Genomic DNA, 60,948 nt, shown 5'->3' on the forward strand with positions numbered 1-60,948 from the left:
AAGTAAGTACAATTAAAAATGGCTGAAGATGACCCAAGCTTTAACAACCTACGGAGAGTTATCACAGTGTTCTTTGAACCGTGTTGCATGGCTTGGGATTCTGTCACGCTGGAACTGAAATACAGTTTTGTTTCTACAGCCAGCAGAGACAAATGAACTTTCACCTCCTTTGGGACTGCAAGCATTTACTTCTTTGAGTGCAACAGAAGCTGGGGAGAAAGAGCCTCAGCTGCAAAGGTAATACAGGATTTTCTTTGCCAGCAATGAGTATTTGTGGTTCTGAATAATTATGAGTAACATGGGTCATGAGCAGCCCATTTCTACAGACAGAATGGAATACACCCCTCAGCATCAGCCTGTAACCAGGATCAGTAATCTGTCTTTATGTGTTGTTCTGTTATTTCTGTGAAGGAGCTTAACGCCTTCCAAGTAGCATTGTCAGCTTGGGTTGCCTTTTACGGAGTTGACTTCTGTTTTATGAGGATGTGTGAAATACAAGCAGCAACTTTGTGTATCTTTCACAGTGAATTGGAGGACTCTGAAGATGCTCAGCTCCAGAAACCATCTTGTTCTGAGGTGTCGGGTCGCCGCTGTGTCGGGTCGCCGCTGTGTCGGGTCGCCGCTGTGTCGGGTCGCCGCTGTGTCGGGTCGCCGCTGTGTCGGGTCGCCGCTGTGTCGGGTCGCCGCTGTGTCGGGTCGCCGCTGTGTCGGGTCGCCGCTGTGTCGGGTCGCCGCTGTGTCGGGTCGCCGCTGTGTCGGGTCGCCGCTGTGTCGGGTCGCCGCTGTGTCGGGTCGCCGCTGTGTCGGGTCGCCGCTGTGTCGGGTCGCCGCTGTGTCGGGTCGCCGCTGTGTCGGGTCGCCGCTGTGTCGGGTCGCCGCTGTGTCGGGTCGCCGCTGTGTCGGGTCGCCGCTGTGTCGGGTCGCCGCTGTGTCGGGTCGCCGCTGTGTCGGGTCGCCGCTGTGTCGGGTCGCCGCTGTGTCGGGTCGCCGCTGTGTCGGGTCGCCGCTGTGTCGGGTCGCCGCTGTGTCGGGTCGCCGCTGTGTCGGGTCGCCGCTGTGTCGGGTCGCCGCTGTGTCGGGTCGCCGCTGTGTCGGGTCGCCGCTGTGTCGGGTCGCCGCTGTGTCGGGTCGCCGCTGTGTCGGGTCGCCGCTGTGTCGGGTCGCCGCTGTGTCGGGTCGCCGCTGTGTCGGGTCGCCGCTGTGTCGGGTCGCCGCTGTGTCGGGTCGCCGCTGTGTCGGGTCGCCGCTGTGTCGGGTCGCCGCTGTGTCGGGTCGCCGCTGTGTCGGGTCGCCGCTGTGTCGGGTCGCCGCTGTGTCGGGTCGCCGCTGTGTCGGGTCGCCGCTGTGTCGGGTCGCCGCTGTGTCGGGTCGCCGCTGTGTCGGGTCGCCGCTGTGTCGGGTCGCCGCTGTGTCGGGTCGCCGCTGTGTCGGGTCGCCGCTGTGTCGGGTCGCCGCTGTGTCGGGTCGCCGCTGTGTCGGGTCGCCGCTGTGTCGGGTCGCCGCTGTGTCGGGTCGCCGCTGTGTCGGGTCGCCGCTGTGTCGGGTCGCCGCTGTGTCGGGTCGCCGCTGTGTCGGGTCGCCGCTGTGTCGGGTCGCCGCTGTGTCGGGTCGCCGCTGTGTCGGGTCGCCGCTGTGTCGGGTCGCCGCTGTGTCGGGTCGCCGCTGTGTCGGGTCGCCGCTGTGTCGGGTCGCCGCTGTGTCGGGTCGCCGCTGTGTCGGGTCGCCGCTGTGTCGGGTCGCCGCTGTGTCGGGTCGCCGCTGTGTCGGGTCGCCGCTGTGTCGGGTCGCCGCTGTGTCGGGTCGCCGCTGTGTCGGGTCGCCGCTGTGTCGGGTCGCCGCTGTGTCGGGTCGCCGCTGTGTCGGGTCGCCGCTGTGTCGGGTCGCCGCTGTGTCGGGTCGCCGCTGTGTCGGGTCGCCGCTGTGTCGGGTCGCCGCTGTGTCGGGTCGCCGCTGTGTCGGGTCGCCGCTGTGTCGGGTCGCCGCTGTGTCGGGTCGCCGCTGTGTCGGGTCGCCGCTGTGTCGGGTCGCCGCTGTGTCGGGTCGCCGCTGTGTCGGGTCGCCGCTGTGTCGGGTCGCCGCTGTGTCGGGTCGCCGCTGTGTCGGGTCGCCGCTGTGTCGGGTCGCCGCTGTGTCGGGTCGCCGCTGTGTCGGGTCGCCGCTGTGTCGGGTCGCCGCTGTGTCGGGTCGCCGCTGTGTCGGGTCGCCGCTGTGTCGGGTCGCCGCTGTGTCGGGTCGCCGCTGTGTCGGGTCGCCGCTGTGTCGGGTCGCCGCTGTGTCGGGTCGCCGCTGTGTCGGGTCGCCGCTGTGTCGGGTCGCCGCTGTGTCGGGTCGCCGCTGTGTCGGGTCGCCGCTGTGTCGGGTCGCCGCTGTGTCGGGTCGCCGCTGTGTCGGGTCGCCGCTGTGTCGGGTCGCCGCTGTGTCGGGTCGCCGCTGTGTCGGGTCGCCGCTGTGTCGGGTCGCCGCTGTGTCGGGTCGCCGCTGTGTCGGGTCGCCGCTGTGTCGGGTCGCCGCTGTGTCGGGTCGCCGCTGTGTCGGGTCGCCGCTGTGTCGGGTCGCCGCTGTGTCGGGTCGCCGCTGTGTCGGGTCGCCGCTGTGTCGGGTCGCCGCTGTGTCGGGTCGCCGCTGTGTCGGGTCGCCGCTGTGTCGGGTCGCCGCTGTGTCGGGTCGCCGCTGTGTCGGGTCGCCGCTGTGTCGGGTCGCCGCTGTGTCGGGTCGCCGCTGTGTCGGGTCGCCGCTGTGTCGGGTCGCCGCTGTGTCGGGTCGCCGCTGTGTCGGGTCGCCGCTGTGTCGGGTCGCCGCTGTGTCGGGTCGCCGCTGTGTCGGGTCGCCGCTGTGTCGGGTCGCCGCTGTGTCGGGTCGCCGCTGTGTCGGGTCGCCGCTGTGTCGGGTCGCCGCTGTGTCGGGTCGCCGCTGTGTCGGGTCGCCGCTGTGTCGGGTCGCCGCTGTGTCGGGTCGCCGCTGTGTCGGGTCGCCGCTGTGTCGGGTCGCCGCTGTGTCGGGTCGCCGCTGTGTCGGGTCGCCGCTGTGTCGGGTCGCCGCTGTGTCGGGTCGCCGCTGTGTCGGGTCGCCGCTGTGTCGGGTCGCCGCTGTGTCGGGTCGCCGCTGTGTCGGGTCGCCGCTGTGTCGGGTCGCCGCTGTGTCGGGTCGCCGCTGTGTCGGGTCGCCGCTGTGTCGGGTCGCCGCTGTGTCGGGTCGCCGCTGTGTCGGGTCGCCGCTGTGTCGGGTCGCCGCTGTGTCGGGTCGCCGCTGTGTCGGGTCGCCGCTGTGTCGGGTCGCCGCTGTGTCGGGTCGCCGCTGTGTCGGGTCGCCGCTGTGTCGGGTCGCCGCTGTGTCGGGTCGCCGCTGTGTCGGGTCGCCGCTGTGTCGGGTCGCCGCTGTGTCGGGTCGCCGCTGTGTCGGGTCGCCGCTGTGTCGGGTCGCCGCTGTGTCGGGTCGCCGCTGTGTCGGGTCGCCGCTGTGTCGGGTCGCCGCTGTGTCGGGTCGCCGCTGTGTCGGGTCGCCGCTGTGTCGGGTCGCCGCTGTGTCGGGTCGCCGCTGTGTCGGGTCGCCGCTGTGTCGGGTCGCCGCTGTGTCGGGTCGCCGCTGTGTCGGGTCGCCGCTGTGTCGGGTCGCCGCTGTGTCGGGTCGCCGCTGTGTCGGGTCGCCGCTGTGTCGGGTCGCCGCTGTGTCGGGTCGCCGCTGTGTCGGGTCGCCGCTGTGTCGGGTCGCCGCTGTGTCGGGTCGCCGCTGTGTCGGGTCGCCGCTGTGTCGGGTCGCCGCTGTGTCGGGTCGCCGCTGTGTCGGGTCGCCGCTGTGTCGGGTCGCCGCTGTGTCGGGTCGCCGCTGTGTCGGGTCGCCGCTGTGTCGGGTCGCCGCTGTGTCGGGTCGCCGCTGTGTCGGGTCGCCGCTGTGTCGGGTCGCCGCTGTGTCGGGTCGCCGCTGTGTCGGGTCGCCGCTGTGTCGGGTCGCCGCTGTGTCGGGTCGCCGCTGTGTCGGGTCGCCGCTGTGTCGGGTCGCCGCTGTGTCGGGTCGCCGCTGTGTCGGGTCGCCGCTGTGTCGGGTCGCCGCTGTGTCGGGTCGCCGCTGTGTCGGGTCGCCGCTGTGTCGGGTCGCCGCTGTGTCGGGTCGCCGCTGTGTCGGGTCGCCGCTGTGTCGGGTCGCCGCTGTGTCGGGTCGCCGCTGTGTCGGGTCGCCGCTGTGTCGGGTCGCCGCTGTGTCGGGTCGCCGCTGTGTCGGGTCGCCGCTGTGTCGGGTCGCCGCTGTGTCGGGTCGCCGCTGTGTCGGGTCGCCGCTGTGTCGGGTCGCCGCTGTGTCGGGTCGCCGCTGTGTCGGGTCGCCGCTGTGTCGGGTCGCCGCTGTGTCGGGTCGCCGCTGTGTCGGGTCGCCGCTGTGTCGGGTCGCCGCTGTGTCGGGTCGCCGCTGTGTCGGGTCGCCGCTGTGTCGGGTCGCCGCTGTGTCGGGTCGCCGCTGTGTCGGGTCGCCGCTGTGTCGGGTCGCCGCTGTGTCGGGTCGCCGCTGTCGCCAGTAAAAGTGAGCTTTCATCATACTTCGAGAACAAGATCTACAATGGGACTGTGTTTGTTGGTCTGGCCCTGAGAAGCTTTGTCTTTCAAGCTGATGATCCTTCAAGCCCCCAATGTGAACAGCAGTGGATGATGACTTCCCTGACGTAAGGATCTGAAAATGCACCCCATCCGTTCTCATTGCTTCAGGGATAGCATCAGAAAACATGAGGTAGGGGATGTGAGAATTGAAGACATGTCTTTTCTTCTCTTGTTCTGTATTACATTTCCCTGGGAATTCCACCTTGATCAGAACTGTTTCTGGTGTGATGTCATGTGAGGCTCTCCTGAAGTGTTCTGTACTAAACCCCTAGATACATGTAGGTGAGCTGATGCAATGCGAAACAGAATGCTGAGTAAAGCCTAGTGTTAGCCAATGAATGGGAATGAGTCCAGGCCTGCCTGAGGACTGGGTGAAGTGTTTCCTAGAAGAGTTTGTGGCAAGATCCCAGGAGGATGTGTCCTCCCTGCCAGGTCAAACAGAATAACCTGTGAACTGGCTTGGGAGGAGGAGCCGGCCCTAAGACAGAGGACTAGGAAGGACCTGCAGTACTGGGCAGGGAATTGTAACCTTCTCCCTGTGAAGACTCCTTTGGAGAGAGCCATTCTTGAGCAGTGCACTGGGAGAAGGGAAGGAAAGAGACTTCATGATCAGCCATTCCCCCCCCACTGAGTAAAGACAACGTTCTGGGTTTATTTCTGCAAGGGCTTCCGTAGCATGACTGAGGCTTAGTAGAAGCCTAACAGCCTAGATACAAAGGAAGAAATTGTGCAGCTCTCAGCACAGGTCTGGTTTCCATGTACATCCCCCTTTGGCACTGTTATAAAGGCAGTACTGGCCAGATTGACAAGGTTCCATGCACAGGTATGTTTTGCTTAGGCAAATCCTAGAGGTACCAACAAAAGCGGGGTGAGAGTCAGGGTTGTTCTGAAGGCAGCACTTTGAGGATATGTTCTTGAATTTTGAGCAGCAGAGTGAACCCACTTGAGTTCAGCCTTTCTCACCTCCTCAGTCCAGATTTATTTACTGCTCTGTACCCTTCCTCATACTTCAGGTGTGTTTGACAAGTCCTGCAAAGGCCTGCTAGGCAGGTGCTCCCAAAGCATAAACTGTGGTTTAATCATTCACTCTTCTGGCTTTTCAGAAAGTCAACCCAAATATTGAATACTACATATAAAACAGCACTGACTTCCCTGCAGCCAGAGATGGATTCATCCTGACAAATGTGGTGCTGGAGTCCCAAGAAACTGTAACCATTGAAGTAGGGCAGCTTTCTTCATGTCTTGCTGGGGTCATGGAAGGGAGGGGTAGTGTGGTGAGGAGACAGACAAGGTATGTTGTTCACAAAGGGCCCACCGTGTACCTTGGGAGTGAGCTGGAGATCTAGGAAGTCCCTAAGCTCTCTCTTTGCCATGTTCACACAGGCTCTTGGAAAAGACACGGTGAGCCTGCAGGAGGCGAGCACTGTGATTGTGGTGGAGGTCATGCGTGCCGCAGGTAGGTTGAGTGTCTCTTTGGTTTCTGCTTTGTGGAGATAACTGGAGAGTGTTTTCTTCTTCTGTGGGCAAACTGGCAAGGACAGGTCACCCACTGAAGTCTGTGGACCTGGCCTGAAACCAACCCCCTACCTACAGGAGGTTCTGCAGTGGCTATGAGAGAAAATAACATCCTTCTGATGCTGTCACCCCGTGCCTCAAGCAGCCTGCTGAGACTTTAAGTAGTGCTGTGTATTGTACTGTCTTGTTATTCTAAAGCTAAATCTGGGGTTATCTCCTGCTGTTCCATGGGTCAGAAAGAACCTCTCACTTCCAAGCTTCTTAGAAATAGTTCTTCTGTAGATCTTATAGATTAGTTAGATTTGAACTATTACTTTGGATTAAGGTGAGCCACTATCATGCGTTTTCACATCAGGATAGGCAATTAATGCCCTGACTCCAATGTTTTATACATGAATATGTGTGATTGAACTTCCCAGTTGGGTGTTCCCCTTCCATCACTCTTTCATCACCACCATTGTGGGGATTTCTGGAGGATAAAAATGTGGGATGGGGAGGAACAGTGAGGAGTGAGGTAAAGGACTGAAATTGGCAGCAACAGGAGAAAAGGGCCCTTCTGAAGGGATGCTTTAGGATTGCCCTGTCACTGGTGGCTCTGAGTGATGTTCCCAAGCCCATCACAGAATCCCAGCCTGGTTTGTGTTGGAATGGAGCTTAAAGCTCCTCCAGCTCCAACCCCTGCCACGGGCAGGGACCCCTTCCACTGGAGCAGCTTGCTCCAAGCCCCTGTGTCCAACCTGGCCTTGAACACTGCCAGGGATGGGGCAGCCACAGCTTCTCTGGGCACCCTGGGCCAGCGCCTCAGCACCCTCACAGGGAAGAGCTTCTGCCTTAACAGCTCATCTCAGTCTCCCCTTGGCAGGTTAAAGCCTTTATGGGGAACCTCCTTCTACAGCCAAACATGAAAGGAAAGTGCATGTCACACAGATTCCCACCAGAGATCAGCCAGATCCCCTGGCAGTGCACACTGGGAACAAACCCCCACAATCTGGGCATCATTTGGGGTTCCAACCCCTTCCAGAGCCACATCCTCCCCTTCCATTCTCTGTCCAGCAGCAAAACCATTCACAGGAGCTGCAGGACACGGTGCGATGCTGCGGATGAGCCCCCTCCATCCTCCTCCCTCTGTCAGCTCTGCCTCTCCCACCTCCTCATCTCCCTGCTCAATACCAGCCCTGCAGCCACAGCCCAGCTGACAGCGGGAGATGGATGGGACCGAGCCTGTGCCACAGGGCATGGGATATGTGTATTGGATGTGTAGGGATGTGATGGACACAAGGGGGTGCGTGCGGAGATGGTCTCTCCTTGCTTTGCATCAGTCCTGGTCCCAAATCCTTGCACTGCTCACACAGCCCCCGTGGCCACCCTGCAGCCCATGGGGGGCAGAGGGTCTCCTCTCCACTATGATGGCCATAGGAAGAATTTAAGCCCTGATCACAAAGAAGTGAAAGCTGAGTCCCAGTTTGATCCAGCTGCATGCAGAGCAGGGAGGGTTTTCAGCCCTTGTCCAGTGCCTCCATCACCAGGGTACCACCAGGGGCAGAAGCCATCAGCATCCCTATGAGAATGTCCCACGTTTCCTACAGAGCCGCAGCATCCTTCATCCTGCCCCATGGTGTGCAGTGAGGGGGTGGGGTTTGCATTTTGAAGCAGTCTGTGGGGCAGCCCCTTTGCTCTCTGCCCACTCCAACCTTTATCCCTGTGTCAGTGACCTCACTGCACACATCCCTTGTTCTGACAGCAACAGCTTCTCCCCATCCATCTCCTGCTGTCAGGGTGGGATAGACATGGAGATGGGAGGTGTGGGACAAGATGGGAGGTTCTGGGTGCCAGCACAGAGACAGGACCAGCATTTGGGATGGGTGCAGGGGGAGAGGGGTCCACCTTCCACATTTCTCTTCCCTATTCCAGAGCTTTGCAGGAGTTGCCACAACACTGTGGATGCTTCACCATCTCCTTGTGCTTTTCAATTTCAGGTGTTGATGGCTGAGCTGATGGTACCCAGAGGGGCTTTGACCAGGGGAGGGAGTCCGAGCAATCCCTATGTCCTTTCAATGAGATGTATGACATCACACCTTCCTTCCTTGTAAGGAAACCAAGAGGAGAAGGAACCTCAAACTTCATTTCAATTCACAGTCACCAACCTGGAGGAAGAAATTGTCCTCAATTAACCCAGGCTTCTTTTCCTCACAGGAAACACCAATCAGCTTCATTGAGTTACAATTTTTGTCACTGATAAAGATGTCTTTTTCTTGCAAGATTCTTCACCTTGTCCCTCAGCTGCAATAAAATTCCTCACTCTTACCTGCGAGTTCTTTCTTAAAACTGCTGGGGTGGAAGGGAAGAGGAAGTGTAGTTTTTCATTTGCTTGCTGAAAAAGAGTCAGAGGAAAGGTTTCAAAAGATTCATTGCATTTGTTTGTGCCTTTGAAAGAGAAGAAGCTGGTGGGAATCAAGCTCTCAAGCTGCCCCTTTGAATGTCAAGGGGAATCCTTCCCCAGGCTGCAGCTGGACAAGAGTTTGCACTTCAAAGAAGAAATTGTAGATAATGTAATTCGTAATAGAGGATGATGAACTGTGCTGAGACCACCCTGTGTTGAGGACAATTTGGGCACATCAAGGGCTCATCCCATTCATTCTAAGGGGTGTTTTACATTCATCTGAAGTGCCATTTACTTAAATGGTGAGATAAATGGAATTCCAGCTGGAGATTAGCATCCCACATCCCAGGTCCATGCCCAGCTCATGCTAAAACACACCAGAAAATCAAATGATGGATTTCTTATAAAAGTTAAGCATGTGTCTAGTTTCCATAGGTGAAAGACAATCCTGAACGCAGAATCGATGGTAACTGAGAGCTGTCTTGCTCTCAAAGAAGCCAAAATACACTGGTGTGAGAAATTATCTTTCCCTTACCTGTTGTGAGTGGGAATTAACTTATATTTGTCAAGTATATGGATGGTGAACAGCCTATTTTGTGTGCTGTGCCAAAGAGCAACTAGATAGGAGATGCTGTCTTAGGTCTGGGAAAAAAGTGGCTTCTATCTTTGTGAATGAATGAGCTAGAATCAATATAATTAAATGCTAAAGACCTTGGCACCACAGAGACCTTTGATATCAGATGATTCAAATGTGGCCCATATAGACCTGAGATTTAAGACTTCTGCTTAAGAGTAGAAAGAACTTGACCTTATCTAGCTAAAAATTAGTTAGCAAATCTCATCTTTAGGTAACTTTTCTGCCTTTATCCTTTAGATAAAAAAAGGGACAGAAATCACAGTGCAGGGCCTAACATAAACGAGAGAAATGCATCTTTCCTATTAAAATAATGTACTTCATTAATTATTATTATTACAATTCCTGTACTTCACAGGAGAAGGAAGAAACCCCTGAAAATTAGAATAATGGGATATAAAATACACCCAAGGCTCTGTCCAACCTGGCTTTAGCACCTCCAGGGATGGAGCATTCAAAACTTCCTTGCTCAATCCACTCCAATGCCTCACCACCCTCACAGTAAAGAACTTCCTCCTTATGTCCAATCTAAACTTGCCCTGTTTCAGTTTGAACCCGTTACCCCTTGTCCTGTCACTACAGTCCCTGATGAAGAGTCCCTCCCCAGCATCCTTGTAGCCCCCTTCAGACACTGGAAGCTGCTCTGAGGTCCCCACGCAGCCTTCTCTTCTCCAGGCTGAACAGCCCCAACTTTCTCAGCCTGTCTCCATACAGGAGGTGCTCCAGTCCCTGATCATCCTCGTGGCCTCCTCTGGACTTGTTCCAACAGTTCCATGTCCTTTTGATGTTGAGGACACCAGAACTGCACACAATGCTCCAAGTGAGGTCTCATGAGAGCATAGTAGAGGGGCAGGATCACCTCCTTCGACCTGCTGGTCACGCTCCTCTTGATGCAGCCCAGGATACGGTTGCTTTCTGGGCTGCGAGCGCACACTGCAGCCGGCTCATGGTCATTTTCTCATCGACCAACACCCCCAAGTCCTTCTCTGCAGGGCTGCTCTGAATCTCTTCTCTGCCCAACCTGTAGCCGTGCCTGGGATTGCTCCGACCCAGGTGTAGGACCTTGCACTTGGCATGGTTAAACTTCATCAGGTTGGCATCAGCCCACCTCACAAGCGTGTTGAGGTCCCTCTGGATGGCATCCCTTCCCTCCGGCGTATCAACCGAACCACACAGCTTGGTGTCATTGGCAAACTTGCTGAGGGCGCACTCAATCCCACTGTCCATGTCACCGACAAAGATGTTGAACCAGACTATTCCCAACACCGATCCTTGAGGGACACCACTCGTTACCAGTCTCCAGCTGGACATCGAGCCATTGACCACAACTGTTTGCGTGCAGCCATCCAGCCAGTTCTTTATCCACCTATGAAATTGATTTCTCTCCAATTTAGAGATGAGAATACAAAAATAAGATATAAAAATAAATTTTAAGAATGTAATATAATAAAAAATAAAATTAAAATAATAGTAAAATTAATAAGAATTAAAAACTATACAAATAAAATAGAATTTAAAATTAAAAACTAAACATAAAATGTAAACTAAGATACATTAACTTAGCTAAAATACAGACTAGACTAGAATGATAAATTAAAATAACATGAAATATAAAAAATAAACAAAGATTAAACTGAAACCTAAACCAAACCAAATCGAAATAAAATAATATAAAGCTTGTCTCACTGCATGGATCCCTTTCCCCTGGAGAGGGGCTTTGGACAAGGGCCTGTAGGGACCGGCCAAGGGGAATGGCTTTAACCTGCCCGAGGGGAGACTGAGATGAGCTCTTAGGCAGAAGCTCTTCCCTGTGAGGGTGCTGAGGCGCTGGCACAGGGTGCCCAGAGAAGCTGTGGCTGCCCCATCCCTGGCAGTGTTCAAGGCCAGGTTGGACACAGGGGCTTGGAGCAAGCTGCTCCAGTGGAAGGGGTCCCTGCTTATGGCAGGGAGTGAAGCTGGATGTGCTTTAAGGTTCCCTTCCAGGCCAAACCAGGCTGGGATTCTAGGATTCATCTCATTATCCTCGATATCTATATAAATACAGGCATGCATACAGATTTCCATTGCTGGGAGACAAACAGCCAATTCTGGGCTGTGATTCATGTGAGTTGCTTTACAGACTGGAGTTACAACAGACTGAATTACACACAGGGGTGCCTGTTTCTTATGGGTGGGAGGAAATACAGATTGGTTGAAAGATTTACTTGAGCAAGAACATTGTTTATCCCAACTTTAAAGTTGGTTACTTGTATTTTTTACCCTTCCTTTTAACCCTTCAGGATATCCACACTAATCTCCATTCTTTAACTTTTTGGTGAATTATGTAAAAAGTCTACTTTTGAATCAGCTTTAAGAGCTGGGAAATCCAACATTGATTGTTCAATAACAGCTGGAAGAGTTGATATTGACCCAAGATGTCATTAAGCTCTTTACGTTTGCACACCATCTGCAAAGGAACAGCAAAGACAAGGCTCAAATTGCCCAAAGGTTTCCAGGTAAATTGGCACCAACACTCACTGTGACATTCTGAAGGACCAAAAACCTTCAGCTTAATCTGCGATTTCACTTTCAGGAACCAAGGTTTGAGTGGAAAAACCTTATTTACAAGTGCCACAAGCCTTACCATGAGAAAGTATAGTGGAGAGTTGTGTGATTGAGTTATTAACAGATAGTAACGATGTCCTGTGGTCCTTTGGGTCTATTCCGTTCTCACCCAGCCTGGTAGGCACTGGGTTTCAGAGACACTCCATAACAAGAGGGTTTCTGGCTCTTCTTCTGAGTGCACCTCTGAAAATGGGCAACCTAGTAACCCATGCCCAGGGCAGCCCATGCTGTCTCTGTACATTGAACAGAGCAATGAGATGAACAGGATGAATCATCCTGTTTGGAGGGGCTGTTTGTGCTCACTGACCATTGGTGATGAATGAGGTTGGGATTCACCTCACCCACCTTCATCTAGGCAAGTATTACATGTCAAATCAGTGTCAGACACCTTATAATTGAGAGAGAAATTACAGAGAAACACCTCAATACACTTTCACAGAGCCCTCAGTGCAATGAGACCCGCTCAATAACAGCAACAAGGAAACACCTTCCTGGTCACCAGCTTCCTCCATTCACTGCCTTCCCCCAGCTGCCCTCATCAGGGCAGCCTTCACCTCCCTGTTCCTCAGGCTGTAGATCAAGGGGCTCAACGTGGGGGTCATGATGGCGTAGAACAACGTGGCCATTTTGTTCTCATCCGACGCAAAGGTGGAGCTGGGGCACAGGTACATGGACAAGATTGCTCCATAGAACATGGTGACAACCATCAGGTGGGATGTGCAAGCGGAGGCTTTTCTCCTGACCTGCTTTGAGTGGATCCTCAGGACAGTGCAGACGATATAAGCATAGGAGATAAAGATGATGGTCATGGTGCTGAGACAGTTTATGTTGACGAGAGCAAGGATGACCACCTCGTAGGTGTGGGTGTTGGAGCAGGAGAGAGCTAAAAGTGGGGCAAGGTCACAGAAGTAGTGTTTGATAACATTGGAGTGGCAGAAGGAGAAGGTAAAGATGAAAGTGGTTTGGGTCACCACATGGAAGACACCAACAGCATAGGAACCAGGCACAAGCCACCATCACATCCATGCACACATGATGGTGGGGTACAGGAGGGGTTTGCATATGGCCACGTACCTGTCATGGGCCATCACAGCCAGCAAGAGGCACTCAGTGACCCCAAAAGTGATGAAGAAGCAGAGCTGGGCTGCACACCCCGAGAAGCTGATGGTTTTCTCCAGCGTCAAAATCTGCACCAGCATTTTGGGGAGGATGATGGAGGAGTAGCAGATGTTGACAAAAGCCAAGTGGCTGAGGAAATAGTACATGGGGGTGTGAAGGTGAAGATCAGTCCTGATTAATACAATGATCCCAAAGTTCCCCAAGAGAGTCACCATGTACACGGCCAGGAAAGCCATGAAAAGAGGGACCTGGAGGTTTGGGAGGGTGATCAGTCCCAAAAGAATGAACTCATGCACATCAGAGTGCTTGATGGGTGTCATCCTCTGTAATGCATCAACCTGCAGGAGACAGGTAAAATAGCAGACAATGGTGCGGTCAGCTCAAGAGGACCCTCAGCTTCCTCGCTGTCACCAAAGGGAGGCAGAACCCATCCTACTAGAGGGTCAGTTGGACTCTGGAGATCTCTTGGAAGAGATTTGGGCTCTTGGAAGAGCCAAGCCTCCATCTAGTGGCTACAAGAGGATCCTAAAACCAAAACCTCAAGCTCAACAGTGAGAACCCCCACCTGGGTTTAGCTCAGCATTTCGTCTCTTCTATTTGTGCCTTCCTGGGGACATTTAACACAGGAGGAAAGTCATTAACTTGGCAATTCTTGGAAGTTGGGTTGGAACTGGATGATCTTAAGGTCCTTTCCAACCCTAACTATTCTATGGTCAAGGTTTAATCCCAGATGGCAACTAAGCTCCACACAGCTCAGCAATAGCTAAAACACCCTGGACTCATCAACACCATTTCAGCACCAATCCAAACCACAGCCCTGTAGCAGATACTATGAAGACAATGTGCTCTATCCCAGCCTAAACCAGCACAGACATTGAATACATTTTGGGTTTTCCTTGGGAAATGACAGGTACATTTGGAAAATAATTGCTGTTTCCTAAAATAAACCGACATGGAACAATTCCACTTGAAGAAATCCTTTTCCTGTTGACTTTCATTTCCTTTTGCAAAGCAAAGCAGAGCAGAAGTGTGGGCATTTTAAAGCTGAGATGAACACAGTTTTCAGCATACACATTCCATAAGAAAGGAAATTGAAGATGTCACTGTGATAATGGAGAAACCTGGAGGGTCCATGCAGCTCCTTCAGCAACTGGGATGAGTTTGGGTGCTCCTCCAGATGATGACTGAGCCCATGTTCATCTCCAAGCAGATGCTGAGAGTGAGTTTTAGCACTCTTTCCTTACAAGCTGCACTGAGGGTGATTTGCTGTTGCATCTTCCAAGGGCAGACAAGTGCCCTCTGTAGTTTCTAGTGTTCAAGATGCATTTGTACTCATTTCTGTGACCTCGGGGGCGTTCCAGTCCATGGGGAATAGAAGCTTGACAACAGGCAAAACGCACCCGGAGCATCAATCTCTTCATCTCCAGGCTCACTAATAAAGCCCAGGAACAATTTGCTGTAAATATGTGAATTTAAGGAGATGTCTTCCCCCTTCTCCCACATTGAGGGGAGGGGGTGGGTGACAAGTGAATGTCCACATGATTCACCCCTGATTATTCTCATAACTTTCTCCACTGGCTTTCCTAATGCTACTTAAACAGGATTTCAGCAATGCAGAGAGAGTTCCTGCAACCATTTCTATTCTCACTGTTGCCCCTTGTTAACATCTTCCTGTAAAACCCACTCCAAATGTTGATTTTTGCCTCTGCTGACTTCACTAAGACAGTAATTGTCCCCACACCAAGCTTTTATCGTTTCCCTGGGGTTTTTCTTCCATTTTGCTATGAGCAGTGATGAGAAGAGCAAGGAAACAGCAATCACCAGAACTCAAATCAATACCAGAACTGCAGTAGCACCTAAACAAAATTCTTTTCACTGATATCTGTCCACTAGGTCCAAGTGCTGTGACACATATTATCCACCACACTGTGGTCTTGGTGTACGGATTCATGAAACACTTCCCTGTCTACTTTCTTGAAGAGACTTTAGTTTATGGAGCTGGAGATGTCCCTCTATTAGTTTGTTTCATAGAATCCCAGACTGGTTTGGGTCGGAAAGAATCCTGAAGCTCCTCCAGCTCCAACCCCTGCCACAGGCAGGGACACCTTCCACTGGAGCAGCTTGCTCCAAGCCCCTGTGTCCAACCTGGCCTTGAACACTGCCAGGGATGGGGCAGCCACAGCTTCTCTGGGCACCCTGGGCCAGCGCCTCAGCACCCTCACAGGGAAGAGCTTCTGCCTAAGAGCTCATCTCAGTCTCCCCTCTGGCAGGTTAAAGCCGAATGGCTTTAATGTCCTATCCCTACAGGCCCTTGTCCAAAGCCCCTCTCCAGGTTTCCTGCAGTCCCCCTTAAGGTATTGAAAGACAGCAAAAATGTCCCCCTGGAGTCTATTTTCCCTCTTCCTGCCCATTTCAATCCTTTATCACAGTCTTAATGTGTTCTTTCCCATCCTCTTTCTTCCACTATCGGGCACCTCTCCCTCAAAAGCTCTCCTTTCTGCCTTGCCTTTCCAGCATGATGGGTGGAAAAAGGTGAATGTTATCATCAAGAATGGAGGCTGCCTTGGTTCCCACTGAGATTAAGAACCAAATCCCCTGCAAGTCCTCTCCAGGCAGAGGAAGGACAGGAAGGCCCAGGGAGGTTGTGGAGTCTCCTTCTCTGGAGACATTCAAAACCCGCCTGGACACATTCCTGTGTAACCTTATCTAGGTGTTCCTGCTCTGGCAGGGGGATTGGACTAGATGATCTTTTGAGGTCCCTTCCAATCTCTAACATACTGTGATACTGTGATACTGTGATAAGTAGCCAGCATGGATGTACCAAGGGTAGGTTAGCCTGGCCAATGTGAGTGCTTTGTGTGATGTGAGCATTGATGTTTGCATGGACAAGAAGAAGAGGAAAGCATTATCTCAAAGTTAGCAAGGTCACCATGATCTTCTGTTGGCTCTTTGCAGCCAAACAGGTAAGCTATGGTTTGAGTACAAGGAATTTAAGATAGGTAGAAAGCTGGTTCATTGCCTGTGGTGCCTGACATTGCTGATGGACACTTGGTACATGCTCCCATCGGCAAGGTTTCCCCCACCTCCCTGCCATACTAATGTCAACCATGGCCGTTGTGGACCTGTAACTGCCTTGGAAAAGCTCCAAAAGTGGATGTGAAAGGTGGGGTTGTTCTGTGGTTTGCTCTAAGGGAGCCCAAAGCCCTGTTGCTCGCTCAAGCTGAGGTCATCTCCTCTGGGTACACTTCTCCAAACCAAGCAGCACAGAGAAGAGATAATGAATTCCTTTGGGCTTTGTCACCCCCCTCGGGCCCAAGAGATTCACAGTCCCCACATCCCATGAAATAGGAAGGGACTTTGCTGATGCTGGTTCATTCCCAGGTTCTCTGCACAGCTCCAGGAACGTTCATCTTCACATCCATCTCCAACAGCACCAGAAGGGCAGCAGAGACAGAACTGAGATGTAAGTGAAAGGCAGCATCTTCCAGTCCAAGCTGAACCCTCTGTGCAAAGACAGTGTGTGCTGAGCCACCATCTCCTGTGGTTCTCTCTTGCCAACAAGCAGCAGCTCCTGTCTTCATCTCCTGCCCTACTGCAGGGTCCTGGGCTCCAGTTCTTCATGATGCTCTGGCTTCCCAGAGAGCTGACTCTGGTGTGTTCTCCCCATGTGGCTGCTGAGAAGGCAGCTTTCAAGATTACCTTGGTGGAGAGCACACAGGAGGGAAGAGAAACCAATCTAAACCTCTGTGTAAGCTTTCATAGAGTCACAGTTTGGACTGGAAGGGACCTTAAAGCTCATCCAGTTCCAGCCCCCTGTGTGGGCAGGGACACCTTCCACTAGAGCAGGTTGCTCCAAGCCCCTGTGTCCAACCTGCGCTTTCCATAGGTCAGGAATTCATTCCAGTTTTCATTTAGGAAGAAGTCCCAGCAGAGACGGAAGAAGCATGTGATTGGGAAATGACCACAAGAGGATGAAGGATCAACTCTGCACTGTGAAAGCACCATGTTTCTCTGTGTTCCAGGTTGAGCCGCATGGACTCCAAGCCCCAGGCTCAGCACTAATGCAGGCAATGAAGTGCAGCACTAAGGTAAAGCTACTCGGGTGTGGAACCTTCCCATTGCTTTCCACAGGGGTCATTGCTCTACATCCAGCAGTGAGCCAGAGCAGCATGCACCACGTTGTGCAATGGTGTTCAACAGCTTGAGCACCCCTTTCTTCTACCTGTGCTGGCACAGCACTTTCCCCATCCTGGTCCTGACTGATCTGTGCCTGAACTCTCCCTTTACATCCTGTAGGGCTGTCTCTGAGCAGCTCCCACCACACAGAAGCTTTTCCACCTGGGACATCCCTGCCTCTTCCAGAAGAAGCCTCCAGTGAGGAGCTGACACAGAAAGCACCATCCAGCCCATGGTACAAAGCAATTGCACCCAAGTGACTGCGTTCAGCCTGGCAGGGTTCACAGAGGACCCGGTGACTCAGGTCTACTTGTTCCTGCTCTTCCTGCTCACCTACCTTGTCAGCATCCTGGGCAACCTGGGCATCATCATCTTAATCAGGGCCAGCCCCAACCTCCACTCCCCCATGTATTATTTCCTGGGCAACCTGGCCTTTGTAGACCTCTGTTTCTCCACCATCAACACCCCCAAGATGTTGGTTGACTTCATGTCAGAGAAGAAGAGCATTGCTTATGCTGGGTGCATGGCTCAGGTCTTCCTCTTACATATCTTTGGGGTAACTGAGTACTTACTGCTGGCTTCGATGGCCTATGACCGTTACGTGGCCATTTGCCATCCCCTGCTGTACCCCCTTGTCATGTCCCCAAAGTGCTGTTTCCAGCTGGTGACTGGCTCATACCTCATGGGGCTGACCAATGGTGTGGGACAGACCATCAGCATGTCCACCCTGTCCTTCTGCAGCTCCAGCACCGTCGACCTCTTCTTCTGTGACATTTCCCCTCTCATCTCGCTCTCCACCTCCGACACCACCCTCAGCCACACCATCCTGACCACTGCAGCATCTCTCTTTGGTGTGTCCAGCATCCTGGTTATCCTGCTCTCCTACGTGGCCATCATCGCCACCATCCTGAGCATCAATTCAGCTGAGGGCAAGCGCAAAGCCTTCTCCACCTGCACCTCCCACCTCACCACTGTCAGCATCTCCTATGGGGCATCATTATCTACATACTTAAACCCCATCTCAGACAGCTCAAGAGGAGCAGATAAATGGGCTGTGGTGCTCTACACCGTGGTGACTCCCATGCTGAACCCCGTGATCTACAGCCTGAGGAATAAGGAGGTGAAGGAGGCTTTGAGGAGACTCTTGAAAATAAAATGATCTCGAATTCTCCAAATATAGGGTCAGATAGAATGGAGATCTGGGGGAGCTGCTCATCTGTTTGTGAAGTGCCTTAGATGGACAACATGTTGCGGGTCTTCTGCACCAGAACTTACATGATAGCTTACTTGATATGACCAACTGAATATACAAATAAGAACATGGCAAAAGATTTTACAATTGCCCTGACACAAGGTATGGGCATTGCTATGCGTTGCATTCCTTTTTCTTGGCAAATCAGAATAAACAGAGAGTGAATTCTATTGTTCCACTAAATCAAACGCCATTTTAGACAATGTGAAGTCATTTGGGGCCATAAGAAAAATACACCAACTATTTAGCAAGATAAATGGAGAGGACAGCAAATAACAGGCACAATGTGGAGGAAGTATTTCTAAGTTTTGATTCTCAAACCTCATTCAATGATTTCCAGGTCTATTCACTTCATTTCAGACAGAAAGAATTCAAGTTAAATATGGTACTTTTGTGACCTCTGTTATGAATGAAGGCACTTTGAAAGCATTTTAAGACGTGGTAGTGATGAATCCCCACTAAAGGGCAGATACTATCAAGAAAACCCTGTCCCCTGATCCACACCTTTGCTTTCCATTCCCCTGTTGACAGCAATAAAAGCCATGATCTCCACGGCAGCCTGACCAGCACAGAGCACAGGAGCTGTGGTGTTGCACATCAGCCTTCAGACCCGACACATCACAGCGCGTGGCAGCCTGGAGTGATGGCATTGCCTGTCTTGATGTCTCTCCTGTTGCCTTCCTGCACAGAGACCTGATGGGTCATAGGCAAATATTGTATACATAAACCACCCCAAAATACTCCAATGTGTGCCTCAGCCCATAGAGATGCAGCCTCTGCCAGGACCATGGTGAAACCTGGAGCCATGGCTGAGCCTGAAGGCTATCCTAAACACATGCAATAACCTGGGTTGGAGTTAGAAGCTCCATATTTGGGTAGAGTCAAGCCAGGGTCAAATTGGTTTGCTGATTTCTTTACAACTCACAACTAACAGACACCCAGGGCCAATCAGCTGAATCCTGCTTTGTTCCCAAAACTTCCTTATAATTCCCTGATTATTATTTAACCCAGACGATGGTTGTTTTCTTGCTGAGCCTTGGGGAAAAACAAGGAGAGAGGTTTCACACCCTCCCTGGCCCGTATTTCAGTGTTTGACTGCTCTTACAGTGGGGTTTTTCCCCTCCCTCTGTTTCTAACTGGAATTTCCCATGCTGCAAATTCACAACAGGAAATCTCAGATTTACCCTCATCTGCAATATGAAAGACACAGAGCACTTGCTGATGTCATCAAGTCACAAAGAATGCAACACCATTAATTCTTTCATGAATCCTTTCTCTGCCCCTGAAATCACAGAATCATGGAATGGTTTGGGCTGGAAGAGACCTCAAAGCTCCTCCAGCTCCAACCCCTGCCACAGGCAGGGACCCCTTCCACTATAGCAGGTTGCTCCAAGCCCCTGTGTCCAACCTGGCCTTGAACACTCCCAGGGATAGAGCATTTACCACTGCTTTGGACAGCCAGAAGTCATGAAGTAACATGTGTCTGTTCCTGAGCTGTCCCAGTTATTTCTTCATGATGATGTGCTGAACCTCATAGTCCTAGACCATTATCCCAATGAAACATTCACATGAGCACGAATAAAGAGGATCAGATTGGATGAACCCATGTCAGGAAGCATAAGGGCATATGGGACTGAGTTCACTTGCATTTGACACAGTCTCTCACAGCATCCTCATAGCTAAATTGAGGAAGTGTGGCCTGGATGATCAGGTAGTGAGATGGACTGCGAACTGGCTGAAGGACAGAAGCCAGAGAGCTGTAGTCTATGAGGCAGTCTAGTTGGAGGCCTGTATCTAGTGGAGTGCCTCAAGGGTCAGTATTGGGACCAGTATTATTTAATATATTCATCAATGATTTAGATGAGGGAATTGAGTGTACTGTCAGCAAGTTTGCTGATGACCCTAACCTGGGAGGAGTGGCTGACACGCCAGAAGGCTGTGCTGCCATCCAGCGGGACCTGGACAGGCTGGAGAGTTGGGCAGGGAGAAACTTGATGAAATATAACAAGGGAAAGTGTAGAGTCCTGCATCTGGGCAGGAACAACCCCAGGTTCCAGTATAGGTTGGGGAACGACCTGTTAGAGAGCAGTGTAGGGGAGAGGGACCTGGGGGTCCTAGTGGATGGCAGGATGACCATGAGCCAACACTGTGCCCTTGTGACCAAGAAGGCCAATGGCATCCTGGGGTGTATTAGAAGGGGGGTGGTCAGTAGGTCGAGAGAGGTCCTCCTTCCCCTCTACTCTGCCCTGGTGAGACCGCATCTGGAATATTGTGTCCAGTTCTGGGCCCCTCAGTTCAAGAAGGACAGGGACCTGCTGGAGAGAGTCCAGCGCAGGGCAACTAAGATGATTAAAGGAGTGGAGCATCTCCCTTATGAGGAAAGGCTGAGGGAGCTGGGTCTCTATAGTTTGGAGAAGAGGAGACTGAGGGGTGACCTTATTAGTGTATATAAATATATAAAGGGGGAGTGTCATGAGGATGGAGCCAGGCTCTTCTCAATGGCAAACAATGACAGGACAAGGGGTAATGGGTACAAACTGGAACACAAGAGGTTCCACTTAAACTTGAGAAGAAACTTCTCAGTGAGGGTGACGGAACACTGGAACAGGCTGCCCAGGGAGGTTGTGGAGTCTCCTTCTCTGGAGACATTCAAAACCCGCCTGGACACATTCCTGTGTAACCTTATCCAGGTGTTCCTGCTCTGGCAGGGGGATTGGACTAGATGATCTTTTGAGGTCCCTTCCAATCTCTAACATACTGTGATACTGTGACTCAATCTTTCTGAAGGTCGCATGATGTACGTGTCAAGTGCATGGCAAGGTCCTTCATATTGTGTGTTTCTGTATCTCTAGTATTTGTTCAGAGAAAGCTTGAATTCTTGAAACTGCTCTTTCTCCCCTCACTGTGTTTCCATCCCCATCAGAGGCTGGGCTCAGGCTGCATGAACTGGGCTCCTTTGAGACTCATTGGATCAACCAGGTTGGAAAAGACCTTCAAGGTCATCAAGTCCAACCACTCCCCAGCACTGCCAAGGCCACCCCTAACCCATGGCACTGAGACCTCATCTCTAAGGTGTGTGAACACTTTGCAGGGCCGGTGACTGCAGCCCTGCCCTGGGCAGCCTTTGGGGAAGGAATTGCTCCTCAGCTCCATCTAAACCTCCCCTGGTGCAGCTTGAGGCCGGTTCCTCTTGTCCTGTCTTTTGGATTAAAGCAAACTGAAAATAGGTTTGAGGGGGGCAGCTGATCCAGTTTGAGCTCCAGCAGGCCTTCAGATCCTGACTGGAATTAGTTTAATCCAGGGAAAGCTATTCCAAGATGCATATACCATGGACAGAGGGTCCATGGTACAAGCCCTTCTGATGTTCAGACCTGCTCTGGACCACATCCATCCTCACCAGCTGTCCTAAGATGTGATAAAACATCCTTTTATTCCCATCCGTTCTAGAAAGGACCTGACTATCTCATAACTAGACAATGAATTTTAGATGTTGAGTCAGGTGACCCCATTCCCATGCTTATTCTTCAATCCCAAATTCATAACGGTAGGAAAACCACATTTATGAAAGCCAGTAAGGAATCGAGGATGGATATAGTGGACTTCAACTTGGCTCACAGCTTAAGAGACACAAGCAAATCCATTCTAAGGCAATTAATAGCAAGAAATTCAAGTTCTGAACTGTCCTTGAGGAGGTTCAAAGGTGAGGAGAAATGCAATGAGCTTCCTCAGCTCCCTTTAGTAGGGGGTCAAAAGTAGAAAGGGACAAAGCACCCCATTAGCAAGAACCACATTATCTGCACATGTCACAAAGACAAGGATGTCTCTTTAAAGAGAGAGCATGATCAAGCTTATATGGGCACAGAAAGCCCTCCAGCAGGCCCCAGATCCAGGCTTTCACAATACAAGCAGTCACAGCTATTTCCATCACAAGTGATGCTGCTCACTTTCCCAAAGCAAGAAACAGGCCCTTGGGGACCAACCACCCTTCCAGGAGTCATCAGCTTTAACAAGACCTGCTGGGGTTTACCAAGGAAGTTCCCTGGTCATCTTGAGAGCTTCTCAGAAGACTTGGATGTGACTTCCATCATTCTTCATAACAAGCCATCAGAGATTAATTAGCTGGGGATAACAAGAAAGAAACTTTCTTCACTGTTAACAAAGTTCACTTCTACAGCTGCCTTGCTTGACAGAGATGGCTCATGGTCAAAGCCAGTGAGTTGGAGGGTCAGTGTGTTGGCATGCTTGTGTATTAAGGACAATTTCATGTGCCTGGATCATAGAATCCCAGACTGGTTTGGGTTGGAAGGGACCTTAAACTCATTCAGGTCCAACCCCTGCCATGGGCAGGGACCCCTTCCACAGGAGCAGCTTGCTCCAAGCCCCTGTGTCCAACCTGGCCTTGAGCACTGCCAGGGATGGGGCAGCCACAGCTTCTCTGGGCACCCTGTGCCAGCGCCTCAGCACCCTCACAGGGAAGAGCTTCTGCCTAAGAGCTCATCTCAGTCTCCCCTCTGGCAGGTTAAAGCCATTCCCCTTGGCCAGTCCCTACAGGCCCTTGTCCAAAGCCCCTCTCCAGGTTTTCTGCAGCCCCTTTAGGCACAGTCAGGTTTACAGAGAAAAGTTTCTCTCTTATTGCTGTTAAAAGAGCAAACCAACCAAGTATTTTCCAAGGAATAATTTCCTATCCATCTATGGAGAATATATCCCCTTCTTCAGGAAGTTAATAGCTGCTATTAGCAACCTTTATACAATCAAATACACAGCCAGGACACTGCCTACATCCATTTTGCTTTCCTATTCTGTCCAGGAAGTGCTTTATGGATGCTGAGCATTGAGGCTCTGCTGCATTAGAAATTATTGATCAATAGAATTGATCGAGGACAGGTTGAACAGGGCTTGGTGCTACCTGCTCTAGCGGAAGGCGTTCCTGCCCATGGCAGCGTTTGGGACTGGGTGAGCTTTAAGCTCCCTTCCAACCCAAACCATTCCATGGTTGTATGAAAAGCTGCTTTCACCTTCTCACTTTTGAGTGGGGTTTCTGAAGGACCCCAAACCATCAGCACAGTGAGCTGATGTTTCCCCTTCGGCTTAAACTGACTCTTCAGGCTATGGCCTCTTTTTGCTCTGAACACAACCCCCATTGTAGCTGTGTCTGCCCATCACCCTTCACTGCAAGTGGAGAGAGCCATCCACTTTTTCCCAGAAAAAAACCACTGATATAGATGTTTAAAACAGAGCCAAGCTGAATCAAAGCCCCCAGATGCATCCTTGTCTCCATAAGAGGAACCTTCTGTGTCTAATTCAGATGTGGAAGCCTACAATGAGATAGGATGACTCCTTGGACTGATGTGACTCAACCATCAAAATCCGGAATGAGAAATCATGAGTAAGCTGCAGCTGGGATGGAAAATAAGCTTTGCCTGGATGGACAGACATAAGGAAAAGAGGAGGTGATGGTGGACTTCTGGACAACTTTGAGAGTCTTTGAACCATGACACAAGTTGGGCACATCTGGATACAACATACGGCCAGAAGCATGGAGCATCTGTGTCATCAGCACCAGATGACATCCAAGGAAAAGCCAACACTGCTCAGGCTGTGTCTGGAACAAGACTGTGTTCCTGGACCAAGATGAGTGACTGCTTATCACAGGGGATGAAATTCCACCCTGCTCCTAGGTCAGCATGGTGGCAGCTTTCCATGGGGCAAGCCCATCCAGGAAAGCAAGATGCCCAGCTACATCCTATGGAGGAAATAAGTAGATGGACACATGAAGCTGAGGGCTGGTCTTGATAAGGTGCTCACCACCATGGTGACGGAGATGAGTAAAACAGTCACAAAAAGCAGCTTCTACAGGTTGGTAAAACGCGAAAGGACAAATGTGGTCACACTCAAGTGTTTTTTTTCCAGCCACTGTCTTCGCAGCAGGAGACAAGAAATATGGGAAGAGGTGAAACCACTTCTCCCAGCTCACAGGAACACACAGTGCATGAGGTTAATGCAGGATTTTGGGTTTCCTTTATGAATGCACCCAATTACTTGGAGATAAAAACTTGACAGTTGAAGGTCATATAATACATTGAAAAATAATACCTTGATATAATAGCAGTCAATAGTTCATGTAAGGAAAAAATTGTCTTAAGGCTTATATCCTAAAGCTCTGGCTGGCCTGTTATAGAAAGAATTGGTCCTGCAAATGATAAGCATCTTCTCATGAGCATCCAAATTCTTTTTAAGAAGTAGTCAAGTTTGGGATGATTTCTTTCCTGTTGGGGGTGGGGGGGGGTGGGAGGGTGGGTTTTTTTTGCCACATGAATTAGTGTTGCATTAAATAGATAAGAGATCACATCGGAGTGATTTTCTTACTCCGCAGTGATGTTTGGGTCAATTAAAGCGAGACCACAATCCCTGATTGCAATTCCATGTACTTGTAGCTTCAAGGGAAAAACAAACCCCTCCTCATCTGAATTACACTTAATATATTTCTTCCTCTGTTCTTACTTACATTTAAAGAACATGTGTGCATATAAACCTATGTAAAAAGATGACTACTGCTCATGTTATCCTTAAATATGCATTGACCTTAAAATTATGAGATGACCTTAAAATATGCATATTGCCTGTTGAGAAATGAGCATTACTCCTCCTTCCCCTCCCACTTCCCTCTTTCCATCAGCCCCTTTTCAAGCAAGATGACCATTTCTTCAGCACAATTCATCTCCTCCCTCCACCCTTCCCAAAGCAGCTTTTACTTCCCCATTCCCCAGCCTGTGGTCAGATGTTCACTGCAGAAAGCCCCTTGACCTGCTGCCAATGCTCTTCTCAAGTGCTGGTGGGTGCCTTTGCTGCAAGGACACATTGAGGGCTCATTTCAACACAGTGGACACCACAACCACCTTGTCCCTCTCTGCTAAGCCGCCCCCCAGCTTGTCTTGGTGCTTAGAGCAACTCTTCCCCATGGGCAGGACTCAACATTTTCCCTTTTTGAAGTATGTGTGATTCCATCCGCCCATTTTATGAACCTTTAAATGGGTTCAGAAGATCCAGCTGAAGTTTTCTACATCCACCTCAGGCAGAGGGATGAAGGCAACTGCTCTTCCCATTGCTAATGGCTCACACACTGGAAGTCCATCTCCTCATCCTCATTCAACTCCTTCTCTTTGTGTAGTACTTATGTAACTAAGTTATAGTTACATAAAGAGTAGACATCTCAAAAACACATCTTGCATCTGACAACACCCAAACCAGCCATTCTCAATACCACTGCTTGTCTAAACAGTGCAAAACATCACCCATCCCACATCAAATACCTACATCTTATCACACACAGAAGCATCCCTTTCTCTGTGGTCTCTGCTTTAGACACACATGTTGACACTGCAAGTGTCTAAAGCCATCTAAATCCAGTCCTGTCCATGGGTCTGTCTGTCTTTGTTCAAGCCACCCTTCTCTTTCTCCCTTTCACCCTTTCTCAAGATAAAGGAAATGCAAATTGTTCTTTCTTGGGTTCAAAAATCATAAATCAGAACCCCAGACTGGTTTGGATTGGGAGGGAATTTAAGACTCATCCAGTGTCAACCCCTGACATGGGCAGGGACACCTTCCACTGGAGCAGCTTGCTCCAAGCCCCTGTGTCCAACCTGGCCTTGAGCACTGCCAGGGATGGGGCAGCCACAGCTTCTCTGGGCACCCTGTGCCAGCGCCTCAGCACTCACAGGGAAGAGCTTCTGCCTAAGGGCTCATCTCAATCCACCCCCATGTCTTTCCAAGCCAGGAACAGTGGTAAATGCAGACACAGAGATGAACTCACCAGTGCTTGAAGAAAATCTCCTTGCTTCTTCCACTAGGACCTCAGGAGGGTTCTTTGCTCAAGGGTAGCAATGGTGTCTAAAAGAAGCCATTCTAATACTCCCAATTCTCTTTCAAAAGCAAGAGAGAGATATCTTGGCCATCAGTTTTAAAGGGAATAAGACCAAACTGAGAATCTACCTTTCACTTCTGCACTAAAGGAAACTAAGCTCAGTTTCCAGCTAGCCTAGAGAAAAGGTGGTACTCCATGTTCCTGGTTCTTCCCATACATCTAGGTTTCACACAATGGAGAGGACTCACCACCCCAGTGCAGGATCTACATGTGGGAAGCCTAGATCGATAAATCCTTTCTAATCAAAAGCGGGGAAAGCCAGATTTTCCTTGTTTCTGGGTCTTTTCTAACCCACCAGCTAAAGGAAACATACCAGAAACCCTCTAACAGGACCTTTTTCACCCTCTTTCAGATACAGCTCACATTAAAAAACAATCCTGAATATCTCTCCTCACCTATTAATGAGCCAAGGTCTCATTACAGCTAAGGAGACTCAGGCCAATGCAATCAGCAGGGTTCATTCAGATCTCTTCAGCTGGAGCAATGGAGGTGTCTGCCTTGCAGTGAGATGCAGGAACCCCACCAAATTTCCCTCAACAATAAAGGGAGCTGATGGACCCAGTAAACACATAGAGGTGACATGGTGCATTCAAATGTAAGGAGATAAGTCCTTGCCTAAAGATGTTTGAGGTGATTCCTAAACCCAGTCACTAAGTACCCAAAGAAGGGAAGGTAGTTCCTATATAGCATTTGCTCAGCTGCCTTTAAACCAGATTTAACTACAATGAAAGCAGCTCCACCTGAAAGTAAAGAGCTAAAGCCCTCAGGAGCTCATCAGCAGCAATGCCAGAAGCCAGCCACATCATTGCCTGCTCATCATGACCCACCAGGAAGGTGCATTGCAATGCTGGCTGCTGCTTCTGCTTCCTAGAACCTCATGTGCTGTTTCCTCTGCTCTCATGATCAGATGATAACCCCATTGAAGGCAGTGGCAGCCCTTAGACACAGCAAACCACTGGTTTCCTTAAACACACACAACAACGAGCAAAAAGCTTTCGGTTTTGAGAGCAGCTCCAATGTGAAGCCACAATGAGCAGAGCAATAGGGTTGTAGCCACAGGCTTGTGTTTTGAAGACACTAGGAGCTCATGTTCCTGTTTAAACACTTGGTGACGGTGAAGGAGAGACCAGCTGGACATAAAGCCATCGAATATTGTTGTGGAAGGCACCAGAGAGACCTTATTGTGGCCTTTCAATACCTTAAGTGGGGCTACAAGAAAAGTGGAGGGGCTTTGGACCAAGGCCTGTAGGGACAGGCCAAGGGGAATGGCTTGAACCTGCCCGAACAGGGGAGACTGAGATGAGCTCTTAGGCAGAAGCTCTTCCCTGTGAGGGTGCTGAGGCGCTGGCACAGGGTGCCCAGAGAAGCTGTGGCTGCCCCATCCCTGGCAGTGTTCAAGGCCAGGTTGGACACAGGGGCTTGGAGCAAGCTGCTCCAGTGGAAGGGGTCCCTGCCCGTGGCAGGGGTTGGAAATGGATGAGCTTTGAGGTCCTTTCCAGCCCAAACCACTCCATGATTCTATGATTTCAGGGACAGAGAAAGGATTCATTCAAGAATTAATGGTGTCTCATTCTTTTTGACTTGATGCCACCAGCAAGTTCTCCATGTGCTTTATCTTGCAGATGAGGGTAAATCTGAGATTTCCTATTGTGAATTTGCAGCATGAGAAATTCCACTTAGAAACAGAGGGAGGGAGAAAACTGCACTGTAAGAGCAGTCAAACACTGAAATAGGGGCCAGGAAGGGTGCCACATAGGAGGTCTAAAGGCTGCTGAGCAACACCATAGCTCCTGTGCTCTCTTGTGGTTAGGCTGCCATGGAGATCATAGAATCATAGAATAGTTTGGGTTGGAAAGGACTTTAAGATCATCCAGTTCCAACACCCCTGCCATGGGCAGGGACACCCCACACTAAACCATGCCACCCAAGGCCTCATCCAACCTGGCCTTGAACACTGCCAGGGATGCAGCATTCACAACCTCCCTGGGCAACCCATTCCAGTGCCTCACCACCCTCACAGTAAAGAATTTCTTCCTTAGATCCAATCTAAACTTCCCCTGTTTCAGTTTGAACCCGTTACCCCTTGTCCTGTCACTACAGTCCCTGATGAACAGTCCCTCCCCAGCATCCTTGTAGGCCCCCTTCAGATACTGGAAGCTGCTCTGAGGTCTCCACGCAGCCTTCTCTTCTCCAGGCTGAGCAGCCCCAACTTTCTCAGCCTGTCTCTATACAGGAGGTGCTCCAGCCCCTGATCATCCTCGTGGCCTCCTCTGGACTTGTTCCAACAGCTCCATGTCCTTTTGATGTTGAGGACACCAGAACTGCACACAATGCTCCAAGTGAGGTCTCACAAGAGCAGAGCAGAGGGGCAGGATCACCTCCTTGGACCTGCTGGTCACGCTCCTCTTGCTGCAGCCCAGGATACGGTTGCTTTCTGGGCTGCGAGCGCACACTGCAGCCGGCTCATGTTCATTTTCTCATCGACCAACACCCCCAAGTCCTTCTCTGCAGGGCTGCTCTGAATCTCTTCTCTGCCCAACCTGTAGCTGTGCCTGGGATTGCTCTGACCCAGGTGTAGGACCTTGCACTTGGCATGGTTAAACTTCATAAGGCTGGCATCAGCCCACCTCACCAGCGTGTCAAGGTCCCTCTGGATGGCATCCCTTCCCTCCGGCGTATCAACTGAACCACACAGCTTGGTGTCATCGGCAAACTTGCTGAGGGCGCACTCAATCCCACTGTCCATGTCACCGGCAAAGATGTTGAACAAGACCGGTCCCAACACCCATCCCTGAGGGACACCACTCATTACCGGTCTCCAGCCAGACATCGAGCCATTGACCACAACTCTTTGCATGTGGCCATCCAGCCAGTTCTTTATCCACTGAGTGGTCCACCCAACAAATTGATGTCTCTCCAATGTAGAGACAAGGATGTCGTGTGGGACAGTGCTGAACGCTTTGCACAAGTCCAGGTAGATGATGTCAACTGCTCTGCCCCTGTCCATCAGTTTTGTAGCCCCATCATAGAAGGCCACCAAATTGGTCAGGCAGGATTTCCCCATGCTGGCTGTCACCAAGCACCTCCTTGTTTTTCACGTGCCTTAGCCTGCCTTCCAGGAGAATCTGCTCCAAGATTTTGCCAGGCACAGAGGTGAGACTGACTGGTCTGTAATTCCTCGGGTCATCCATTTCCGATTTTAAAAATGGGGCTTATATTTCCCTTTTTCCAGTCATTGGGAACTTCACCTGACTGCCATGATTTTTCAAATATGATGGCCAGTGGCTTAGCAGCTTCATTCGCCAGCTCCTTCAGGACCTGCGGAAGGATTGCGTCAGGTCCCATGGACTTGTGTACCTTTAGGTTTTTAAGATGGTCTCGAACCAGATCCTCTCCTACAGTGGGCCTGGGGTCTTCATTCTTACAGTCCCTGCATCTGCCTTCCAAGACTTGGGTGGTGCGGTCAGAGCCTTTGCCAGTGAAGACCGAGGCAAAGAAGTCATTAAGAACCTCAGCCTTCTCCAAATCCCGGGTAACCAGTTCTCCCGATAGCTTCCGGAGGGGGCCTACTTTGTCCCTAGTCTGTCTTTTATTCGCTACGTACCTATAGAATCCTTTCCTGTTATCTTTAGCATCCCTAGCCAAGTTCAATTCTAACTGGGCCTTAGCTTTCCTCACCTGGTCCTTAGCTTTCCGGACAACATCCCTGTATTCTTCCCAGGCCGCCTGTCCCTGCTTCCACCTTCTATAAGCCTCTTTTTTCCTTTGAATTTTCCTGAGCAGCTCCTTATCCATCCACGGAGGTCTCCTGGCCCTCCTGCTGCACTTCCTTCTATCTTGCAAGAAAAAGACATCTTTATCAGTGACAAAAGTTATGACTGAATAAAGCTGATTGGTGTTTCCTGTGAGGAAAAGAAGCCTGGGTTAATTGAGGACAATTTCTTCCTCCAGGTTGGTGACTGTGAATTGAAATGAAGTTTGAGGTTCCTTCTCCTCTTGGTTTCCTTACAAGGAAGGAAGGTGTGATGTCATACATCTCATTGAAGGGACATAGGGATTGCTCGGACTCCCTCCCCTGGTCAAAGCCCCTCTGGGTACCATCAGCTCAGCCATCAACACCTGAAATTGAAAAGCACAAGGAGATGGTGAAGCATCCACAGTGTTGTGGCAACTCCTGCAAAGCTCTGGAATAGGGAAGAGAAATGTGGAAGGTGGACCCCTCTCCCCCTGCACCCATCCCAAATGCTGGTCCTGTCTCTGTGCTGGCACCCAGAACCTCCCATCTTGTCCCACACCTCCCATCTCCATGCTCAATCCCAGCCTGACAGCAGGAGATGGATGGGGAGAAGCTGTCGCTGCCGGGACAAGGGATGTGTGCAGTGAGGTCACTGACACAGGGATAAAGGTTGGAGTGGGCAAAGAGCAAAGGGGCTGCCCCACAGACTGCTTCAAAATGCAAACCCCACCCCCTCACTGCACACCATGGGGCAGGATGAAGGATGCTGGGGCTCTGTAGGAAACGTGGGACATTCTCATAGGGATGCTGATGGCTTCTGCCCCTGGTGGTACCCTGGTGATGGAGGCACTGGACAAGGGCTGAAATCCCTCCTTGCTCTGCAAGAGTAACTGAGACTCAAAAAAAAAGAGTAAACAAAAGAGTAACTGAGACTCAGCCTTCACTTCTTTGCGATCAGTGCTTAAATCCTCTGCCCCCCATGGGCTGCAGGGTGGCCACGGGGGCTGTGTGAGCAGTGCGAGGATTTGGGACCAGGACTGATGCAAAGCAAGGAGGGATCATATGCGGGCACATCCCCCTATGTCCATCACATCCCTACACATCCATACACATATCCCATGCCCTGTGGCACAGGCTCGGTCCCATCCATCTTCTGCTGTCAGCTTGGCTGTGGCTGCAGGGCTGGTATTGAGCAGGGAGATGAGGAGGTGCGAGAGGCAGAGCTGACAGAAGGAGGAGGATGGAGGGGGCTCATCCGCAGCATCGCACCGTGTCCTGCAGCTCCTGTGAATGGTTTTGCTGCTGGACAGAGAATGGAAGGGGAGGATGTGGCTCTGGAAGGGGTTGGAACCCCAAATGATGCCCAAATTGTGGGGGGTTGCTCCCAGTGTGCACTGCCAGGGGATCTGGCTGATCTCTGGTGGGAATCTGTGTGACATGCACTTTCCTTTCATGTTTGGCTGTAGAAGGAGGTTCCCCCTAAAGGCTTTAACCTGCCAAGGGGAGACTGAGATGAGCTCTTAGGCAGAAGCTCTTCCCTGTGAGGGTGCTGAGGCGCTGGCCCAGGGTGCCCAGAGAAGCTGTGGCTGCCCCATCCCTGGCAGTGTTCAAGGCCAGGTTGGACACAGGGGCTTGGAGCAAGCTGCTCCAGTGGAAGGGGTCCCTGCCTGTGGCAGGGGTTGGAGCTGGAGGAGCTTTAAGCTCCATTCCAACACAAACCAGGCTGGGATTCTGTGATGGGCTTGGGAACATCACTCAGAGCCACCAGTGACAGGGCAATCCTAAAGCATCCCTTCAGAAGGGCCCTTTTCTCCTGTTGCTGCCAATTTCAGTCCTTTACCACACTCCTCACTGTTCCTTCCCATCTCCTTCCTTCCACTTTCGGGCACTGCTCCCTCAGGCTCTCCTTTCTCTCTTGTGCTTCCAGCAGAATGGGTAGAAGAAGGTGAACGTCATCATCAAGGAGAGCACAAGGACTGGGACTGCCTCGGTACCCAGAGAGTTTAAGAAACAAATTCCCCAGGAAAGCCTTCCCAGGCAGAGGAAGGACAGGAGGGTGACCATGAGGAGTCAGCATGGAGGTACCAAGGCCAAGTCACGCCTGACTAAACTTGGTTTTGGGTGATGTGACCATTGATGTTTGCATGGACAAGAAGTAGTGGCCAGCATTTACCTCACCGTTAGCAAGGTCACCACGATCTTCTGCTGCCAAACTTGTGAGCTATGGTTTGAGTACAAGGAATTGAAGACAGGGGGAAAGCTGGTTCATTGCCTGTGGTGCTAGGATTCCTGATGGACTCTGGTACCAGCTCCCATCGGCAAGGTTCCCCTCTGCTCCCTGCCATGATAATGTCGACCAAGGCCCTTGCAGACCTGTAACTGCCTCGGAAAAGCTCCAGCAGTGGATGTGAAAGGTGGGGTTGTTCTGTGGTTTGCTCTAGGGGAGCCCAAAGCCCTGTTGCTCGCACAAAGTTGAGATCATCTCCTCTGGGTACACTTCTCCAAACCAAGCAGAACAGAGAAGGGATAATGAATTCCTTTGGGCTTTGTCACCTCCTGAGGCCCAAAGATTTTCGCAGTCCCCACTCCCCACATCACATGAAATAGGAAGGGGCTTTGCTGATGCTGGTTCATTCCCAGGTTCCCTGCACAGATCCAGGCACGTTCATCTTCACATCCATCGCCGAGGGCATCAGGAGGGCAGCAGAGACAGAGCTGAGATGTAAGTGAGGGGCAGCATCTTTCAGCCCATCTTTCTCCTGTGCTTCTCTCTTGCCAACAAGCAGCAGCTCCTGTCTTCATCTCCTGCCCTAATACAGGGTCCTGGGCTCCAGTTCTTGATGATGCTCCGGACTTCCCAGGGAGCTGCTTGTGCTGTGTCCTCCCCATGCTGGCGCTGAGAAGGCAGGTTTGGAGATCAGCCTGGTGGAGAACACCCTCAGGAGGCTTCCTCTGCTCTGATCACAAAGCTTTCCTGGATGGGCACCAGAAGCTTTCCTGTACAGGACATTCAGGGTGCTCCCCATTGCTGAGATGAGGCAGGTTAAGAAGATGGTTTTCTTCCCACAAAACATGTTCAGGAAAAGATTGCTGAGCTCAGGGGTTCACCAGTTTGTATTGGAGACTCAAGGAACAGGTTAAAGAACCATGAAAAGGTTTTAGATCTGAAAGAGTGTGTCAGGAGGGAGGGGAAACTGATATTAACCACTGTGTAAGGTTGCATAGGGTCATAGTATGCCTTCTGTTGGAAGGGACCTTAAAGCTCATTCAGTTCCAATCCCCTGTCACAGGCAGGGACACCTTCCACTAGAGCAGGTTGCCCTGTCCAACCTGCACTTCCCATAGGTCAGGGATTTGTTTCAGTTAGGAAGAAACCCAAGGAGAGAGGGAAGGAGCGGGTGGTTGGCAAATACCCACAAGAGGATGAAGGATTAATTCTGCACTGTGAAAGCACCACATTCCTCTGTGTTCCAGGTTGAGCCGCATGGACTCCAAGCCCCAGGCTCAGCACTAATGCAGGCAATGAAGTGCAGCACTAAGGTAAAGCTACTCGGGTGTGGAACCTTCCCATTGCTTTCCACAGGGGTCATTGCTCTACATCCAGCAGTGAGCCAGAGCAGCATGCACCACGTTGTGCAATGGTGTTCAACAGCTTGAGCACCCCTTTCTTCTACCTGTGCTGGCACAGCACTTTCCCCATCCTGGTCCTGACTGATCTGTCCTGAACTCTCCCTTTACATCCTGTAGGGCTGTCTCTGAGCAGCTCCCACCACACAGAAGCTTTTCCACCTGGGACATCCCTGCCTCTTCCAGAAGAAGCCTCCAGTGAGGAGCTGACACAGAAAGCACCATCCAGCCCATGGCACAAAGCAATTGCACCCAAGTGACCGAGTTCAGCCTGGCAGGGTTCACAGAGGACCCGGTGACTCAGGTCTACTTGTTCCTGCTCTTCCTGCTCACCTACCTTGTCAGCATCCTGGGCAACCTGGGCATCATCATCTTAATCAGGGCCAGCCCCAACCTCCACTCCCCCATGTATTATTTCCTGGGCAACCTGGCCTTTGTAGACCTCTGTTCTTCCACCATCATCACCCCCAAGATGTTGGTTGACTTCATGTCAGAGAAGAAGAGCATTGCTTATGCTGGGTGTGTGGCTCAGGTCTTCCTCTTCGATCTTTTTGGGATAAGTGAAAGCTTCCTGCTGGCTTCGATGGCCTATGACCGTTACGTGGCCATTTGCCATCCCCTGCTGTACCCCCTTGTCATGTCCCCAAAGTGCTGTTTCCAGCTGGTGACTGGCTCGTACCTCGTGGGGCTGACCAATGGTGTGGGACAGACCATCAGCATGTCCACCCTGTCCTTCTGCAGCTCCAGCACCATCGACCTCTTCTTCTGTGACATTTCCCCTCTCATCTCGCTCTCCACCTCCGACACCACCCTCAGCCACACCATCCTGACCACTGCAGCATCTCTCTTTGGTGTGTCCAGCATCCTGGTTATCCTGCTCTCCTACGTGGCCATCATCGCCACCATCCTGAGCATCAATTCAGCTGAGGGCAAGCGCAAAGCCTTCTCCACCTGCACCTCCCACCTCACCACTGTCAGCATCTCCTATGGGGCATCATTATCTACATACTTAAACCCCATCTCAGACAGCTCAAGAGGAGCAGATAAATGGGCTGTGGTGCTCTACACCGTGGTGACTCCCATGCTGAACCCCGTGATCTACAGCCTGAGGAATAAGGAGGTGAAGGAGGCTTTGAGGAGACTCATAAAAATAAAGTGATATTGAATGTTTCAAGTTTAGGCTCGGGTAGAATGGAGATGTGGTGGAGATGCTCACGTTTTCATTAAATATGGAGAATATGTTGGGGGTCTTCTGCATCTGGACTTACACAATGCACCAGTAGATGTGATTGAGAATACAAACAATTTCACTCTCCAAACGTTGATAAGTATATTTAGTAGTTAATTTCACCTAATCAAGATACAGGGAGACAACTACAAGCATGCACTTCCCTTCATCTGAGGATGAGGGGGGACCTTATCGCTCTCTGCACCTGCCTGACAGGAGGATGGAGCCAGGAGGGGCTGGGCTCTGCTCCCAAGGAACAAGGGATGGGACAGGAGGAAACGGCCTCAAGCTGCACCAGGGCAGGTTTAGATGGAGCTGAGGAACAATTCCTGCCCCAGAGGGTGCTCAGGCATTGGAACAGGCTGCCCAGGGCAGGGCTGCAGGCACCGGCCCTGCAAGTGTTCACACCCCGTGGAGATGAGGCCTCAGTGCCATGGGTTAGGGGTGGCCTTGGCAGTGCTGGGCAATGGTTGGATATGGGGAGCTTGAAGAGCTTTGTCTGTTTGCTCTTCCTTTTGCTTGGCAAATGAGAACAAACACAGAGTGAATTCCATCGTTCCACTGAATTTCTAGACAGTGTTGTTAAATTCATTCAGGGCCTTTACTAAAGGACAAAAACACCTTTAGCAAGAGTAATAGAGATGACAGCAAGTAACCATGATGCCATGCAGGAAGTATTTTTAGGTTTTGATATACAAACCTCATTAAATGATTTCCAGCATCATTCACTTCGTGTCATTTCAGACAGCCAAGAATGTGAGTGAAATATGGTATTTGTGTGACCACTTCTATGACTGAAGGCATTTTGAAAATGTTTTAAAATGTGATAGTGATGAATCCCCAACAAAGGGCAGATACAGTCAAGGAACCCCTGTCCCCTGATCAACACCTTTGCTTTCCATTCCCTGATGGCAGCAATAAAAGCCATGATACTCCTTGGATGGATAAGGAGCTGCTCAGGAAAATTCAAAGTTAAAAAAGAGGCTTATAGAAGGTGGAAGCAGGGACAGGCGGCCTGGGAAGAATACAGGGATGTTTTCCGGGAAGCTAGGGACCAGGTTAGGAACTGGTAGCCTTCCAGTATCTGAAGGGGGCCTACAAGGATGCTGGGGATGGACTCTTCATCAGGGACTGTAGTGACAGGACAAGGGGTAACGGGTTCAAACTGAAACAGGGGAAGTTTAGATTGGATCTAAGGAAGAAATTCTTTACTGTGAGGGTGGTGAGGCACTGGAATGGGTTGCCCAGGGAGGTTGTGAATGCTCCATCCTTGGCGGTGTTCAAGGCCAGGTTGGATGAGGCCTTGGGTGACATGGTTTAGGGTGAGGTGTCCCTGCCCACGGCAGGGGGGGTTGAAGCTAGATGATCTTAAGGCCCTTTCCAACCCTAACTATTCTATGAGTCTATGGTGATCAGTCTCTTTTTTGTGCTCTGACAAACAGCAGCTTGATAGGAGATGCTGTCTTAAGTCAGGGAAAAAGTGGCTTCTATCTTTGTGAATGAATGAGCTAGAATGGATATAATTAAATGCTAAAGAGCTTGGCACCACAGAGACCTTTGATGCAGGCAATAAAATAGAGCAGAAAAATCAGATTGTCAGTGGTCTTGTTGCACAAACAAGTCCTAGGAAGAAAGCAAGACTTAGAAATGGTTCCAAACCAAGCCTGGAAGCCTAAGGAAGAGGCTGGGGAAACCAAAGTCCTTGGTGTCAGTGGTGCTCTGGTGTCCTCTGTCACAAAACCAGCAGATAAACAATGTGCCAAAGCTACTTCCAAAACAAAGTCTTGCCAATCTACTGAAGAATAAAAGTCTAATGCTGCACTTGGTAAAGGAGAAGGCACTAAGAAAAAGATAATAACAACTGAGTAGAAGGATCAATTTATTACTCTACTCACCTTATTGAGAAGGCTATCTCCTAATTTGCCCATACAGGGACATGTTCTGGGTGGAGAAAGACTGCCAGAACAGTAAGCACTGGCTGGACTATTGGGTGCAGAGGGTGATGGGTTCTACTCTGCAGGAGCCCAGAAAGCGCTCAGTGGTTTCTCTCTTGAATCTCTCTAAACAGAGCCAAAGGAGAACACCCTGGTGTGCAGGGACCATCCCACAGTACCTGAGCAAGAGAAGTAGGGCAGGAACAGAGACCAGGGCCAAGTTCAGCCAAGACTCCAGAGCATCAGGAAAGTTGGTGACAATGAGCCAAGTCCAAGACCAAAACAGGTCAATACAGAAGTAGTAAACAACCTGCTCAGGATCAGATTCAGCAGCGGCAGGGAGATCCATTAGCAAGCTTAAGTCACCATGGGAAGATTCCATAGGTGTGCACACCTCCTGCCAAACTGAGAACCAGAACTCCTCTTATGAAGTTTAACCTCCCTGGGCTGAGATTAAATAGAGAAGGGCAACAAATGGGCAGAGGGTGGGGATGGAGCCCCAGCTGAGGCTGCTCAGGGGAATAAAGGCCTGTTAGTTCACCCTGGGATAATTCCTCCCTGCCTCAAAATGCCCATTTCTCACCCTTCAATACAGTGGAAGCCCAGAGTCACCAGCTCAGCTGTTGGACTTCCAAGCACTGCATGTGGGTAACACCACTGGGGCTGGAAATCTGGGCCCTCAAGTGTCCAAGGAGGAACATCAGCAGCTCCAGAGATGGAGTCACTTGTGCTTCATGTCCCATTAGGGGACCCTCTGCAAGATCAGAAATGGCTCTAAACCCATGCTCCTTCTGTTGCCAAGGTCAAACCAAAACCTTCGCATGGTCCACAAGTATGTCACAAGCATCCTATCAGCTGCTCATCACTGCTGCTGTGTAGCTGTGCTCAGGGATGCCTCATCCACACCATGTCACTCAGATGCCCAAACACCACAATGCCTTTCAGAGGTGATTTCACACCCTTTGCTTTTCCTTCTCTTTGTTTTCCTCTGGGAAAGCACGAGCAGCCCTGGAGGCTTCCTCCCAGGAGAGCACATGCAACTGTATTTACAGACCCAGCACCACAAGCTCAGCTCTGGGAGTCTGGCAGGAGCTCATCTCTCTTCACATCAGGTGCTTAACAGAGGTGATGCCTGCATGTGGATGTTCTCTGCTGCACTGGGGATAAACCCTTGGCTCCCATCACTCGGTGGCAGAGGGAAGGCACAGGAGGTAACACCAACACAAAGCACAGCCTCACCTGCATTGAGGCACTGGGCTTGCTTCTGCATGTTCTAGTGTCACTTTTTTGGGAGCTATATCAGAAAACAGCCTTACCAATGTGTGTTTTCTTTATAAGATGAGGAAGCGATGTCTGATGCAGGTTGTGTTTCTTTTACATAGGCAGCTAAGGCAAGATACACTGATTTATTCAAGAGTTAAATGAGGATGAATCTTATTCTGTTACAAAGAAATGCAACATTGCAGATTGTCAGCAGAATATAGTCACTAACAAATCAGCCTTTGGAATCAGCACGTTTTAAGATCAACTCAGTTTTCAAGCAAGCAAATTAATTCCTGTGAACTTAGGATGCTTCAGCGTGATGGAGCTCAGAAAGGTAAAAATTATATATTTACTAATGTGAATATTATCTGTTCTGAATGATCATAAATAGCTTGATAAATGTGATTTGGTGATTGGAATTATAATTAAAAGCCAAGGGAAAATGTGTGCAGGTCATTAATGTCTAAGCTGGGATTTCACAGGGAATGTGACTTTCTCTTGCTTCAGGTTTATGTGCACTCCTATGAGGTCCCCCTGAGTTGTCTTCTGACACAAATTGCCTCCAAACTGAGAGTGAATAAAGATCTGATTCTTTTCTTACATCTCAAAGCACAGGTGTTAAAAGAAATCCATAGTTTTTAGTGTCCCAGTATATAGAATTGGTGTTAGAAAATATAGTAGAACACTGAAACATGGCAGCTGAACTACTCATTGGAGTAAAAAAATGGTCCAGAAGTGCATATCTGTATTTCATCAGTGTGATACTTCTCTTCTTTTTTTTCTCAGAAAGTAATACCTGATAATGGGAGGGAATCAGACGCAGACTCAATTCATCCTCTTGGGAATTACAGACAGCCCACGTGCGCAGATGCCTCTGTTTGTGTTGTTTCTATTGATTTACATTGTCACTTTGGTGGGGAACGTTGGCATTATCACATTGGTGCGGGTGTCTCCCAGCCTCCACACCCCCATGTACTTCTTCCTCACCCATTTTGCCTTCGTTGACATCTGCTATTCCACACTTGTCTCCCCCAGGATGCTGGCAGACCTGTTATCAGAGGACAAAACCATTTCTTTCCTTGGCTGCATGATGCAGTCTCAAAGCTTTACACACTTCGCTGTTGTTGAGTGTCACCTCCTGGCCATGATGGCCTACGACCGGCACGTTGCTATCTGCCAGCCCCTGCTTTATGTGACCATCATCTCCAGCCGCGTCTGCTGGCAGCTGGTAGCATCATCCTACCTATTCGCCTTCCTCAGTGCCATCATCTGCACATGGTGCACGTTTGGAGGTTCCTTCTGTGGTCCCAACCGCATCGACCACTTCTTCTGTGACGTTGTTCCTGTGCTAAGGCTCATGTGCTCTGACACCCACAGCAGTGAGATGGTCATCTTTGCCTTCGTCATCATCAACGTGGTGGGCACAAGCATTATCATTTTGCTCTCCTACATCTCTATCATCCGCACCATGCTCAGGATGTGCTCAGCACAGAAGAGGGCCAAAGCCTTCCACACCTGCGCCTCCCATTTGACCGCTGTTGCCTTGTTATATGGGTCAGCATTCTTCATGTACCTACAACCTCCATCTAGCCACAGGAGCCTGGATAAGGTGGCTTCCATCCTCTATGCCGTGCTCAACCCCATGCTTAACCCATTTATCTACAGCCTGAGGAATAAGGAGGTGAAGGGGGCTCTGGTCAAGTGCAGGAGAAGGTTCTTCAACCACTGGCAACAGAGAAGCGTTGTATCATCCAGGACATGAAGATTTCATGTCAAGTGAGAAAGCCTATGGGGCACTGAAACAATGGGAGTTTCCACTAAGCCTCATGACTTTATGTAGGTTCTAACACAGTTCCTGCACAAAAGCCAGTGACAGTATTGAATGAGAAAGAGACCCCCCCAAATCATATCTACATTAGAAAGAAACCAAGAGGAGCAGGGACCTCGAACTTCATCACATTTTGCTGTTATCCACCTGTAGGAAGAATTCACCCTCAATTATCCCAGTCCTCCTGTCCTCACAGGAAACACCAATCACCTTTACTCATTTATAACTTTTGTCACTGATAAATATCTATTTTTTTTGCAAGATTCTTGACCTTGTCCCTCAGCTCCAATAGAATTCCTCACTCTTACCTGTGAGTTCTTTATTAAAGCTGCTGGGGTGGGAGGGAAGAGGAAGTGTAGTTTTACATTTGCTTGCTCAGAAAGAGTCAGAGGAAAAGTTTCAATTGTTTGTGCCTTTCAAAGTGCAGAAGCTGGTGGGAATCAGGGTCTCAATGCTGCAGCTTTGAATATCAAGGGGAGTCTCTCTCAGGCTGCAGCTTCACAATAGATTTCAGATAAAGGAAGAAATTGTAGACTTCATTAATACATTATAACTAATGTCAACATAATTAATTACTGTATTTCATTAATGTTAATATAATACATAATAAAGGGTGAACTGTTCTGAGACCACACAGTGTTAAGGACATTTTGGGCACATCAGGGAGTTCTCCCACTGATCTTAAATGCCCTATACTTATATGGTGAGATAAATGGAATTCCAGCTGGAGAAAAACACCCACATCCCATGTCCATGCCCAGCTCATGCTGAAGTACACCAGGGAAAACAAATCGTGTATTTCACTGACAAATGAAGCCTGTGGCTCATTTCCATAGACGAAAGGCAATCTTGAGCACAAAATAGATGATAACTGAGAGCTGTCTGGGTCTGAGAGAAGCCAAAGCACACTGGTGTGGTATAATAGCTTTCCTTTACCTGTCTGAGTGGGAATTAACTTGTATTTGAAAAGTATATGGATGTTGAACAGTCTTTTTTGTGTGCTCTGGCAAACCACAGCAAGAGGGGAGATGTTGTCTAAGGTCTCAGGGAAAAGTGGTTTCTACCTGTGGCCAATGATGGAGACAGCAGAAATGTAACTAAATGCTGAAGAACTTAAGGTGTCAGAGACATTTAATATCAGAGAGTTTCCTTGAAAACCTTCACCATAACTTGTTTTCTTCCTTCTAGTTAGTTGGATGTCTTTGCTTAGACTATACATATAGAATCATAGAGCCACAGAAAGCCCCAGCTGGACCTCAAAAGATCATCTGATCCAAGCTTTTGTGGGAAAGGGGGCCTAGATGAGAAGGGTGATGTGTAGGGCTCCTCTCTGCTTGATGAATTACCTCATACTTGTATCCTTATTTCCCCTTGGGTTTAAGAAAGTTTCCAAAGCAGAAACAACTGAATTGCTCAAAGGTTTACCCACACTTGATGCTAGGCTCCTAGGAGAGGTCTGCATTGCCATTGTCTTGTGTCGTGGATCCAACTCAGTGAACTGGCAATAGGAACCTCAGTCTAACGTACAGGGGAGGTACAATTGTGAATTCCAGCAACACAAGAAACAGGCTTGGGCTTTTGGAAATACATTGTATACTGGGAGCATCATTGTATGATTCTGTTTCAATCTTTGTAGAGAAAGGGTTAACATAATGCAGAAACTCCTGGCTGCAGACACAAAACTCCCACACAAAATACGTAACAGAGGTCCTGCTATAGAAGTCTAGTATCATACTTGGTAAAAGAAAATTAAATAATGACCAGAGAAAAATACTGGGAAATAAAGTTCCCCTTACTACTCTATTTCCCTCACTGAGAGGAATAACTCCTTTTTAACCCATGAGGGACATGGTCTTGGTGGACAAGGACTGCCAGAGCAGTGAGCACTGGCTGGGCTGTTGGGTGCAGAGGGTGATGGGCTCTACTCTGCAGGAGCCTGGGGGCGGCCACGGGGCTTTGTTTCCTTAATCTCTTTAAACAGAGACACAGGAGAGCACCACGGTGTGTAGGGACCATCCCACAGTACCTGAACAAGAGAAGTAGGGCAGGAACAAAGACCTGGCCTACTGCAGCCAAGACTCCAGAGCATCAGGAAAACTGGTGATGAGGAGGCAGATACAAGACCAAGCCAATTCCCTGGCCAGCATCCTGTCCAGCAATTGCTAAACAGATCCATGATGAAGCCTACGCCACCATCAAAGGATTCCATAGACATGCACATCTCCTACTAAACTGGAAACCAGAACTCTTCGACATAGCCCAGGCTCCCTGGGATGAGCTTAGATAGAGATGGGGAGCAAATGGGCAGAGGGTGGGAATGGAGCCCCAGCTGAGGCTGCTCAGGGAGATAAAGGCCTGTTAGTTAATCCTGGGACAATTCCTCCCTGCCTCAAAATGCCCATTTCTCACCCTTCAATACAGTGGAAGCCCAGAGTCACCAGCTCAGCTGTTGGACTTCCAGGCACTACATGTGGATAACACCACTGGGGCTGGAAATCTGGGCTCTAAAGTATGCACTGGGGGACAGCAGCAGCTCCAGAGATGGAGTCACTTGTGCTTCATGTCCCATTTGGAGACCCTCTGCATGATCAGAAATGGCTCTAAACCCATGCTCCTTCGTTGCCATGGTCAGACCAAAACCTTCGCATGGTCCACAAGTATGTCACAAGCATCCTATCAGCTGCTCATCACTGCTGCTGTGTAGCTGTGCTCAGGAATGGCTCATCCACACCATGTCACTCAGATGCCCAAGCACCACAATGCCTTTCAGAGGTGATTTCACACCCTTTGCTTTTCCTTCTCTTTGTTTTCCTCTGGGAAAGCACGAGCAGCCCTGGAGGTTTCCTCCCAGGAGAGCACATGCAACTGTATTTACAGACCCAGCACCACAAGCTCAGCTCTGGGAGTCTGACAGGAGCTCACCTCTCTTCACATCAGGTGCTTAACAGAGGTGATGCCTGCATGTGGATGTTCTCTGCTGCACTGGGGATAAACCCTTGGCTCCCATCACTCGGTAGCAGAGAGAAGGCACAGGAGGTAACACCAACACAAAGCACAGCCTCACCTGAATTTAGGCATTGGGCTTTCTTCTCCCTGTCCTTGTGTCCTCTTTAGTAAAGCTGTATCAGAAAACAGCCTTTCCAACGTGGGTTTTCTTTATAAGAAGAGGGAGCAATGTCTCATGCAGGTTGTGTTTCTTTTTACATATGCAGCTAAAGCAAGATGCACTGACTTATTGAAGATTAAATGAGGATGAATCTTATTTTGTTATAAAGAAATGCAGCATTTCCAGTTTTCAGAAGAATATAATCTATAAAAATCAGCTTTTGGAATCAGCATGTTTGAACATAAACTCAGCTTTCAAGTAAGCTCAGAAACGTACAAATCATGTATTTAACTATGTGAATGTTATCTGTTGTGAATGATCTCAAACAGCTTGATAAATGTGATTTGGTGACTGGAATGACAAGTAAAAGGCAAGGGAAAAAGTCTGGAGGTCATTCATGGGACTGGGACTTTCATTTGCTCTAGGATTATGGGCACTCTCATCAGGTTCTTCTAAGGTGTCTTCTGACACAAATTGCCTCCAAAGTGAAAGTGAATAAAGATCTGATTCTTTTCTCAAGCCTGGCAACACATGTGATTGAATACATCCATAGCTTTAAGTGTCCAGGACAGAAAACCAAAAATGCCTTTTGTTGCTTCAGCGTGCTCCCTGTTCTCTTCTAAACACCTCAACTGAAAAACAAAACACATAATTCGGCGTGAGAAAGTATAGTAGAATATACTGATTCCACCAAAATGTGGCAGTTGAAATGCTGAGTAATTAGTGTGAAATATGGTCCAAAAGAGAATCTCTATTTATAAATACTTAGATGTTTCTATTCCTTTTTCCTCAGCAGATCATAGGAGGAAATCACACGCAGACTAAATTCATCCTGTTAGGAATTACAGATAGCCCACGTGCGCAGACTCCACTTTTTCTCTTGTTTCTATTGATTTACATTGTCACTTTGGTGGGGAACGTTGGCATTATCACATTGGTGCGGGTGTCTCCCAGCCTCCAAACCCCCATGTACTTCTTCCTCACCCATTTTGCCTTCACTGACATCTGCTATTCCACAGTCATCTCCCCCAGGATGCTGGCAGACCTGTTATCAGAGGACAAAACCGTTTCTTTCGCTGGCTGCATGATGCAATTCTTCACCTTTACTTTGTTTGGCACTGCTGAGTGTTACCTTTTGGCCATGATGGCCTATGACCGGCACGTTGCTATCTGCCAGCCCCTGCTTTATGTGACCATCATCTCCAGCCGCGTCTGCTGGCAGCTGGTAGCATCATCCTACCTATTCGCCTTCCTCAGTGCCATCATCTGCACATGGTGCACATTTGGAGGTTCCTTTTGTGGTCCCAACCACATCAACCACTTCTTCTGCAATATCGTCCCTGTGCTAAACCTTGTGTGCCCTGATAACCACAGCAGCGAGATGGTCTTTGCCTTTGTCACCATCAATGTGGTAGGCATGAGTGTGGTCATTTTGATCTCCTACATCTGTACCATCCGCACCGTGCTGAGGATGTGCTCAGCACAGAGCAGGGCCAGAGCCTTCCTCACCTGTGCCTCCCATTTGAAAGCTGTTTCCATATTCTTTGGCACAGGATTCTTCAGCACAGGATTCTTCATGTACCTCCAACCTCCATCTAGCCACAGGAGCCTGGATAAGGTGGCCTCCATCTTCTACACTGTGGTCACCCCCACGCTCAACCCATTCATCTACGGCCTGAGGAACAAGGAGGTGAAGGGGGCTCTGGTGAAGTGTGGGAGGAAGTTCTTCCACCAGTGGCAACATAAAAGAGTTGTATCATCCAGGACATGCACAGTTCATGCCAAGTCAGAAAGCCTATGGGTCATAAAAACAATGGGATTTTCCAATAATCCTCATGATTTGATGTAGGTTCTTCTACAGTTCCTGTACAAAAGTCAGTGACAGTATTTAATAAGATACAAACCACTCAAATCACTTCTTCCTTCAAAGCAAAGCAAGGGGAGAGGAACCTCATATTTCATTTCACTTAGCAGTCCCCAGCCTGGAGGAAGAAATTACCTTCAGGCCTCTTTTCCTCACAGGAAACACCAATCAGCTTTATTCAGTTATAACTTTCGTCACTGATAAACACGTATTTTTCCTGCAAGATTCTTGACCTTGTCTTCCGCTCCAATAAAATTCCTCACTCTTACCTGTGAGCTTTTTATTAAAGCTGCTGGGGTGGGAGGGAAGAGGAAGTGTAGTTTTACATTTGCTTGCTCAAAAAGAGTCAGAGGAAAGGTTTCAAAAGATTCACTGCATTTGTTTGTGCCTTTCAAAGAGAAGAAGCTGGTGGGAATCAAGCTCTCAAGCTGCAGCTTTGAATATCAGGGGGAATCCCTCCCCAGGCTGCAGCTTCACAGGAGATTTCATTTAAAGGAAAAAATTGTAGACAATAGAATTCATAATACAGGATGATGAACTGTGCTGAGACCACGCCATGTTACGGACAATTCGGGCACATCAAGATCTCCTCCCATTCATTTTAAGTGGTGTTTTACATTCATCTGAAATGACCTGTTACCTAAATGGTCAGAGAAATGGAATTCCCGCTGGAGATCAGCACCCATACCCCATGCCCATGCCCAGCTCCTGCTCAAGCACACCAGGAAAACAAAATTGTCTATTTCATATAAGAATTAAGTTTGTAGGAAGCTTCCATAGATGAAAGACAAACCTGAACACAGAATCGATGGTATCTGACAGCAGTCTGGCTCTGAAAGAAGCCAAAACACACTGATGGGGGAAAATATCTTTCCTTTAGCTGTTGTGAGTGAGAATTAACTTATATTGGGAAAGTGTATGAATGGTGAATGGGATTTTTATGTGCTCAGAAAAACAACAGTATGAAAGTATACGCTGTCATAGGTGTGGGGGCAACGTGGCTTCGACCTGTGGTCAATGAAGGAACCAGAATCTATATAATTAAATGCTAAAGAGCTTTGCAGAATAGAGACCTTTGATATCGGACAGCTTCCTTCAAAACCTTCACCATATTTTATTTTCTTCTATTTTGTTGGATATTTTGCCTCACACTATACATATAGGTATACATATAGAAACATAGAGCCACAGAAAGCCCAAGCTGGACCTCAAAAGATCATCTGGTCTGAGCTTTTGTGGAAACAGGAGTCTAGATGAGCAGTGTCCTGTGTAAGGCTCATCGCTGCTTGATGAATTACCCTACTCTGGGGTCCTTATTTCCTCTTGGATTTAAGAAAGTTTCCAAAGCAGAGACGACTGAAATGCTCAAAGGTTTACCCACACTTGGTGCTACCTTCCCAAGTGTCCTGGGTTCAGCAGTAGCAGTCATTTTCCCTCCTTCTTAGTAGCTGTTGCAGCACTGTGTTTTTGACTTTCAGCCTGGGAACAAAGCTGATAACACCGATGTTTAGACTGACCAAGGACTTTGTGAGTCTCATGCTCTGCCAGGGAGGAGGAGAAGCTGGGAGGAAGCAGGGACAGGACACCTGACCCAAACTGACCAAAGAGGTATTCCATACCACAGCACGTCATGCCCAGGAGGTAGAACGGAGAGTTCCCGGAAGGGCTGGATCACTGAAGGGTGGGGGTGAGGTACCGGTTGGTGAGCGGTTGCATTCTCTTCCCTTGTTATTTCCTTTATCATTATTATTATTGGTGGTAGCAGTAGTGATTTGTGTTATACCTTAGTTATTAAACTGTTCTTATCTCAACCCGTGGGACTTGCATTCTTTTGATTCTCTTCCCTGTCCCTCCAGAAGCGGAGGGAAGAAAGGTGAGGGGGAAGTGGACTGCGTGGTTCTGATTTACGGCCTGGACTTAAACCACGACACCAAGGGAGGTCTTGAATGCCATAGTCCTCTGTGTGGTGGATCCAACTCAGTGAATTGGCAATAGGAACCTCAGTGCAACATGCAGGGGAGGCAGAATTGTGAATTCCAGCAACACAAGAAACAGGCTTGAGGTTTTGGAAATACATTGTAGACTGAGAGCATCCTTGCATGATTCTGTTTCAATCTTTGCAGAGGAGGGATCTACAAAATGCAACAAATCCTGGCTGTAGACACAAACTTCCCACACCAAATACATGACAGAGGTCCTCTCCATAAGTGGTTCTGACACCTCAAATAGCAAGCACCTTTTTGGCAAGAAGAGCTGGACATAGGTCTCTTTCCCTTTGCTTTAGGTGTTGTTAGATCAGCATGAATGTTTTGGGGGAGAATATGGGATTCTCTGGAGATGATTCAAAACCTGGCCTGTATTGACATGAGCATTTAAGACAGTATTCATATGACAGCCTTATCAACCTAACAATTAGTTAGCAATTCTCATCTTTAGATACCGTATCTTTACCCATAGATAACAGAGAGAATAAAGGTCTCAGAGCAGTGAGTAACATAGGTTAGGTTAATGCCATTTTTTCTCTTAAAATCATAGAATCATAGAAACATAAAATAGTTAGGGTAAGAAACAGCTTTAAGATCATCCAGTTCCAACACGCCCCTCCCATGGGGAGGGACACCTCACATTAAACCATGCCACCCAAGGCTCTGTCCAACCTGGCTTTCGCACCTCCAGGGATGGAGCATTCAAAACTTTCTTATGCAACCCACTCCGGTGCCTCACCACCCTCTCAGTAAAGAATTTCTTCCTTAGATCCAATCTAAACTTCCCCTGTTTCAGTTTGAACCCGTTACCCCTTGTCCTGTCACTACAGTCCCTGATGTAGAGTCCCTCCCCACCATCCTTGTAGGCCCCTTCAGATACTGGAAGGCTGCTATGAGGTCTTCATGAAGCCTTCTCTTCTCCAGGCTGAACAGCCCCAACTTTCTCAGCCTGTCTCCATACAGGAGGTGCTCCAGTCCCCTGATCATCCTCGTGGCCTCCTCTGGACTTGTTCCAACAGTTCCATGTCCTTTTGATGTTGAGGACACCAGAACTGCACACAATGCTCCAAGTGAGGTCTCACAAGAGCAGAGCAGAGGGGCAGGATCACCTCCTTCAACCTGCTGGTCATGCTCCTCTTGATGCAGCCCAGGATACGGTTGCTTTCTGGGCTGCGAGCGCACACTGCAGCCGGCTCATGTTCATTTTCTCATCCACCAACACCCCCAAGTCCTTCTCTGCAGGGCTGCTCTGAATCTCTTCTCTGCCCAACCTGTAGCTGTGCCTGGGACTGCTCCGACCCAGGTGTAGGACCTTGCACTTGGCATGGTTAAACTTCATCAGGTTGGCATCAGCCCACCTCACAAGCGTGTTGAGGTCCCTCTGGATGGCATCCCTTCCCTCCAGCGTATCAACCGAACCACACAGCTTGGTGTCATCGGCAAACTTGCTGAGGGCGCACTCAATCCCACTGTCCATGTCACCGACAAAGATGTTGAACAAGATCGGTCCCAACACCGATCCCTGATGGACACCACTCATTACTGGTCTCCAGCTGGACATTGAGCCGTTGACCACAACTCTAAATGTACATCATTCAGTAATTTAACTTTATTTCTTGCACTTTTACAGAAAAATTTCATTGCCCTTTAGTGATAGAGGAGAAATGCCCTGAAAATAAGAAGAGGTCATAAGGCAGGCTTTAAGCCATCAACTGGGAGATGCTGATGGCTGTGCAAGAGCATTTTGACAGGGCTAGCAAGGAGCCCAGAGCTAATGTCCAGTGACCATCCGAAAACACCGAGAGGGGTGGGGAAAAAATACATGCAATAAAATACAGCAGATAAATCAGATTGTCTGTGGCCTTGTGGCACAAACCAGTCATAGGAAGAAAGACAGACTTGGAAATGGTTCCAAACCAGGTCTTTAAGCCTAAGGAATAGGGAAGGCAAAAAAAAATCCTTGCTGTCAAGTGAAGCTCTGGAGACCTCTGTCACAAAACCAGCAGCCAAACGTCCTGCCAAAGCTACTTCCACCTGACAAAGTCCCTTAGGGCATTCTTCACCTCCCTGTTCCTGAGGCTGTAGATCAGGGGGTTCAGCATGGGCACCACCAGCGAGTAGAACACAGCAAAGACCTTATCCGTGCTCAGGCTGCTGCCAGATCCTGGTCGGAAGTTCAGGGCAAGGATGGACCCATGGAAGATGGTGACTCCAGCCAGGTGAGAGGTGCACGTGGAGAAGGCTTTGTACCGCCCCTGAGCAGAGCTGATCCTTGAGACGGCAGCGAGGATGAAGGCATAGGAGACAAGGACAGCTGAGATGGTCACCATCTCCACCAGCCCAGCAAGGCTGAATATCAGACACCTATTGACACGTGTGTCAGAGCAGGAGAGGGCTAGAACAGGCGTGATTTCACAGTAGAAGTGGTTGACCTTGGCTGGCTGGCATAAAGGCAGGCTGAAGGTGAACTCCGTGTGCACCCAAGAGTGCAGCAGGCCAAGCACATAGGAACTGGCCACCAGCAGCACGCAGACCCGGTGGGACATGATGGATGAGTACAGCAAGGGCTTGCAGATGGCCACGCAGCGGTCGTAAGCCATCGCAGCCAGGAGGAAGCACTCGGTGGTGCCAAAAGCTATGAAGAAGTAAAGCTGGGTGGCACAGCCAATGACAGAGATTGTTTTCTTCCCCATGAGAAGGTTCATTAATGTCCTCGGTGCCACCACCGATGAGTAGCAAGCATCGAGGAGAGATAAGTTGCTAAGGAAAAAGTACATGGGGGACTGCAGCTGAGCACTGCTCCTGATGAGCACAACCATGCCCAGGTTCCCCACCAGCGTGATGAAGTAAATGAGGAGGAAGAGGACGAACAAAGACGCTTGTAGCTGTGGGTTGTCCGTCAGTCCCACAAGAATCAGCTCTGTCACTTGCTCGGTTTGATTTTCCTCAGCCATCTTCTCCTAAAGCACTGTAAGATGTATTCATAGAGCAGTAGTAAACTGTTAACGGAGACACTCAGCACCTAAAAAGCCCAGCAATCCCCAGTGTCTGGATGGCAAACCCTCTCCTTATCAGAGATTTGCTTCATTTGAATCAACGTTCATTGAAAACCAGTTTGGCAAAAAAAAAAAAAAAGGAGATTTTGTTCTGGTAGCAGTTATTCTACCAGGTGTTCCCTTTTACATTCATTCTAATACATCTCTGTATCTGCTGTATAGTCATGGTATAGATCACATTCCAGTGCAACCCTCCCAAGTTCTAACAAAGAAAGAGTAAAAGAAGGGGTTCAGTGGTTCCCATAATGAATTAGTTATATAGAGAATTAAAATAGAATCCTCAGAGGTGACATGGTCTAGTGTGAGATGTCCCTGCCTGTGGCAGGGGGCTGGAACTAGCTGATCTTAAGGTCCTTTAGAATCCAAAGAAGTCTGTGATTCTAGGATTTAGAATCTTAGAATCAACTAGGTTGGAAAAGGCCTCTAAGATCATCAAGTCCAACATTTGAACATTAAAGATGATTTTGCATGAACACTGTAGAGAAAAAAGAAGAAAACCCCATTTATTCTTCCATAACTTTTAATGTATTTTGCTATTTCAGGGTTATTCTTTTATGGAGTATATAGAAATGGTGAGGTGCCATCATGAGGGAAAAGAGAAGCCATTAAAAACAAAAATAGCATAACAAATCTTTGCCTTTTTAACATCTTTTCCTACACCTCCTCTTTCTAAAATTCATACTGAAGAGTTCTAAATATATGGAAATACACCATTACATCCTGCTTTTTAATCACAGCGTCAGGGAGGGATATGGAGCAGACTCCACAGGGGTTCAGAAGGAACCACTATAACATAAACACTTAGAAGAGACCAAGAAAAGAGACAGGAAAACTGTTGGGAAAAGCAGCACAATTTTAGCCTAAGATCATGGAAATCACGGTGCTGCTCATGGAGTGCCTGTCAGTGTCAGCAAATCTCTGCAGTGCAATGAGTACAGCTTTCCCATCAGCAAAGGAAATCACTGCAAAACTGGTATCAAAGAGCCTGGCTTATATTCAGAATGGAAAATCAGATAAACCATTTATCCAGGCGGAAGAAGCACACAGGGTTTAGCTGTATGTACAACCAGTAGCACGACAGAATTACTCAGGTTGGGATCCCCAGCATTGCAGAGATAAAGATTTATTATAACTGGTATTTTAGCTGCTATCTGCTATTATAGCCTTAAAAAATAACCAAGATATTACAACTGGTATTACAACCTTCACAAAATCCACATGCTCTGTGATCTTCCTTCTGGTGTTCTCTTGCTCTGCCATGAAATAAACAGCTCGTCTTGATGTGTCTAATAAAGAGACAACCCAGAACAATCAAATTCCTCTCTACAGACCTCATCTCTAATGGATGAAACCGTTCTCCTGCCCTCCTGCTTCCTGCAAGGAGTTATGTATTATATTGCAGAAGGAGACACTGGCACAGGGTGCCCGGAGAAGCTGTGGCTGCCCCATCCCTGGCAGTGTTCAAGGCCAGGTTGGACATAGAGGCTTGGAGCAACCTGCCCCAGTGAAAGGCATCCCTGCCTCTGGCAAGGGGATGGAACTGGAGGAGCTTTAAGCTCCCTTTCAACACAAACAACTCTGGGATTCTATGATACTATAGATCCCTTTAAAATTATAAACCACGTTCTAGCTTCAGCAATAAAACAAATCTGGATGTCCCCTTTTCCTTACCAATGACACCTTGGTTCTTCTTCCTTGCTTCACATTAAGTTAGGACAGATTATGAAGACGCTTATACGCTCTGTCTCTCCACCCTGCTGGTGCAATTGCTCTGTAACGCTTGCCTCAAATCCAGTGAGACCTTCAAGGTGATTTAGCTGAGAAGTGTTTTGAGGAACTTACTTTGGGAGAAATGCAATTATTTCTATATTTCTCTGTCATACATACATGTGTGTATATGGGGGAGTGCACATATGGATGACAGAGGAATACGAAAATAAAACATAATATAAAAATAAATTAAAAATCATAATCTAATAAAAGTAAAATAAAAATAAGATTAAAATTAAAATTAATAAGAAGGAAAAATTATAAAAATAAAATAAATTTGAAAAAAGAAACTAAATATAAAATGTAACCTAAATTATAAATTGAAATAAATTAACTTGGCTAAAATAGAGCCTTGACTAGAATAATAAATTAAAATAATATGAAATATTAAAATAAACTAAAAAAAACCCTGAAAACTAAACCAAACTAAAAAAACATAAAATAAAGCTGGTCTTACTGCATGGATCCCTCTTCCCTGGAGAAGGGCTTTGGACAAGGGCCTGTAGGGACAGGCCAAGAGGAATGTCTTTAACCTGCCAGAAGGGAGATTGTGATGAGCTCTCCCTCAAGCTCTCCTTTCTCCTTTGTCTTTCCAGCACGATGTGTGGAAAAAGGTGAATGTCATCATCAAAGAGAGTACAAGGACTGGGGCTGCCTCGGACCCCAGAGGGTTTAAGAACCAAATTAACCAGGAAGGCATCTGCAGCAGCTCCTGTCTTCGTCTCCTGCCCTACTGCAGGGTTCTGGGCTACCCACAGAGCTGGCTCTGGTGTGTTCTCCCCATGCGGCTGCTGAGAAGGCAGCTTTGGAGATCACCCTGGGGGAGAACACAAAGGAGTGAGAGGAAACCAATGTAAACATCTGTGTAAGCTTGCATAGGATCAGATTTTGGACTGAAAGGGATTTTAAAGCTCATTCAGTTCCAATCCCCTGTCACAGGCAGGGACATCTTCCACTAGAGCAGGTTGCTCCAAGCCCCATCCAACCTGCACTTCCCATAGATCAAGAATTCATTCCAGTTAGGAAGAAGTCACAGCAGAGAGGGAAGGAGCGGGTGGTTGGCAAATACCCATGAGAGGATGAAGGATTAATTCTGCACTGTGAAAGCACCACATTCCTCTGTGTTCCAGGTTGAGCCGCATGGTATCCAAACCCCAGGCTCAGCACTAATGCAGGCAATGAAGTGCAGCACTAAGGTAAAGCTACTCAGGCATGGAACTTCCCCACTGCTTTCCACAGAGGTCATTGCTCTACATCCAGCAGTGAGCCAGAGCAGCATGCACCACGTTGTGCAATGGTGTTCAACAGCTTGAGCACCCCTTTCTTCTACCTGTGCTGGCACAGCACTTTCCCCATCCTGGTCCTGACTGATCTGTGCCTGAACTCTCCCTTTACATCCTGTAGGGCTGTCTCTGAGCAGCTCCCACCACACAGAAGCTTTTCCACCTGGGACATCCCTGCCTCTTCCAGAAGAAGCCTCCAGTGAGGAGCTGACACAGAAAGCACCATCCAGCCCATGGCACAAAGCAATTGCACCCAAGTGACTGCGTTCAGCCTGGCAGGGTTCACAGAGGACCCGGTGACTCAGGTCAGCTTGTTCCTGCTCTTCCTGCTCACCTACCTTGTCAGCATCCTGGGCAACCTGGGCATCATCATCTTAATCAGGGCCAGCCCCAACCTCCACTCCCCCATGTATTATTTCCTGGGCAACCTGGCCTTTGTAGACCTCTGTTTCTCCACCATCAACACCCCCAAGATGTTGGTTGCCTTCATGTCAGAGAAGAAGAGCATTGCTTATGCTGGGTGTGTGGCTCAGGTCTTCTGTCATTTGTCATTGGCTGTGTCCTTTTGCTGGGCAAATCAGAATAAATAGAGAGTGAATTCTACTGTTCCACTAAATCAAATTCCATTTCTAGACATGTTCTAAAGTCACTGAGGGCCGTAAGAAAAGGACGCCAATACCTTTAGCAAGATAAATGGAGAGGAGAGCAAATAACTGGCACCCTGTGCAGGAAGTATTTTTAGGTGTTGATTCCCAAATCTCATTAAAGGATTTCCAGCACCATTCAGCTCATTTATTTCGGACAGCAAAGACCTTAAGTTAAATATGGTACCTGTGTGACCTCTGTTATGACTGAAGGTGCTTTGAAAGAGTTTTAAGGCATGGCAGTCATGAATCCCCACCAAAGGCCAGATACTATCAAGAAAACCCTGTCCCCTGATCACACCTTTGCTTTCCAGCTCCCTGCTGACAGCAATAAAAGCCATGATCTCCATAGCAGCCTGACCACAACAGAGCACAGGAGCGACGGTATTGCTTCAAACCTGATACACGGCAGCCCATGACAGCCTGGGGCGATGGCATCGCCTGCCCTGATGTTTTTCCTGCTGCTTTCCTGCACAGAGAGCTGCTGGGTGATAGGCAAACATCGCATACAAAAACCACCCCAAAATACTCCAATTATTTGCCTCAGCCCATACAGCTGCAGCCAGGACCATGGTGAAACCCGGAGCCATGGCTGAGCCTTAAGGCTATACCAAAGACATGCAATAACCTGGGTTGGAGGGAGAAGCTCCATGGTCAAATTGGATCAAGCCAGGATCAAAGTGATTGCTGATTTCTAAACAACACACAACTAACAGGCACCCAGGGTCAATCAGCTGAATCCTGCTTTGTTCCCAAAGCTTCCTGATAATTCCCTGGTTATTATTTAACCCAGATGACAGTTGTCCTGTTGAGCCTTGGGGACAACCAGGGTCAGAGGTTTCACACCCTCCCTGGCCCCTATTTCAGTGTTTGACTGCTCTTAAAGTGTGGTTTTCTCCCTCCCTTTTTTTCTAACTGGAATTTCCCATGTTGCAAATTCACAATATGAAATCTCAGATTTACCCTCATCTGCAAGATAAAGCACATGGAGAACTTGCTGGTGGCATCAAGTCCAAAAGAATGAGACACCATTAATTCTTCCATGCATTCTTTCTGTGTCTCTTCAGTCATAGAATCATGGAGTGGTTTGGGTTGGAAAAGACCTGAAAGCTCAACCCCCTGCCATAGGCAGGGATGCTTCACACTAGACCAAGTCACCCAAGTCCCTGTCCAACCTGGTGCCTATTGACTTCACCTTCATAATCCCCATGTTGAGAGCCCAGATCCACATCTTGAGGAACACAGAGCTGAAGGATGCTCTGGGGAAGACTCCTAGGAAGAGTTCTTGCTTCCTCCCACATTCAGGCTGGTAAAAGCATATAATCGACTCCAGGTAAAGAACATGGATGTTCTTGAGATTGCACCTTTGTTCTGCAGCTACAGAGATGGAAATAGTGAGCACATAACATGGAGAGCTATGAAAGCTCTGAAATTGTCTTTCTGGGTGCAGAGAGTAACTGAGGGCATCTCTGGGGAATGCACAACTGTGCAGCAACACTTGATTGGGTGCAAAGGCCGCACTAAGTACCTGCTCCAGGGACCTGCTCCTTAAGGAAATACAGAATGAAGCAATGGATAAATATCCCCAACCACGCACCACAGGCAATGCTGGGACAGGAGAGGACGTACCTGCTTGCTCTGCCCTGTGAGATGAGCTGGTGTGGGGCTAGCACACAGAGATCTTCAGCGTGCTTTTCTTCTTGTGGTCTCTAAACTTGTGATCCCGTGTTGGACCCTCATGGTGGTGATATGATGTAGCTCACAGCTCCATGGCACACATGGGATCTTGCTGGACAAGACCATGAGTGAGTATTCCTGGGTAAAAAGGGTCAACAAGGGATACAGCATCACATTAGCCAAGAAGGTAAATCTTCCAGAGGAGTCATCTCTCTTTCCTTTGTCTCTTCTTCTCTCTGTCCACCCCTTGTGGTACCAGATGACAAACATTAGAATCAGCATATGAGGCAGATAAGAAAATCATCAAGCTCATTGAGGAGCATCCAGCAGCAGAGGCAATTGAGAGAGGGTCCTCCAAACCTGACTGGAGCATAGGGGAAGCTGCAAGGAAGCAACAGGGCACAGCTCATCTTCTGGTCTTCCTATGGAAGAGTCTATCACTTCCATTGGCTATGGAAGAGCTGAAGTAATTCATTTTTAGGCTGGCAATGTCAGGTGAGGTGAATTCCAGGTTCTATGCCTGTACTCAGCTGTGCAAACACACACTAGCACTGAATGACTGCTGCTTTCAATAATGTGCCTAAAACCAGAGGTCCTAACACACACACACTTGTAATTAAGGCTTTTAGGTGCACATCCAATCCTTCAGGATTTCCTCATGCAAAAGAGAATACACAATGGGACAATGCTTTTACTGATAGGACTGATGGCAATGAATCTGATCAAACTGTGTTGGGCTGTAGCAGATGGTGACTCTACATGCATTTGTCTTCAGCCTCTATCTCCAGTTTCTCTATATGAAAATCAAATTTAAGAGTCTTAATGTATGAGCAATTTAATGTGATACCGAGATTGAGATTTCATATTCATAGAAGTCAGGGAATGCAAGGAAGTGTTCAAGGCCAGGTTGGATGGGGCTTGGAGCAACCTGCTCTAGTCGAAGGTGTCCCTGCCTTGCATAGGGGGTTGGAACTGGATGAGCTTTAGGGTCCTTCCCAAACCATTCCATGCTTCTATAATAAAATAGCACCACCAAATTCAGCACAGCAGCTCTTTCCAATACAAAATTTACTCTGCTTTTCTCTTGTGTGTGTGCAGCTGTGCTTTGGTACAGAGAGCAATGCCAGCACCATGGAAGCCCTTCTCTTAGTCCATGATCAAGACCCCACACTGCGGCTATGAAACAGCCACTGTGATCCATGTCTCCAGTTCAGTTCCTTCACCATGGAAGAGAGGAACCACAGTTCAGTCACCAGCTTTGTCCTGGGGCTCACCACTGACCCAAAGCTGCAGCTTCTCTTGTTCATGGTGTTCACCTTAGCCTACATCACCACCCTCATGAGCAACATCACCCTCATGGTGGTGATATGCCATAGCTCACGCCTCTATACCCCAATGTACTTCTCCATTGGCAACTTGTCCTTCCTCGGCCTCTGGTATTCCTCTGTCTACACCCCCAAGATCCTTCTGAACTGCATCTCTGAGGACAAGAGCATCTCCTTTGCTGGGTGTGCTGCTCAGTTCTTTGTCTCTGGTGGCTTGGCCTGCACCGAGAGCCACCTGCTGGCAGTGATGGCCTACGACAGGTACGTGGCCATCAACCCACTGCTCTATGCTGCTGCCATGTCCAAGAAGCTCTGCATAGGGCTGGTGGCCACCTCCTACCTCAGTGGCTTTGCCAACTCTACCCTCATTACCAGCTACACGTTCACTCTCAGCTTTTGTGACTCCAACGTCATCAATGACTTCTTCTGCGACCTGCTCCCACTGGTGAAGCTCTCCTGTGATGTGACAGACAGCTACCAGTCCCTCCTCTACTTCATCCTGACCTTCAACATCATCCTCCCCTCTGCACTCATCCTCATGTCCTACATCTCCATCCTGGTTGTTATCCTGAGGATGCGCTCGACCGAGGGGCAGCGCAAAGCCTTCTCCACCTCTGCCACCCACCTCACCACCATCACCCTTTACTATGGCTCCATCCTCTTCATTTGCACTCGGCCCAGCTCTTCCTATGTCCTGGAGAGGGACAAGGTGGTCTCTGTGCTTTACACAGTGGTGACACCTATGCTGAACCCCTTCATCTACAGCCTGAGGAACCAGGAGGTGAAGGAGGCACTGAAGACACTGCTGAAGAGACAGACAGCTTGCTAACAGAAGAAACCCGGGGGTTATGGCCTCAAAGAAGCACAGAGCAAGAAGTGCACCGATCTTGTCTTGCTTGTGTTTTCCTTCGTTGCTTTTCACAGTACGTGCAGGAGCATAAGCTCTTCTGATCTTGAAGTGCATCATGATGGACAGGAGATGTTACTGTACAGACAGACCTCCTCTCCTTCCCACCTCACCAATTACACAATTTATATCTGCTATAAAATGGGATGTTAGCAGTAGCTGGGCTTGTTGCACATCACCTTCACACTGTGCTTTAACTGAATTAAACATCCATTACTTGTGCCCAAACCAGTAGCTCAGCTGAAGCTCCATGTGTCATAGAATCATAGAGTGGTTTGGGTTGGAAGGGACCTCAAAGCTCCTCCAGCTCCAACCCCTGCCACAGGCAGGGACACCTTCCACTAGAGCAGCTTGCTCCAAGCCCCTGTGTCCAACTTGGCCTTGAACACTGCCAGGGGTGGAGCATTTACCACTGCTTTGGGCAACCAGAAGTCATGAAGTAACATGTGTCTGTTCCTGAGCTGTCCCAGTTACTTCTTCACAATGATGTCTGCACCACACAGACATAATTACATAGTCCTAGACCGTTATCCCAATGAAACATTCACATGAGCATGGGTAGAACAGGTCAGATTGGAAGAACCAAGGTCAGGAAGCCCAAAGGCATCTGGGATTGAGTTCAGTTGCCTGAACATTGACTATTAACACTCAGGAGATGGCCCTGGGGCTCCCTCTGAGCTTTCAGATGTTGCTCCAGAGCAACCCCACCCTTCTGAAGTTTGCATGATGTACATGTCAAGTGCATGGCAATGTCCTTGGCCTTTCAGGACAGAGCAAATGGCACCAGATTTCTACAGGAGACCAACCAAACCTGACCCAGGGCATTTCACTGCATCTGTCTCCTTCCCTGCAACTTAAGTGGTGGTTTCCACCACCACTTATAGGGAAATATGCAAAAAAAGTGGTTTCTTAGATCTTAAATTATCTTTTTTTTTTCTCTTTATGAAGTTTTAGTTCAACTGAAAGGAAAATTAAAATAAATCTTTTAAGACTGTTAGGAGGAGGGATTAGGAGATCTGAAAGAGTTTCATCTTCTTCAAATTTAGATAAATAAAAGTTGAGTCACTAAATCAGAGTTTTGTGTCTCCATCTGAGCTCAGTGAAGGTGTGTTTCTGTATCTCTAGTATTTGTTCAGAGAAAGAGTGCAGTTTCAAGAGTTCAAGTTTGAAGACACACACACACACAGAGCTTCCTCCCCTCACTGTGTTTCCATACCCATCACAATCTGGGCTCAGGCTGCATGAACTGGGCTCCTTTGAGACTCATTGGATCAACCAGGTTGGAAAAGACCTTCAAGGTCATCCAGTCCAACCACTCCCCAGCACTGCCAAGGCCACCCCTAACCCATGGCACTGAGACCTCATCTCTAAGGTGTGTGAACACTTTGCAGGGCCGGTGACTGCAGCCCTGCCCTGGGCAGCCTTTGGGGAAGGAATTGCTCCTCAGCTACATCTAAACCTCCCCTGGTGCAGCTTGAGGCCGGTTCCTCTTGTCCTGTCTTTTGGATTAAAGCAAACTGAAAATAGGTTTGAGGGGGGCAGCTGATCCAGTCTGAGCTCCAGCAGGCCTTCAGATCCTGACTGGAATTAGTTTAATCCAGGGAAAGCTATTCCAAGATGCATATACCATGGACAGAGGGTCCATGGTACGAGTCCTTCTGATGTCCAGACCTGCTCTGGACCACATCCAGCCTCACCAACTGTCCTAGGAGGTGATAAAACATCCTTTTATTCCCATCCATTCTAGAAGGGACCTGACTATCTCATAACTAGACAATGAATTTTAGATGTTGAGCCAGGTGACCCCATTCCCATGCTTATTCTCCAATCCCAAACTCATAACGGTAGGAAAACCACATTTATGAAAGCCAGTCAGACATGGAGGATGGATGTAGTGGACTTCGACTTGCCTCAGTTTAAGAACATTTTTAACAGTTTGAAAACTAAAGAGAGACACAAATCCATCCCAAGACAATTAATAACAAGAAATTAAAGGTATGAAGTGTCCTTGAGGAGGCCCAGAATTAAAGAGAAATGCAATGAGCTTCCCCAGCTCCCTTTAGTAGGGGGTCAAAAGCAGAAAGGGACAAAGCACCCCATTAGCAAGAACCACATTATCTGCACATGTCACAAAGACAAGGATGTCTCTTTAAAGAGAGAGCATGATCAAGCTTGTATGGGCACAGAAAGCCCTCCAGCAGGCCCCAGATCCAGGCTTTCACAATACAAGCAGTCACAGCTATTTCCATCACAAGTGATGCTGCTCACTTTCCCAAAGCAAGAAGTGGTCCTTGGGGACCAACCACCCTTCCAGGAGTCATCAGCTTTAACAAGACCTTCTGGGGTTTACCAAGGAAGTTTCCTAATCACCACAAAAGCTTCTCAGAAGACTTGGAGGTGACTTAGCTCATTCTTCCTAACAAGCCATCAGAGATTAATTAGCTGGGGATAACAAGAAAGAAACTTTCTTCACTGTTAACAAAGTTCACTTCTACAGCTGCCTTGCTTGACAGAGATGGCTCATGGTCAAAGCCAATGAGTTAGAGGGTCAGTGTGTTGGCATGTTTGTGTATTAAAGGACAATTTCATGGGCCTGGATCATAGAATCCCAGACTGGTTTGTACTGGAAGGGACCTTAAAGCCCATTCAGCTCCAACCCTGCCACGGGCAGGGACACCTTCCACTGGAGCAGCTTGCTCCAAGCCCCTGTGTCCAGCCTGGCCTTGAACACTGCCAGGGATGGGGCAGCCACAGCTCCTCTGGGCACCCTGGGCCAGGGCCTCAGCACCCTCACAGGGAAGAGCTTCTGCCTAAGAGCTCATCTCAGTCTCCCCTCTGGCAGGTTAAAGCCATTCCCCTTGGCCTGACCTGACAGGCCCCTCTCCTGCTTCCTTTTAGCCCCTTTAGGCACAGCCAGGTTTGTGGAGAAAACATTTGTAAATATATAAGCAACCTTTATAAAAGCAAACACGCAGCCAGGACACTGCCTACATCCATTTTGCTTTCCTATTCTGTCCATGAAGTGCTTTATGGATGCTGAGCATTGAGGCTCTGCTGCATTAGAAATTATCGATCAATAGAAATGATAAAGGCCATATTGGATGGGGCTTGGAGCAAGCTGCTCTAGTGGAAGGTGTCCCTGCCTGGGGCAGGGGGCTGTAACTGGGTGAGCTTTATGCTCCCTTCCAACCCAAACCATTCCACAGTTACATGAAAAGCTGCTTTCACCTTCTCACTTTTGAGTGGGGTTTCTGAAGGACCCCAAACCATCAGCACAGTGAGCTGATGTTTCCCCTTAGGCTTAAACTGACTCTTCAGGATATGGCCTCTGTTTGCTCTGAACACAACCCCCATTGTAGCTGTGTCTGCCCATCACCCTTCACTGCAAGTGGAGAGAGCCATCCACTTTTTCCAGGAGAAACCCTTCATATAGATGTTTAAAATAGATCCAAGCTGAATCAAAGCCCCCGGATGCATCCTTGTCTCCATAAGGGGAACCTTCAGTGACTAATTCAGATGTGGAAACCTACA

At 49.2% G+C, this 60,948-nt stretch overlaps 6 protein-coding genes across 6 annotated transcripts; 4 read left to right on the plus strand and 2 right to left on the minus strand.

Annotated features, from left to right (window-relative positions):
• Positions 1 to 12,228: 12,228 nt before the first annotated feature.
• On the minus strand, positions 12,229 to 13,155 carry LOC308221393 (olfactory receptor 5AR1-like; the record flags this gene model as incomplete). Its single annotated transcript, XM_080618377.1, is given in 2 exon segments — positions 12,229 to 12,732; positions 12,736 to 13,155. Coding segments are annotated over 2 exon segments (924 nt in total).
• A 4,088-nt stretch (positions 13,156 to 17,243) lies between these two features.
• Positions 17,244 to 18,170, plus strand: LOC308220840 (olfactory receptor-like protein COR4; the record flags this gene model as incomplete). Its single annotated transcript, XM_080617355.1, has 1 exon — positions 17,244 to 18,170. The coding sequence occupies one exon, from the start codon at positions 17,244 to 17,246 to the stop codon at positions 18,168 to 18,170; it is 927 nt and encodes a 308-aa protein (XP_080473481.1).
• A 15,609-nt stretch (positions 18,171 to 33,779) lies between these two features.
• Positions 33,780 to 34,706, plus strand: LOC308220842 (olfactory receptor 5G3-like; the record flags this gene model as incomplete). The annotated part of the gene is made up of 1 exon (XM_080617357.1): positions 33,780 to 34,706. The coding sequence occupies one exon, from the start codon at positions 33,780 to 33,782 to the stop codon at positions 34,704 to 34,706; it is 927 nt and encodes a 308-aa protein (XP_080473483.1).
• Positions 34,707 to 38,774: 4,068 nt separating this feature from the next.
• Positions 38,775 to 39,734, plus strand: LOC308221394 (olfactory receptor 8U3-like; the record flags this gene model as incomplete). The annotated part of the gene is made up of 1 exon (XM_080618378.1): positions 38,775 to 39,734. The coding sequence occupies one exon, from the start codon at positions 38,775 to 38,777 to the stop codon at positions 39,732 to 39,734; it is 960 nt and encodes a 319-aa protein (XP_080474504.1).
• Positions 39,735 to 42,424: 2,690 nt separating this feature from the next.
• On the plus strand, positions 42,425 to 57,339 carry LOC308221395 (uncharacterized protein; the record flags this gene model as incomplete). Its single annotated transcript, XM_080618379.1, has 8 exons — positions 42,425 to 42,457; positions 43,703 to 44,618; positions 48,841 to 48,974; positions 52,178 to 52,321; positions 52,712 to 52,724; positions 53,144 to 53,384; positions 55,267 to 55,372; positions 56,395 to 57,339. 8 exons carry the CDS (start codon positions 42,425 to 42,427, stop codon positions 57,337 to 57,339), a joined length of 2,532 nt encoding a protein of 843 aa, XP_080474505.1.
• On the minus strand, positions 48,780 to 50,002 carry LOC308220836 (olfactory receptor 5T17-like; the record flags this gene model as incomplete). The annotated part of the gene is made up of 1 exon (XM_080617351.1): positions 48,780 to 50,002. Exon 1 carries the CDS (start codon positions 49,707 to 49,709, stop codon positions 48,780 to 48,782), a length of 930 nt encoding a protein of 309 aa, XP_080473477.1. The 5' UTR covers positions 49,710 to 50,002.
• Positions 57,340 to 60,948: the final 3,609 nt, after the last annotated feature.

The sequence above is a fragment of the Psittacula echo genome, assembly GCF_963264785.1.
Source record: "Psittacula echo genome assembly, chromosome: 5".
NCBI classification, from domain to species: Eukaryota; Metazoa; Chordata; class Aves; order Psittaciformes; family Psittacidae; genus Psittacula; species Psittacula echo.